Source organism: Lissotriton vulgaris, chromosome 2_1 (assembly GCF_964263255.1).
Source record: "Lissotriton vulgaris chromosome 2_1, aLisVul1.2, whole genome shotgun sequence".
Taxonomy (NCBI): Eukaryota; Metazoa; Chordata; class Amphibia; order Caudata; family Salamandridae; genus Lissotriton; species Lissotriton vulgaris.
In genome coordinates, this window is record NC_141687.1 from 1,715,949,965 (window position 1) to 1,716,022,053 (window position 72,089).

Genomic DNA, 72,089 nt, shown 5'->3' on the forward strand with positions numbered 1-72,089 from the left:
AAGAAATCGTTGTGAATTCTCGGAACTAGCGGAAGTAGTCATGCCGTATTTGGGCCACATAGGCTAAGTCTAAATAAGGTTATAATTTCTATGCCTATATAAGAATAGGGTGATTCATACCTATATATCGGCATGAATATGGAAAATTAGACCAGGGTCCTAGATTCATATACAACAGGATTTCCCATGTATTCGTGACCACTTCGTGAAAGGGTCCCTTGTGTGCACCACTAGCAGCATTCTTAAATAACACCAACTTCTCCTCCTTTCAGAGTCGAGACAAAGGACACAGCGGGGCTTCAAAGGTTGTTTATTTGGAAATTAGGCATGACCGGTTTCGGCAAATAGCCTTCTTCAGATGCAACAGTCCAAAAGCTTGATTTCCCATTGAATGTCTTTTTGTAGGCTCCTCCTTCCCCAGTGGTAGGGGGCTCACCTGCACTGGATTCTTCTGCACACGCCAATGACAAGGACTACTAGTCCCACAATGCAGCATGTTGGTGATATGATGCGGCGGGGTGGGAGACCACAGCAAAATATCAAAACAATGCCAACCTTATGTCCCCTACTTTCAGCCACCGACCTCACAAGGTGACAGGTCTGGTGACGCAAAAACAGTGACGGCGTCTCTCCAAACAGTGTTGGCCCTCCGCTTGGCAGCAGCTTCTCGGCACCCAGGGGGTTTCGGCGGCGGGTCACGGAAGTCCGATACCCTGGCTAAAGAACAAAAAGCATTTCCCATGTATCCGTGACCACTTCGTGAAAGGGTCCCTTGTGCACGCCACAGGCCGCACGCTACAATAACACCAACTTCTCCTCCTTTCAGAGTCAAGACAAAGGACAGAGCTGGGCTTCATTGGTTGTTTTTTGGGAAATTAGGCATGACCTTTTTTGGCAAATAGCCTTCTTCAGATGCCACAGTCCAAAAGCGTAATTTCCCGCTGAATGTCTTTTTGTAGGCTCCTCCTTCCCCAGTGGTAGGGGGCACACCTGCACCTGATTATTCTGCACGCGCCAATGACAAGGACTACCATTCCAACAATGTAGCATGTTGGTGATCCGATGCGGCGCGGTGGGAGACCACAGCAAAATTTCAAAACAATTCCAACCATATGTCCCCTACTTTCAGCCAACAACCTCACAAGGTGACAGGTCTGGAGACGCAAGTACAGTGATGCTGTTTCTCTAAACAGTGTTGGCCCACCGTTTGGCAGCAGCTTCTCGGCACCCAGGGGATTTCGGCGGCGGGCCACGGAAGTCCGATACCTCTTCTAAAGAACAAAAGGTATTTCCCATGTATCCGTGACCACTTTATGAAAGGGTCCCTTGAGCACGCCACAGGCAGCATGCTAAAATAACACCAACTTATCCTCCTTTCAGAGCAGAGACAAAGGACACAGCGGGGCATCACAGTTTGTTTATTTGGAAATTAGGCATGACCTGTTTCGGCAAATAGCTCTCCTCAGATGCCACAGTCCAAAAGCGTGACTCCCCACTGAATGTCTTTTTGTAGGTTCCTCCTTCCCCAGTTGTAGGGGACTCACCTGCACCGGATTATTCTGCACGTGCCAATGACAAGGACTACTATTCCCCCAATGCAGCATGTTGCTGATCCGATGCGGCGCCGTGGGAGACCACAGCAAAATTTCAAAACAATGCCAACCTTATGTCCCCTACTTTCAGCCACCGACCTCACAAGGTGACAGGTCTGAAGATGCAAGCACAGTGACGGTGTCTCTCCCAACAGTGTTGGCCTGCCGTTTGGCAGCAGCTTCTCTGCACCCAGGGGGTTTCGGCGGCGAGCCACAGAAGTTCGATACCTCGGCTAAAGAACAAAAAGGATTTCCCATGTATCCATGACCACTTCGTGAAAGGGTCCCTTGTGCGCGCCACAGGCAGCACGATAAAATAACACAAACTTCTCCTCTTTTGAGAGTCGAGACAAAGGACACCGCGGGGCTTCATAGTTTGTTTATTTGGAAATTAGGCATGACCAGTTTCGGCAAATAGCCTTCTTCAGATGCCGCAGTCCAAAAGCGTAATTTTCCACTGAATGTCTTTTTGTAGGCTCTTCCTTCCCCAATGGTAGAGGACTCACCTGCACCGGATTCTTCTGCACGCGCCAATGCCAAGGACTACTAGTCCCACAATGCAGCATGTTGGTGATCCGATGCGGCGCGGTGGGAGACCACAGCAAAATTTCAAAACAATGTCAACCTTATGTCCCCTACTTTCAGCCACCGACCTCACAAGGTGACAGGTCCGGAGACACATGATAGAGCGAGCAGGTCACCCGACTAATTTTATTACCAAATATGCACACTTGGGCCCATAATATATTTTCATTACACTTTTATTTATTCAGGTAACCTACACTCTACTACCAGTAACCCTATTCCTTTCTATTTATATCCAATGTACCTGACTTACCAATCCTCGTCACAGGTACCTAAGATCACAATGGATCAAGGAGCTAGCTGTAAAATAAGTAGACAACACAATACAATATACAATTTGAAAATGTTTGTACTCTTTATAATAACCACAGACTCAGGAAGTTTTGAAAACCTTTATCTAATCATCATCATATGCCATGAGTACAAGATTAACACAGATCAAACTGTCTATAACTAGAATTAGAAATATCGTATAGCTATGAACAAGGCAGAGAATCATTTAGAGACCAAAAATTAAAGGGACAGAGAAAAATAAGGAACACTCTATTTTAGATCAATAGACTTTCACAACTTCACTAAAGGCGGGTAAAGAAAGGGAACAGGCTAATCAAAGTAGACTTTTGAAATTCACTAACGGTTCAGAGGAAATGAAACTTATGCAATTTGATTTATCCAGATTTGCTCATTCTCTATAGGGAGGGTAAGAATGGAACATAAACTATATAGAAAACGATTTAGCATTTGACTAAAGGTAGGTAAAAAAGTGGATCATGCTAATAGACAATTGATGCATGAAAATCTCATTTATAAAGGACAGGGGAAAAAAAGGAACATATGCAACTATGCTTTGTAATTATTCGAGAACTAGAAATGCACATATAGATAAGTAATCATCCACACAGACTTTATATTTACCTAGGATAGAGTGAAGACCAACCCTGCCACGGGTCAGTTTGGAAAGACGGGAAAGGACCCTCAAGGACTTAGGTTGCCAGTAAGCGAGCAGGTACAGCTCATGGACAGTCAGGACAGGATAACCCCAGAATTTGGATCAGGACCGGGTTCACTAAAGGGTACGACCAACACCCGCAGCTTCGGTTGCAACGCCTACGCTACTCCCTCTCTGCAAGGACTCTGCCAATAACCCCGTTTGGGTTTTCGAACCTCCCAGCAAAGTGTTTCGCCAGCACTTAAGGTTTCCCAAAACCCGAGTGGGTCTATGGAAATTCGGACAGAGTGCTCCGCAGCTCTCAGTATCAGTCACCTATAGAGTGCGTTGGGTCAGTGACAGGTCAGCTATTCGGACAAGTCGGGCAATTTCTCTAGCTAAACCTAGGCTAGTTATACTGGTTTTCGGGTCAGTGTACCACCCCCCAATGTTGCAAGTGTAAGGATCCCCAATTCTGATTGGACAAAGGAGGGGGATAAGTCATCACACCACCAACATTTTAGACTTTCTCAGGCTTAATATTCAGTCTTCGTACCCACCCCTTAAATTCTAGTTTCCCATGGCATATGTTTTACAGTGAACAATAGGGTATACAGCAGTTATTACAAATGTAACAAATTCAGGTATAGATCAGCTTCTTCGGCTAGGTTTGAGTTCATGTTCCCAGGAGCATCTTGCCTGTGGCTGCCAGCTGGCTGGGTTCCACTGCTGCATGGTTTTCTTTTCCCCATCACGTGACTGGTACCATACGGGCTTCCAAAATGGGGTACTAAGCACCTCCCAGGCCCAAAGAATACGATACATGAAAAGCAAGCGAAAACAATTTAGAAACACAGAATAAAAGATCACACTGTATACCATGAATGGCTATAATATATCCCTTACTTTATAATAACTATAGCGTTATGAGTAAGTGCAGAGCAAACAGCTTTGCGAAAGTGGCAATGCAAGTTTAGAGAATGTGAGAACACAAAGCGGCCATCTTAATTGCATTGCACATAAGCAACAGATTCCCACCAGAACTGCGAGTACGTCACGTCACATGGGTATGACCGACGCATGCGCAGACTAAATTTCCGCGTAACAGCGACCATTTTAGAGGCAAGAATATTAGAATTAGTAAAAACATAGGCAAGCTTCACTGGGACACATCATGTAGTGTAGAAATGTGCCAAATTAGTAAGACAAACAGGTTGATTTAGTCTATTACATTATTTGAGGTTCTTGATACAAGCAAGTCGCTTAACGTGTGAATCCTTGCTCCATCAATCCCCTCTTTGATGATATTTACTATCATCACTATTAATGGAACCAGATGCCAACTTTTCACATTTCACCCATTTCAATCTCTTCAAACTTTCTATTCAGCTTTTTCTCTGCATCTTTATTAGGATGAGAATTTTTCATTCTTTTATAAATCTTGTTATTCAATTCTTCTCGAGTTCTTCAACATTTCGTTTCACTTCTCTCTTATTCACAGCATACTTCTTTTGGTGTTTTCGACATTTACAGCAAATTATTATTCTGAGCACAAATAAGCTTATTCCCGCTATTGGCATCAGTAATTTGCTCACAAAACTTCTACCTAAGTTAGAAAACCAACTACCTACAGAGGAGAGACCATCAGTTAGTCTCTTCCAGGCACTTTCAACCTCCAGTGGTTTGAGCTCTCTTTCCAAATCAATAATGTTTCTCACATATTTCTTAATTCCAACACTTTTATTAGGAATGTAAGAGCAACAATGTTGCGCTTTCAACATTCTACAGACTCCGCCCTCTTTTGCCAATAGAGTGTCAATAACAAGTCTATTTTGTAAAACCATAGATCTGATCGCAACCATTTTGGTATTGACCAGCAGGAAACCTCCAGCAGTGTCAGTTGATAACCGATCTACTACTGTAGACAATTTGCATATTCTATGTGTATTCGGAGCCACTCCCACTGTGGGTATCATTGCACTAAATATATCACCTATTATTTCTCCTACACTTTCTCTTTTACTACGCATTAATCCATTAGTGTTTTCAGTGCTTCCAGTGACATTCCCCATATGGTATATCTTTGGAAAGACAATACCAAAATAACAGCTTCCGTACCAATGGTCTGGCAATTTGAAGTAAGCCTTGTTCCCACATATACAATAAATTCCAGGAAACACAGGCTCTGACCCATCTTTGAAACCCCAACCTCCAATTACCTTGTAATTGTGTTCGCATTCACTGGAACCAATGAATATGTTATTATAATAACTAGTCTTTCTCTGTGAAGACAAAGTTTCCCTTTCTTTTCGAAATCCAGCAACAAAACAGCATTACCTCCACCATTTGAGGTGCTATCCATGTTTTCAGCCCACTTGGGGATTTTCTGATTCTTGTCCTTTGCTTTCTTTTGGAAACTTTCTCTTCTTTTCTCTACCATATTTAGAAACATTTTCTCTTGTTCTTGTAATGTACAGGTCAGGTTATTTCTGTGTGCGTCATCTATATTTATTTTACCTATAGTCAGAAAATATTCCCCCATGTATTTTGCTACGTCTCTAGTAGTATGTACAGGATTCAGATTTCTTCGCACAGGAAGTTCAGAAAATATCACATCTACGTTTGAGTAATAATACTGTAACGGTCCTCTTTTATGGAATAAACTAGCTAAAATACTACAGGAAATTCCATATGTTAGTGGCAGGTGATGGTAGGTCACAACCTCAGCTACTGAGGTAGGTAGCTTCATACAGACATAACAGTCTTCTATCTCCATTGCTTCTACGTAGTGTACTAACAAGTTTGTAAATACATTTAAATGAGTTTTGTTCTTAATTCTATGATAATGTAGTCCTTCCTCATCTGGTGTATCTAAGACCATCCTAGTTTGCTTAAGGCTAACTGCTTTCTCTAGTGTATCTACTCTTTTTGTGGTGCGTCTTCTGGTTGTTGCTCTTCTGTGTCATCTGTCACTGGTTTAGTAGGGTACAAATTAGTATCTTTGCTCATCATGTAAGGAATAGTTATGGTTAGTCCTATCCATAATATCAGTACTTATGCTATACTACAAAAACATACTTTGCAGCATGTTGTACAACGATTTCGTCTTGGCCTTCCATTCACAGTGTAATCAGACATTTTGGCTTAAAAGAAGCTTCAACCCCTCTTTGTAACTTTACACAGGTTGCTTACACAGGGCAATCTTTCAGGTTGGTTGCACTTCTTCGTCAGTCTGATCAGCAATCAATTCTTCATCACTTTCATCACTTATTTCAAGATTTTCAAAGTCTTCCAACACCAGATAAGTCCATTCAGGACTCTGACACTTGTTGTTTAGTCTTTTTATTCGGGCACTTCTTCTTTTAGGCTTTGTTCCAGACTGGTCAGTTTTACTGGAGTCTTGATTTTCTTGCTCAAGTTCTTCGTCGATAATTTTTACTCTCAGTCTCAGTCTTTTGACAAGTCTTGGTTCTCTATCTTTTTTCTCAAATCTTTTAACTTGCAGTGTAATTTGGCTTTCTTCAGATGCTCTTTTATTCTCGTTCAGTTGTGGCACATTTGTTTCAGTGTCTTCTTCTTCCCTTCCTGTCTGACTAGTTCCAGGTCTTTTGTCAGTTTCTTCTGCCTGGTCACTAAGCTGGCCTTGTTCAGGTATATGCTGGATTTGGCTTTGTTTTGTTTCAATTTCTTATTCCTGAACACATTTATCTATTTCTATCTGATCCTGTTCAAGCACTTCGAACTTTTGATTTTCTTCCGCTTGCACTTCTGCTCTAATTTCTATCTGTCCCTTTTCAGGCTCAGGATTTTTTGGAGGTGTCTCGATAACCTGCTCTGTCCCTACCTGGCCTTCCTCATCATCAGATTTGATTTGGATTTCGATTATCTGATTATCTCCTTCTATTCCTGTCTCGTCCTCACTATCCCACTCTCTATTTAAGTAGGTTTGCCTTCTGGTTCTTATTGAATCGAGTGTCAGGTCGATTACTGGGACCCAATCATCTTGACTGGGGCTTGGTTGTTCTTCTTCAGCTACTTCAGGACCAACTTCAGGAGACCCCTCAGCTGCACAACCTTCAGCCTCAGTTTCTTCTTCGTCTTCTGTCACTTTCTTTGTATGGCTGGCATGGATCCACCTTGGCACACCTGCACACTTCACCGCTGTTGTGGTAACAAGATTCACCTGTCTTCTTTTTCCCCACTTCGGTGCAAGGCAACTCTTCCGAGTATGTTTCTTAATTACAACCCAATCGCCAGGGTTCAAGTCATGGGCTGGAGTTGCTGGTATGACGACGGTGTCTTCTCCAATCTGGTGAGAGATAGAACGCAGTTGGTCACCCAGTTGCTTGCAGTACTCTAGCACCAAATCATCAGATATGTTTATCAGTTTGTGTCCTGACACCCATGCTTGCCGCATTGCTCTTCCCATCAGTATCTCATGGGGACTCAAGCCTGTCTTCCGGTCTGGAATACTTTTAAGTCTCATCAAGACAAGGGGCAAAGCATCTGGCCACTCCATTTGAGTCGATTCACATAGTTTTCGCCATCTTGATTTGATTGTGCCATTCAGTTGTTCTATCACTCCAGAAGCCTCTGGGCAATATGCACAGTGTAGTTTTTGCGTAATTTTGAATGCCTCACAGATTTGTCCTATTATTTCGCTTTGAAAATGCCCACCTCTGTCTGATTCAATTGTGACTAAAAAACCGTACCTAGGTATCAGTTCCCTCAGTAACAATTTGGCTACAGTGATGCTGTCGTTTCTGCGTGCAGGATAAGCTTCTACCCATTTTGAAAATAGGCAGACAATGACGAGGACGTACTTCATTCCTCGACAGGGTGGTAACTGAATAAAATCAATTTGTAATCTTATGAAAGGGCCTTCTGCTTTTCCAATTGTACCTGGTAAAACTACTGTTTTCTTTCCGGGATTAAATTGCTGACATATTAAGCACCTCTGGCAGAGTGCCTCTGCTATGTTTCTGAATTTCGAATTGAACAATGTCTATCAAAAAACACGGATCATTGCATCTCTTCCTAAATGGCTATCTCCATGTATCAATCTAGCTATAGGAGCAAGCATGCAGTATGGTAACACAGGCATATCATCAAGGTAAACAATGACACCATCCTCATTCCTCCTCCAACAACCACATTTTCTCCACCTTTCCTTTTCTTTTGGTTCTGCTGCATCCTGCAAATCTCTCAGTTCTTCCCATGTTTTATGTCTTCAAACACCATAAGTTGGCAGCTGTTTCCACATACCCCCAAGTTTGTATTGATTGATATTTTGTATTTCGCACAATGTTGGGCCAGTTGGTCAGCATATCGATTACCTGCTGTCACTTTGTCATCGCCAGATTTGTGAGCAGCACACTTCACCACTGCCAATGCTTTTGGTAACTGGATTGCTTCCAGTAATTCTTGCACAAAATTTCCATTTCTGATAGGAGTACCTGAAGAAGACAGGAACTCTCTTTGCAGCCACAATTGGCCAAAGTCATGCACAACCCCATAACCATACTGGCTATCAGGGTATATGGATATTTTCATGTTTTTCCCAAATTTGCAGGCTTTTGCCAATGCAAACAATTCGGCTACTTGTGCAGACTTTACTCCATGCAAATAGGATGCTACTACTGGACCTCCTAAAGTGCACACCGCAAAGCCTCCACTCTCATGTCTCATGCATGAGCCATCTACAAACAGGGCGGGGTTTGGTGCTGAATTCAGTCAGGTCTAGGCAGTCATGCTCAACTTCTCCCCTCACTCCTGCTGTGAGTGAGTTTGGTAGGAGAGTGGCTGGGTTCAAGATATTACATTGAGAAATGGTTACATTGCTTGCACCTACAAGAATTCTCTCATACTTAGTCAGCCGACTAGGTGTGAGATACTGAGTTTTGGTTCTGGTCAACAAAATTACAACTGCATGTGGAACATACACAGTTACAGGATGTCGCATAATGATAGACACACTTTGTTCAAGACTCATGCAAGTTGCAGCTACTGCTTTCAGACATCCAGGAAATCCAGCAGCCACTGGATCCAAAGTAGAGGAAAAATACAGGACGTCTGGTTAAACCATGGCTTTGGGTCAGGACTGAAAGTGCACAATTGTCTCGTGTGTTACAAAATAATGCAAACTCCTTTGATTAGTCAGGCATTCCCAATGCGGGAGCTCTACACAGACAGTCTTGCAATTTTACAAAAGCTGTCATGCTTTCATCATCCCATTCCACTGGGTCTTTTGCTCCTTTCTTTGTCATTTTTTATAAATGGTCTTGCTAGGACTGCAAATCCCACAATCCACTGCCTACAGTATCCTACAACTCCAAGAAACATTCGGATTTCTTTCTGGGTATTGGGCAGATGCATGTTTCGAGTTATCCTAATTCTTTCTGTGGTAACTTTCCTGATACCCTTCTCTATCTGGTGCCCCAGATATTTCACTGAAGAGGTACAGAACTGTAGTTTGTCTGGTGACACTTTATGTCCCCCTTCACCTAAGTGGTTCAGTAAGGCAATGGTGTCAACGACACAGTCTTTCCTGCTTTTAGACGCCACCAAGAGGTCATCTATGTATTGCGCCAGGACTGATTCTCTAGGCAATACCAAGGATTCAAGGCATTTTTTCATAATTTGATTGAAAATCGAAGGACTTTCCGTGTACCCCTGAGGGACACGATTCCAGACGTAAACATGACTGTCGAATTCAAATGAAAAAAGAAATTTGCTGTCTGGGTGAAAAGGAATTGAAAAGAATGCATGGCATAGGTCGATGACAGTGAACCATCCAGCATTCCATGGTATTTGGTACAAGATCACTGCAGGGTTTGGCACAATAGGACAGCAAGGAACGACAATTTTATTTACCTTGCGCAGGTCCTGTACTACCCTGTACTTACCACTCGGTTTCTTTATTCCAATTATGGGCGAATTACAAGGACTGCTCATTACCTCCTGTATGATGCCTGCTTCCAACAACCTTTTTATTTCAATAGCAACTCCTGCTTTCACTTCTGCACTCATTTTATACTGTTTAGTATTTGGGTAAACTACATCTTCTTTTATTGAAATTTTAATTGGGTCAACATTTGCCATTTGTCCTACATCTTTCCCAGTGAAATCCCACACCTCTGGTTTCACTGTCTGTTGGAGGTCTTCAGGTAAGTCTTGTATTGTCAGTCTTTTAATTTCTGAGTCAGGTCTTATTTACATTAATTTGTAAATTCCGTCTTCATCTGGGGTCTGAATCTCAACGCCTTTTGGTGTGCAAAAGATGATGCAGTTCATTTTGCACAGCAAATCTCGTCCTAGTAAGTTCACAGGACTTGAATCGCAAACAATGAATCTATGCATTTCTTTATAATTCCCTATTTTAATTTCCATGGGTTCTGTAACTGGGGTACTAATGAATTTATTAGAAACGCCCACTACTTGGATCGCTTCTCCAGAGAGGGGTAGGTTTGGAACGTCTGCTATTCTCACAGTAGAACGGGTAGCACCAGCGTCCAACAGAAAGGTGACGTCATTTCCTTCAACCTTTACTTCAATGTATGGTCCTGACTGGTCTACCGGCAAGGAGGCGCCAAGAACACAATCCTCGTCCTCCCCCCTCAGGCACCGTCAGAAAGGCTCATCACAGAGGAATGTATCATTCAACAGAAATTACGAAGTTGCTGCATTTCTATCCTCCCTTCCTTCCCAAATCTCTGCTTCTTCACCCTGTTGTGCTTTGCTCCTATAGTTTGGCCTAGGTGCACGAGGCAACTGATTCTGTTTTACCTGTTGCTGTGTCTTGTGTGTTCCCTCATTCTGCGCCTGTGGATTTAAATCATTAATTTGCACATTATCGTTCTGCACAGCCTTACACTCGTCCCTCCAGTGCCCCATCTTTCCGCACCCGTAGCAGGGGAACTTCTTTCTGGCCTCTTCTCGACTCATTTTTACTCTTGGTTTTCCTCCACCCCCAGGGTTCTGATTCTGAGTATTTGTCATTTTGCGTAATTGCTGTTCTTGGTGCTCTGCTAATTTTACTTGTGCCCACATGACTTTTTCCTTTAATTCCTTTTTCTTATTTTCTAGCTCATCCTCGCAGTATTTTGCATATTTAAGGGCTTCATCTATAGGTTTGGCTTGCCAACAAATTTTATTATCTTTTATCCACTGTGAAATTTCAGGTCTTAATACTAACACAAATCGATAAATGAAGTGGGTCATGTCTTTCATCTCAATATTATCTAGGCCACTGTATGTCTTAAACACCTGTAACAGTCGTTCATAGTATGAATGCACAGTTTCATCTCGATTCTGGGTAGTTCTATCTTTTCGTGTCCAATCAGTTTCTTTTGCAGGCACCTTTCCTTTCAGGTACAGCATTACCTGGTTGTACTTTCTCATCACTTCCCCTGAGGGAGCTCCTGTCTTTGGGTCTCTGGCATATTCTTCACTTGGCCAATCAACAGCTTTTTACATTCTGTCCATAAATCTACGGGAACTACAATATCAAAGAACCCATCTAGATCTTTCAGGAGACATTTTTGGACTTTAACAAATCTCTCAACTTGCCTGTACCACTCTACAGGTTTTTCTCGTAATTTTAGAAAATCATTTGTAAATGACACAATATCCTGTCTGAACCATGGAACATGTACATATCCTCCACCTGGCACTTCTCTCATAGGATATAATTGTTCTGCCTTGCAGCTTCTTTTAGGACATATTCAGAAGTCACTTGTCTTGATCTACTGTCTTCCTTTTTCTTTGCCCACCTGGCTTTCCATTTTTCTAAGTCTCCCCATTTCTGTAACAGGTTCAGCAATTCTCTTATCTGCACCTTTTTCCCTGACACGTTCATGTTTTCTAAATCTTTGTCAGAAAAACTGCTCTGTAGGGCTTTTGCAACACTTTGGATCTGCTAACGTCTATTCCCATGCTAGCTGCTGTGTCCATTAATTTCTCATGGAACTCTCTGGTGTTTCGGGTAATATTTTTGCAAATGAATAGTAATTCTTCCTCACTAAGGGTGTTCAACCTGTCCAAACCCACGTTCCCAGCCATCAGTTCTTCCAATTCTATTCTTAATTCGTAAATATCTAATGGTTTTGGCGGAGGATTTATTTTCTCTAGTTCTCGGGTCCATCGATCTATTTCTTCAGGAGTCACTACTGTGGCACTTCTAGTACCAGACGAGGACTCAATCTGGACTTCTCTTGCACCAATATGAATGTTTTTTCTCTGTGAATTGCCTTCTGGTTCCCTTATGGGTAAATCCATCAGGGAAATGACAGATTTGCATTCACTTTTATGATCATCAACTATTAAGGGCTCTTTTCTTGGCTGCACTACAGATGGAGTTACAACTGGAGTTTTTGGACTAGCCTGTTTATCCCCGTACAGAGGAACAACTGGGCCAATAGTTACTGGAATTGTCAAAGCCTCAGGACTTGTATTTAACTGGGAAATCTTCTGGATAAGTTCAGTTCTCTGTTTAATTAAAGCCTCTCTCTCTCGATCCTGTAATACCTTTTCCATGGTGGTTTCATGTACTATCTGTGGGATCAAAGGAGGGTAAAGATTCGGTGCACTTGGATTTGCCATACTTGGTCCCTCATTACATGAAGGCCTATAATATGGAACAGTCAGCTCTGACGTGCTCGACCCCTCATTACAGGGAGGCCTAAAGAATTGATTTTTCGTACTCAGGGACCTAGGTTCCTTATTATATGGTGGTGGATTTTTCATTAATAAATCCTCCGTGTATTCATCCTCAGAATCACCAGTAGTCATTAAGTGTCTAGTATTCTCTGTCCTTTTACCTCCCACGGGTTTGTCTACAGTTAATACTGGGAACAGTCCTTCTACCATCATGTTCTGTCTCCATTCTTTAATTCTTTTCTCTCGGGTCTCTTTCTTTGCTTTTGGGTAAAATTTTGCTAACCCTTTGTCCATTCTGGGCCTGTCTCTCTCAAAAGCCTCTATTTCCCATTCTTCTAGGGCTTCATATTGCGTTAGTCTGGGTCTGGGATGCAAATCATTCATTCGAATCCTCAAATTAAACAAAATCCAACCATTAAAGGTACCTTCTAAGGGAAATGCTAAAATTCTGTCATCTTTAGTGTATTCCACCCAATTTTCCAACCATACACAAGCATGATACCCTCTGTCAAACATCATTAATGAAGCTGGAGTGTTTGGTGGTGGAATGATAACTCCTTCTCTAGCCCTAATTGTCTTGTCTTTCTTAAAATAATTCTTTACTCTGTTTACCAGAGTCATTTTTCTCTTGCTTCCGTACATTCCGTTTAGTCTACGACCTTTCCACTGATCTCTCACAAACCCTTAATATCTTGGACCAGGCCGAGTCTCGGGATGAGTCGGATACCACATATATTTCGCAAAGAATTAAATTGTGTAAAAATACGTACTCCTATTTACTATGGGGCATATTATCAAGGACAGGCTATACATTATCGCCACTTTTATCGGCAGGAAACTGCTGATAAAGCTGCGATAATGGCCTTGATAATATGCTCTATGAATTCCAATCGAAGCCCATGTTAGATGTGTTCACATCTAACATGGGCTTCGATTGGAATTCATAGAGCTTATTATCAAGGCCGTTATCGCCGCTTTATCGGCAGTTTCCTGCCGTTAAAAGCGGCGATAATGTATCGCCTGTCCTTGATAATATGCCCCTATATTCTTCCAATGCTAGCGCGTTTTTCAATTTTCGACAACCAATCAAAACTGTGGTTGCAAATAGTTTCGACCAATGGGAGCGCGGCCTTTCCGTGAGATGCATTCTCACGCTCCTGCGCTCACCCCTCCTTTACAATACCAGCTCCGTTACACACCCGCTGTTTCGACCAATACCAGCGCGGCACAGAGTGACGTCAGCGCAGCTCCGTGACTGACTCTCTCCTTCACAAGATAACAGACACTCTATTTCTTTTTCTTAAAGTGCAAGTGCTTTATTTAATTTACAACGTAAAACATTCGCCACTGTACTCGAGTGACTAGAAAGGAAAGATTTGTTTCACTGCAAGTAAACCTCTCCTGTCTACTTTTCATATACTGCGGATAGATCCCTTCTGCCTATCCTTCACACAAGCATTAGAGAACCTGCTACTTCTTTGACTCATTCACTTCTTTTCGGGATATATACTAAGTCTAAAGTTTCACTAGTGAACCCTTTTGCTACCACTCAAGCTCCGACGAACCTACTACTCCTTCCGTGTGACCCTTACTAGGTTATATCACAATAGAAGTTTTGTTAGGGAACTCGTTGCTATCATTCATTCAATTATTCATACAGAAAAACCCTAATTAGCGCTTCCAGTTCTGCCTAACCAAGCACTAATTTTCCTCGAGCCACTGACCTCACTGCGAGGTGGATTCTCCTCACCACCCGCTATTCTGCCCCGAGGATTCCAGACAAACATATAACGGTCACTAACGAGTTGTGTTAATACATGAATCAATATAACAGCATTTCATCAAAAATATTTCAAAAACATTTCATAACATTTCGAAGCAATTTTACATTTGATCGATCGATACTTTTAGCAGCAATAACATTTTAGCAGCTATTTTATTTTACACAGTTATCAGCAAGTAACCTATCTACCTATCTTAACTAGTCCTTAACCATACTACTGCTACCAGAAAATTACTGATAGAGCGCGCAGGTCACCCGACTGATTTTATTACCAAATATGCACACTTGGGCCCATAATATATTTTCATTACACTTTCTTTTAATTGGGTAACCTACACTCTACTACCAGTAACCCTATTCCTTTCTATTTATTTCCAATGTACCTGACTTACCAATCCTCGTCACAGGTACCTAAGATCACAATGGATAAAGGAGCTAGCTGTAAAATAAGTAGACAACACAATACAATATACAATTTGAAAATGTTTGTACTCTTTATAATAACCACAGACTCAGGAAGTTTTGAAAACCTTTATCTAATCATCATCATCATCATATGCCATGAGTAGAAGATTGCTACAATGGGTATGTGATTGCACACCTTAATTGCTCAGTCAATATTTATCAATTCGAGCGTTATGTAATTCTATTCTAGGTTTGTGAAGGAGTTGCGTGCTACTACCTGTGTTGAGAAAAGACCCTATGATTTCTCAATGCAACAAGCTACAAAATGGGACTGTGGGCAACCCACAGCCAAGGTAGTGCACAGCCTGTGTGAGTAGAAGATTAACACAGATCAAACTGTCTATAACTAGAATTAGAAATATCGTATAGCTATGAATAAGGCAGAGAATCATTTAGAGACCGAAAATTAAAGGGACGGAGAAAAATAAGGAACACGCTATTTTAGATCAACAGACTTTCACAACTTCACTAAAGGTGGGTAAAGAAAGTGAACAGGCTAATCAAAGTAGACTTTCGAAATTCTCTAACGGTTCAGAGGAAATGAAACTTATGCAATTTGATTTATCCAGATGTGCTTGTTCTCTATAGGGAGGGTAAGAATGGAACATAAACTATATAGAAAACGATTTAGCATTTGACTAAAGGTAGGTAAAAAAGTGGAACATGCTAATAGACAATTAATGCATGAAAATCTCATTTATAAAGGACAGGGGAAAAAAAGGAACATATGCAATTATGCTTTGCAATTATTCGAGAGCTAGAAATGCACATATAGATAAGTAATCATCCACACAGACTTTATATTTACCTAGGATAGAGTGAAGACCAACCCTGACCACGGGTCAGTTTGGAAAGACAGGAAAGGACCCTCAAGGACTTAGGTTGCCAGTAGGCGAGCAGGTACAGCTCATGGACAGTCAGGACAGGTTAACCCCAGAATTTGGATCAGGACCGGGTTCACCAAAGGGTACGACCAACACCCGCAGCTTCGGTTGCAACGCCTGCGCTACTCCCTCTCTGCAAGGAATCTGCCAATAACCCCGATTGGGTTTTCGAACCTCCCAGCAAAGTGCTTCGCCAGCACTTAAGGTTTCCCAAACCCCGAGTGGCACTGTGGAAATTCGGACAGAGTGCTCCGCAGCTCTCTGTATCAGTCACCTATAGAGTGCGTTGGGTCAGTGACAGGTCAGCTATTCGGACAAGTCGGACAATTTCTCTAGCTAAACCTAGGCTAGTTATACTGTTTTTCGGGTCAGTGTACCACCCCCCAATGTTGCAAGTGTAAGGATCCCCAATTCTGATTGGACAAAGGAGAAGGTTAAGTCATCACACCACCTAAATTTTAGACTTTCTCAGGCTTAATATTCAGTCTTCGTACCCACCCCTTAAATTCTAGTTTCCCGTGGCATATGTTTTACAGTGAACAATAGTGTATACAGCAGTTATTACAAATGTAACAAATTCAGGTACAGATGAGCTTCTTCGGCTAGGTTTGAGTTCAGGTTCCCAGGAGCATCTTGCCTGTGGCTGCCAGCTGGCTGGGTTCCACTGCTGCATGGTTTTCTTTTCCCCCATCACGTGACTGGTACCATACGGGCTTCCAAAATGGGGTAGTAAGCACCTCCCAGGCCCAAAGAATACGATACATGAAAAGCAAGCGAAAACAATTTAGAAACACTGAATAAAACATCGCACTGTATACCATGAATGGCTATACTATATCCCTTATTTTATAATAACTATAGCGTTATGAGTAAATGCGGAACAAACAGCTTTGCGAAAGTGGCAATGCCAGCTTAGAGCATGTGAGAACACAAAGCGGCCATCTTAATTGCATTGCGCATGAGCAACAGATTCCCACCAGAACTGCGAGTACGACACGTCACATGGGTATGACCGACGCATGGCAGACTAAATTCCCGCATAGCAGCGACCATTTTAGAGGCAAGCGTATCAGAATTAGTAAATACATAGGCAAGCTTCACTGGGACACATCATGTAGTGTAGAAATGTGCAAAATTAGTAAGACAAACAGGTTGATTTTGAGGTTCTTGATACAAGCAAGTCGCTTAACGTGCGAATCCTTGCTCCATCAAATACAGTGACAGCATCTCTACAAACAGTGTTGGCCTGCTGTTTAGCAGCAGCTTCTCGGCACCCTGGGGGTTTTGGCGATGGGTCACGGAAGTCCGATACCTCGGCTAAAGCACAAAAAGGATTTCCAATGTATCCGTGACCTCTTCGTGAAAGGGTCCCTTGTGCGCGCCACAGGCAGCATGCTAAAATAACACCAACTTCTTCTCCTTTCAAAGTCGAGTCAAAGGACATATCGGGGCTTCATAGGATGTTTATTTGGAAATTAGGCATGACCGGTTTCGGCAAATAGCCTTCTTCAGATGCCACAGTCCAAAAGCTACATTTCCTACTGAATTTCTTTTTGTAGGCTCCTCCTTCCCCAGTGGTAGGGGGCTCACCTGCACCAGATTATTCTGCACGCGCCAATGACAAGGACTACTAGTCCCACAATGCAGCATGTTGGTGATCCGATGCGGCGCAGTGGGAGACCTCAGCGAAATTTCAAAACAATGCCAACCTTATGTCCCCTACTTTCAGCCACCGACCTCCCAAGGCGACAGGTTTGGAGACGAAAGTACAGTGACGGCGTCTCTCCAAACAGTGTTGTTCTGCCATTTGGCAGCAGCTTCTTGGCACCCATGAGGTTTCGGCGGCGGGTCACGGAAGTCCGATACTTCGGTTAAAGAACAAAAAGGATTTCCCATGTATCCGTGACCACTTCGTGAAATTTCGCTTGTGTGCGCCAAGCGCGGTGGGAGACCACAGCAACATTTCAAAACAATGCCAACCTTATGTCCCCTACTTTCAGCCTTCGACCTCACAAGGTGACAGGTCTGGAGACTTCACAGCAAATATGAAGTATTGGTCTCAATCTTCCATGAAGACACAAGCGGCCCCCGTGGTTAGTTTCACAATTATAATTTTCTTGCTGGACAACATTTCCAGCAAATTAATTTATACTTGTGAAACTCACCACGGGGTGCCTGCTTGTGTCTTTATGGAAGATTGAGACTAATATGTGTGTGTGTATCTCTTCGAAGAAGAAGAAGCCGGAATGTGCTGACAGGTGGCCTGGTGTTACCGGTGCACGCAGTGGACCTCAGCTCCCATCCAAATACAGGACCCACTGTCATCCTCACAATTCAGGAAAACAAAATGCTGCACACACTGGTATGCAATAGTATCGTTTAATAGTGATCAGTACTAATTAGTTTATCTGAACTACCCAGAGTTTTCTGATTCTTTTTTTGCAAAATGTATGCGTCACTCTATGCCTGAAAGGGTATTGTTTGAGTTATACTGGGTGCACCAATGTGCCTGGACAAAGGTATACTTCTCTGAAGTGCTCTAATGAGAGCGAAACACATGTCAGGGGTTGCTTTTATTAATTTCAGGTTGGATTGAGTGGTATTTTACCAATCCAAAGCTGTAATACTGTTCCTGGATTGGTAAAAGGCTTTGACCTGCATGGATAGCACTGTACTAATCCTATGCTTAAAGACTTTGCTGTAGCTATGGCAAAAGACTTTGGGGCTCATTTATGAGCCCCTGTGTCACTTTTGTGCCACCGGTGCATCACTTTTTGTGATGCACCAGTGGCAGAAAATATTCCATATTTATTAAGTGACGCATCTAGGTAGATGAGTCACTCCGTAAACCCCTGCGCTACATTATACCTGTGCCAGGTATAATGTATGCAGGGTGGGCATACCCCCGCAAGAAAGGGTTGTATGAGTGGTGCAGCGAAATCTATGAGATTTCGCTGCGCCACCTATAGGACTCCAATGCATCAAAACCTTACGCCTGCCTTATGGCAAGCGTAAGGGTGACGCAGGCCCTTTCACATGGGGCTTGCCCCATGTGAAAGGAACATTGCTGGAGTTGCATCAGGCTTCCGACACTACTCCAGCAATGCGCCACTTTTTGCACTGACAGATAAGTCAGTTATACTGACGTATCTGTCATTCCCTGCGACATGATGCGTCATATTGTAAATATGATGCATTGTTGGTGTCGCAAGGAGGGTGCACTGAGAAGTGGCACATCGCTGCTTTCACTCAGCGATGCACCACTTCTCGTAAATAAGACCCTTTGTCCTTTTTTATCTCGGCATGGATGGCACTGTGGTAATCCTACGCTTAAAGATTTCGATAGAAAATCAGACATTTGAGGTGAGCAAATAAAGAGTGTCACTGGTGTTGACGGTGCTCTATACTGGAGCTGCTTTCCACCTAAACTTGAGAACTACCCATATATATACAAACTTAATATTAAAGTGTTAAAAATATTTATTTATAAATACAAAAAAGATTATACATAAGTAGTCAATGTGTATATACATATATATATATTTATATACACACACACATATATGTATGCACATATGTATGCATATTTACATATATATAACCATCACGTTAACCTACCTTACCTGTGATCATGATGCTTGAAAAAAAGTATTCAAATTTTTAGTAAACAAACATTTACTCACCAAGCACAGCAACCTCGACACCCAACAAGTCTTTATCTGAGAATATATTTTTGGGCTCTGAATTATAAGCTGAATATTATACTAAACAAACACTGTTTATGCTCTTTTGCCATTTTGAATGTTCTCCTCTTGGTTTAGAAACTAAAAACATTAACAAAATTTATAATGAAAAAAATATATGCACACTGATTCTGACATTTATTAAGATTGCAAAATAGCTTATTATCATTGTATGTAACGATCAGTGCAATGTGTGTTGTATATATATATATATTTTTTGTCTGTCATTTGTTTTTACTGTTTGCACGTCGAGGGCGTGCACTGCACTAATTTGTCCCACCACTATGTTTATTATATAATGGCACACCATTCTGAGCGTTTCATGTGATCAAGCTCCCTTGAGGAGTGAAACGCGTCGTGGATGGACACCGGTCCTATGATTTTGATTAAATAAAATCTTGAACTTTTGAAACTCTGCTATCCATTTGAGGATTTGTATTCTCTATCTGAACCACTGCTAGCTGCACAAATGGAAAGGGGCGACCACTCGGTCCCCCCGAACGTATGGTAGGGGGCCCGGATCCCCCCGGGAAACCATTTTGGGCGGGAGGCGTGTCTCGGCTGGTATGCCCAAAGCGGCGTAGCCGGGGCGCGCCTTTTCCCGCCCAAGAGGGGTTGTCCTAGACACCTACACCGTTGGCCACGCCCTGTAGGCAGCCCGGAGGAGGGTACACGCCCTCCCGAAGAAGGATAAAAGGAGCAACAATCCAAGGAAGCATCCTCTTGTTCCTGTGCTTGGAAGCTGCACCTCTTCGTTGCAAGTGAGCCCTCGACGGAACAAGGAGCCAATTTTGAGAACTTGTAATTTTTGTGTTTCTCTTTCAGCGACTCGGAATCTGTGGATCCAGGACCTCGTCGAGCAGCAAGGTTCGAATTTCCGACAACGATGCCTGGCAAGAAGGTCGGAAAGAAGGCTAGAACCGAACAGATGCTTTGCATGCTGATGAAAGATATGGCGAGCATGAAAAAACAGATGGCGGCAATGAACAATACGGGCAGGCCGAAAAAAGTGATCGGACCAGCATTGCCGGGAGTAGTCCCCACTGGGAGAGGTAAAAGGGCCAGGAATAGGGCGGCAGGGGGGGAGGCCCCAGTTCCCGAGTCACCCCCGGCAAGCCCGGTTAGTCCTGTTGAGGCCCCGGTTCTGATCCCGGACGCGGGACAACCGATCCCACGCCTAATAATGAGGGGGATATGCCTCCGGAGTTGGCCGCCCAGTTAGCCGCATGGCTGGGAAAAAATACCGAGGGTGCTACGGCGCCAGGAGACATGGCCGAAGAGGCCAAGCTACTAATGAAGCAGTTGCGGCAATCGAGAGATGCTGCGAAGGCGAATCTCCCTCTTGTTTCTCCTCAGGTTCCCTCGGAACAACCGGCGTCTGGCGTTGGAACAACAGCACGACCAGCTACCGATTCGGGTAAGCAGCCGTTGCCAATGGCAAGGGAAGGATTGTTACCCTCGAGAAGGGAAAGAGTGGTCCAGCATATCCCGCTGGCCACGAAAGAGTTGATTTGGGCTGATAAATATGTGAATATGTTCTCTCTCTTGACTGACCACCACGAGGTGGAGCATGTTAAAAGTCAGAAGGATTTGTTGCACCCGAGCGCATGGCGAGCAAAAATGGCGGGATTCAGGGTGGATGAAACGATCTCTAATTGGGCCAGGGCATTTGCAATGTTCACTGCGATCATGGGGGAACGTAAGCCTGAGGTGTTGACTGAATTGGCTTGCTACCAGACACGTATAATGGATTTCTATGAAACTTATGAAGGCAATCAATGGTTGGGTTATGATAGTAAGTTTCGTAAGGCCAAGGAGCACGACTCATTCCTGATGTGGGATTGTTTCGACTCCATCTCCTGGCAGAAACAGCTCCTGCCGGGCACGACGAAGTCGTCTTCGCTTGGCGGGAATGGGTCGGAGTCCTCCCGCCATTATTCGGCGGCGCCCTTTCGAGCGGGCACCACTAGTGATCATCAACCAAGGAGTGGTGGGAGCGGGGGTAGAAAAGGGGTCTGTTGGAGCTTTAACAGAGGCAAGTGCACGAGGCCACAAGGGACATGTAAATTCAGGCATGAGTGTGCGGGGTGCGGACACTCTTCACACCCTGAGAGTTCGTGCAGAGCCAAGAATGGTGATACAGGGGGTAGAGGGGGGGCCAAACAGGTCTAATATCGACCAAGGGGCACCGCTACCTACCCCCGTGGACATCATGGCAATGATCCCCTGCCTGAATGAATACCCTGATCATGTCTCCGCTGGGGTGTTGCAGGACGGTTTCTCGTTTGGTTTCCAGATCCCGGCGGGGGATTTTCGGGGGGAATCACAGTGTAAAAACCAACTGTCTGTTCAGCAGCATACGACGGTGGTGGAAAGTAAGATTGCAAAAGAGGTTGCCCTTGGCCGGGTTGCTGGCCCATATAGGCACCCGCCAGTCAATGATTTTGTGTGTTCACCACTGGGTGTAGTTCCCAAGAAGGACCCAGGTGAGTTTAGGTTAATTCATAACTTATCGGCTCCTAGGGGTCATTCGGTAAACAATGCGATTGATCCAGGAATCTGTACGGTACGGTACGCATCATTTGATGAGGCCGTCGCCATGTTGAATCGCCTGGGGCCTGGAGCGCTGATGGCTAAATCGGATATTGAGTCAGCGTTCCGGTTGCTCCCGGTACACCCACAGGATCAGCGTCTGTTAGGTTTTTCAAGGACGCTATTACATGGATAGATGTATGCCAATGGGTTGCTCCATCTCTTGTTCTTATTTCGAGAAATTCAGTTGTTTTTTGCAATGGGCATTCACCAGGGCCACGGGCTATGCCCAGGTTATGCACTACCTAGACGATTTCCTGTTCTTGGGGCCAGCCGGTGACACGAAATGTGCACAGGCTTTACTGGAATTTTGCACGCTCATGAAGCAGTTTGGTGTGCCATTGGCACCAGGGAAGACGGTAGGGCCATCGACTTCACTCGAGTTTCTTGGAATTGAGCTCGATTCTGTGAAGGGATGCTTCCGTCTGCCCAAAGAAAAAGTGGTGAAGTTCAGGGCTTCTCTAGAACTATGCATTAGCAAAGAGAAAGTAACTCTCCATCAGTTACAGCAAACTGTGGGACAGCTTAACTTTGCCCTTAGAGTGATACCAATGGCTCGCCCCTTTTCCCGCTCTATTGCACAAGCCATGGTCGGTCTCAAGGAAGGGCACCACCGCACAAGACTGTCGGCAGAGGTTCGCCAGGATATGCGCATATGGTTGGCATTTCTGGCGGACTTCAACGGTCGAGTGGTGTGGAGCAAGCCACCAGCTTCCTCAGAGGAGCTGGGGTTATGGACCGACTCGGCGGGGAGTGTGGGATTTGGCGCCATCTTCGGTAATCAATGGTCGGCACAAACATGGCCGGCGTGGTGGCACGACAGTGGGCTCACAGGTAACATTGGGTTTCTTGAGCTCTTCCCCATCTTTGTGGCCTTGAATGCATGGCCAGATGGGTTTCTTGATCGCACAGTGGTGTTTTGGTCCGACAACATGACCGTGGTCGAATGTATAAATAATCAGGCAGCACGCTGCAAGTGGATATTGAGATTACTGAAGGAAATTGTACTACTGTGTATGAGGCTGAACGTCCGGTTTAGGGCAAGACACGTGCCGGGTGTACTGAACCAGGCGGCTGATGCACTCTCTCGTTCCCACATGCAGGCCTTCAGGGGTTATCTACCTTCCGCGGACTTGGTGGCGGCACCATTTCCCGAAGCTCTCTGGTTACTCGGTGCCCCGGATTACAGGACCTCGTGGGAGCAAGTCTAGCCCCCAGGACAAGGAAGGCATACGAAGGAGCGTTCCATTCCTATTGGTCATTTTTGGGTCCAGCAAGAGGGGATCATTGGGGGCAGGAGGAGTATGTCCTGAAGTTTCTAGTGTCACTCGACCAGGCAGGCCGATCAGCGGCAACGGCCAATAGGCACCGGGCCGCCATTGCCTTCATGGCGCAGGCGCATGGCATCAAGGACCCCACATCGTCCTTTCTGGTAAAGAAGGCACTGCGTGGGTGGCAACGCCTCGAGGGTCGTAGAATGGATGAGAGGCGCCCGATTGGGCTAGAAAGGTTGTCCCTGTTAATGTCCGTACTCCCTGCGACATGTTCATCCCAGTCAGAGGCAGTGCTGTTCCGGGCCGCTTTTGCATTAGCATTCCATGGGGCTATGCGGGTGAGCGAGCTGGTGGCGAAGAATAAGCAGGATACGGGGGGAGGTCTGTGTCGAGAACACATTCTGATCAAGGGTGATTCAATGGTAGTCACAATAGCCAGGTCCAAAACCGATCAGGGAGCTATCGGGGACAGTGTTGTTGTCCAGCGCGTACGGGGGTCCCCCATGTGCCCAGTGAAATGCGTGGAGGAATATTTAGCGCAAAGGGCGGTATCATGGGGGGGAAGCTTGCTGAGACACAACGACGCCACCCCACTGACTAGGTTTCAGTTTCAGAGGGTGTTAACAATGGCAATCGCGGCAGCGGGCTTGGACCCGAGCGATTTTGGGACCCATTCCTTTCGGATAGGGGCTGCTACAGAGGCTACAGCCAGGGGTCTGGGTGTGGAAAAGGTGAAACAATTGGGACGTTGGTCCTCGAACTGTTATAAAAGGTATGTGCGGTTGCACATGTTGTGAAGCCAATGTCATGCACTCACGCTTCTTGTCTTCTGTTTGGTTTACAGTTTCGCGAGCAGGCTATGCGGGGCGGACTGTGCAGTTGACCCGACACCTGGGGACCAGCGGTCAAAGATCACCGGCTGAGGAAAGAGTGGTGTGGGTCGTTGGCCACTCATACGTGAGATGTGCCGGGGACGTATTCAAAGCAGGTGACATGATTCACGTGGCTGGGGAATACGGGTACAGGGTGACCTTCCACAGAAGGGGCGGGCTCTGTATTGACCAATTTCAATGTTTTATTGAGGGACTGTTAGGGCGGACGAGGTCACCGCCGTCTGTAATCATAGTACACCTGGGGGGCAATGATTTGGTGACCATTGGTCGACGAGTACTACTCGACCGAATTCTATCCACTGTTAGTTGGTTGGCAAGAAGGGTCCCAGGGTGCACGATAGCATGGTCACACATGATTCCCAGGAAGGTGTGGCGGGGGCCCTCTCTGTGACCGCTTTGAATCATTCAGTGAAGAAAGTCAATAACAAACTTGGTAGGTTGTTTCGCTCAGGCCAGTTGCATTGTATTCCGCATGGATGTATTCGGGGGGATCACATGTATCTCGAAGATGGGGTCCATTTGTCCCGGGAGTGGAATGTCTTACTCATAGGAGACTTCCTAGCTTGGTTAAGGGGTTTGTGAATCCATGACCTTTAGTAGGAGTTTGTGGGGGGTCCGGATAGCCGGTCAACTATCCGGCCTGTGGCGGTAAGGTCATGATCGGTGAGCAGTAATTTCAAGATCCCTAGAGGTGGGGCGCCACTCATTATGGATGGGAGCGCCCGGGGGGAGGCGGCCATTGGCCCCTCACACGGGGAGGCGGCACCCTCGAAGTATGGGGCCGCCTAAAGGGAAGGCGGTCATAGGCCCCTCTCAGGGGAGGAGGCGGCTACGTGCCCCTCCTAGGAATTTCCCGGGGCCAGGACATCCGCGACGGCGGATGTGGTAAGCAGTGTGGGGTGGGAGGGGGGTCTACGCTACCTTCTAGACACCTCACACGAGTCCTCGGACGACCACTAAGATGGCGTCGAGTTAAATAAGGGGCCCCCGCTAGGACAAGGGAAATTGGAAGTTGGCACAGAGGTACAGTCCTCTGTGCGCCCGCCCCTCACAAGTGAGGGGGGAGTTCTGGAGTAGGGATCTGACCCCGGTTACGACCTTGCCGTTGGCCCGTAATGTTAGGATGTACAATTTTTATTTAGAAAGTATGCATTTACAGGATGTCTAGACTCGCCTAGGAGAACCTTTGTATTAGAGATTTGTTAAGGTTAGCCAATACGCGTGTCTGCATCGTAATGTCATAAATGAAAAATTGTACATGATATGAAACTGTTATTTTAATGTTTTAATTTTGTTTCATATTTTAATAAATACGGCCGGGAGGGTAACTCCCTCCCGCCTTCCAAAAGTTCAAGAACTGTGTCCGTCTTCCCATCCTTGGGGATTGTGTTGGGAGGGGGTGACAGGCATCCCGGCCATATGGAGTTGTTTTTGAGGTCTGCACCTGGTTGTGTTTCCGCCGAATAGTGGCGGAACAGGAACATTGTTCTCATTTGCTCGCCGGGATTTGCTGCTTCCGGCTTGTGGACCCTCCCGCTGTTTGAGGCACAGCTTTGTCGCAGCTTCTGCATTTACACGCATTTTGGACTTCGATTCGAATGAATCTGTTGTGCTGTGCCCCCCGCTGAAGTGAAGAACGTAACAAACTATTTTGCACGTCTTTGGAGGTTGGAGCTCGGTTGGACGGCGTGGTTGCTGAGGGGCGAGTCGGTCGGCTGACTGACGGGCAGCCCAGCACTGATTCCGGTAAGACACTCCACCTGTTGCTGTGCATTTGTTTGAAAACACTTGTGAACAGTGGGTTGCGGGATTCACCTCTTGAACTTTGTTTGCAACGGAAAGTGAGTTCATTTGAGCAGAGTATCGGCGAACCATATAAGAACTTTAATTTGAATCCCGAATACAAAAAACGTAATTGTTTATAATGATATCCAGTGATGCGCTCAGAAATAGAGAGGCTACAGCCGAGGCGCGTTTTGATAGCCTTCCAGCTCCTGTGTTAAATCATGCGAATGCAGTACCAACGAATACCAACAATGATGCAAAATCCTTGATGAAAACATTGGAGAGATTGCTTCGCAGTGAACTCTCCAAGTGGTGGGAGAAAAAATCCCTTGAGAAATATAGGGATGCTAATAGAGTTCCACATGGCCTGCGGGTGCTAATTGTACCCACATATGAAAATCCTAATCCCCAAATGCTCCAGGAATGGGCGGAGAACAGTCTTAAAAGCTCAATGAATATGATTCACATACTAATTAAGTATGCTGAGTCAGACCGGGAACCATTGTTGGTGGAAATCGACCGAATAAACAGTCTCCTAGAAGCAACTCGGGAGACTGATTTCATCACTAAAAGTAAAGCGGAAATTGACATTCGCATTAAAAAATTTGAGGAAACTATCATTGAACGGAAAATCACGAAATTTGCACGGGACAAAAATGATTATGCCACTGGCAGAATTTTCACTCTCTCCCGCAAATATGATTACAAATGCAAGGCAATATCAAACAGCGGTCAACAACTTCCTAGTCAAGCTACAGAACCTAATGGTGCTTCTTCTATCCCCCCTGACAATACTGATGCTTTGTCCATAAATTCACTCACCTCTAATAATGACTCCGATGAAGGCAGGCAAGAAATACAACCTTCTGGCCTAACCGGTCGTGAGAATTTCTCTTTAATTGAGGAGTTAAATTTTGTAAGCGAGAACCGGAGATATTCCCTGCGCTCCCGCAATCCTCAATCAATGCAAGGAAATCAAACAGCCAGTGCAGGCGCGCAAGGAAGCGGATTTGTAAAAAGAAATACTACTCAAGGCAAAACAAAAAAGAATTGTAGAAATTAACCAGCATAACTGAAAACACAATTTAACTGACCTTGTTCTAACTAAAGCGGAGAAACAGTTACTTTCACTGGGGTTATCTTATTGTCCATCTAACAGGTTTTCCTACAATCAAACGAGGATTGATGTCTTCAAGTTTATCTGTAAAATCCGTAAAAACAAATTGATCAAACATTTTCAATTAGAGTCCAAGCGCAATAAAACATCTAATGTGATTTCAAATGAAGCAATTGCACCGGCTCTTCACGTTCAAGACATCACTGGTTTACAAAACCTGTACGACCTGGCATATATTGATGATACTCAAACCACCCCCACTGTGAGCCAGGCCATTCCAGTTAACAGATCAGTCACCAGTCCCTTCCGCCCAAAATCAACTTTTCTACTGGTAATGGCGAAGGATGCGGTCGATGTATTCAGTGACAGGGTAATTGTGGAATTGAAAGCTTTAAACATGAAAGTTATGAATCAAAATAAACAACATACCATCTACTTATGAAAAAATTACAAAACAACAACAATGTAATAATTAAAAATGCTGACAAAGGAGGCAATACAGTTATTTGGTCCTTGAAAGATTATGTAACCGAGGCGGCAAGACATTTATCGGACTCATCTTGTTATTCAATGTCAACCCAATTTGTGATGAACAAAAGCGATGACAATACACGCAAACAAATTGCTAACTGGAAACGACTTGGATTAATCTCTAAAGATGAGTCAAAATTTCTTAACATTGAGCACCCGATAACACCATGTCTATATTTCCTCCCAAAGCTACATAAACAAGTCACACCCACTCCCGGTTGCCCTATCATCTCTGCGATCGGGAGCATGAATGAAAATATTTCAAAATATGTGGATTTTTTTCTTCAACTACACATGATCAATTTGTCATCCTCCTTGAAAGACACTACTGACTTCCTTAATAAGATCACGAATGTCAAATGGTGTGCTAATTATTTATTTCTAGTCATGGACATTGAATCACTTTACACATCCATCAACCATCACCATGGCATCAGTGCTGTTGAACATTATCTGAGTAAACGTGACATTTGTTTTCGTGACCATAATACAATGTTGATCGAGATGATTAAAATCTGTCTCACCTCAAATTTCTTCAGATTTCAGGGCAATGTCTACCAGCAATTACGGGATGTGGCAATGGGCTTGTGCTTCTCCCCCAGTTACTCATGTTTACATGTGGGCTGGTGGGAGGAGCACGTGCTCAGGACCACACACCAACATTGGTTGCCCAATATCGTCAATTATTGGCATTTTATTGATGACGTCTGTATTATCTGGAGGGGGACGAATGAGGAGGCATTAACATGTGTAGCAGATTTAAACACTAACACACTCAATCTAAAATTCACTGCTGCTATATCCACAGATCTGTCCGAATTTCTAGATGTACAATTATTCATAAGCAATGATAAATTAGAGACCCGGCTCCATCGTAAACCTACAGTGGGCAACTCAATTTTACATGCCCAGAGTGCCCACCCTACACATACTATTAAGAGTATCCCCTATGGGGAATTTATACGTATCTGTAGGATCTGTAGTACTGAAGCTTCACAGGACCTTTGGTTAGACCAGTCAGTACATCGGTTCTTAAATAGGGGAAATTTGAAGCTTATATTGGAACAAGCTTTAACTGAAGCTAGATCTTTAGACCGTAAATCCCTTCTTGCACCTAAAAGTAGTGATACCACCAGTTCAGAATGCTCAGTGAGACTGATCACAACTTTCTGTGCACAAGAACGAAAAATCCGACGTATTATCTGTGAGTGGCCAATTGTGTTGACAGATGTTATTTTGGGGCCAATTTTACCTAGCACACCAAACATAACTTTCAGGAGGGCACCTTCAATGTGTGATGCATTAGATAGACCTACACCTAAGATCACTTCTAAAAAAAACTTGGCTGAGCAAAACAGGATTTTTTAAGTGTACTTCCTGTCGACAATGCACATTTGCAAGAAATAGTACTCATTATATGACAGCTTTTAGTGATGTTCCTGTCCCTATTCGGGAGTATTTAATCTGCAGATCTGAATTCGTAGTTTATAAATTGAAATGTACCTGCAATCTCGAATATATAGGAAGCACGAAATTGCCTGTGCATAAGCGCATTTTACAGCATATAAGAGCAATCGTCAACAGCGACAATAATTATCCTGTGGCGAGACATTTTCGTGCTGTCCATAATAAATCATTGAATGATCTTGAATATACTGTTTTGTGCTCAGTACCCCAGCCCGGACAAACTTATTATTAAAGTGTTAAAAATATTTATTTATAAATACAAAAAAGATTATACATAAGTAGTCAATGTGAATATACATATATATATATATATATACACACACATATATGTATGCGCATATACATATGTATACATATTTACATATATATAAACATCACGTTAACCTACCTTACCTGTGATCATGATGCTTGAAAAAAAAGTATTCAAATTTTTAGTGAACAAAAATTTACTCACCAGGCACAGCAACCTCGACACCCAACAGGTCGAGCAGATCCTGTTTCCTGTCCAGGATATCTGCCCAGCGGTGAGTCCGCTGCTGCTGGGTGCATGCGATGTCAGTGCTGCGGAGTATTTGTCCAGCACATGCCCTCAGAGCACCTGAGCTTCTGCAAGCCATACCCAATACTGGGCTTGTCGCCTGCTGCACCGGAGGCGGCCCAGAAAATGAGTGAAGCCATCTCCACCTTGGTGAAGATTGAGTGAGCCCGCATGAGGAAGTGACCCACTTAGGGCGACCCGGGTCACCTCGGACCACCTCTCAGCCTTCCATGCTAAATGAAGAGCTAGAGAAACTGGAGGATATACACCAATAATCATTTATTATATATGCTCAGAGCGGGGCTCTGTCTGCACAGTCTCGAGAGACAGTACTACGGAGGCAATTAATGAACAGTATGCATAAGGATATATTATATGCATTGCAAGGTCAGCTAATATCACGCCCACAGTGGATTTTTCCCTATAGATGTCAGTGAACAGCGTAAAGATGAAAACAAAGGTTTTTCAATTTGTATCTTGCACAGTTCAGAACCCTTCCAAGGCAGTTCCACCCTGGGCCACGATAAAATTGCCAGACAAGTGGAAAAGGTTCTTTATTGAGGGAAAGCTATGGACTGGCACGAACAGTTCCTAGTTACAGAAACGAAACTTAGCAAGGGGCATTTCTCGAAATCAAACAAGATTTGTTTCTAACAGTAAATAAAATGGCACCTGAAAAAAAATGGCATAGCGAATGCTAACTTGTATATGGCATTAAAAAGCATCAATGAGCATAATCTAACACACATCCCCGCCCACCTGCATCGCCCACAGGGGGTACGGGCGGTACTGCCTGCTTCTGCCGTGATGGGGAGGCAGAATTTAAGTTGGAAGAAGAGTGGGACTGGAGGGAGTCTAAGTGGGATGGGAAGCATACTGAAGGACAGGAAAGGAAAAATAAAACAGAGTACAAAAAAGGTCACAAAGACACACACCAAAACATAAAATATACACGGGGAAAGCCAGACAGCAACACAAACAAATAAACAAAAGTTGGGATTTAGAACTTGGAGATCAGATGGATATTGAGTTAGATTAATTCAGGAGTGGTGCTGGCAGCCAGTAGGGACAAAAAAGAGCAGGCATAACAAAATATCTGCATCCGGGCGCACCTCTTGTGGGAGTTCCCTCTGATTTTTCAGAACAGTATGTGCTACTGGTGTGGAAAAAGCAGGGCATATGGCAGGATGAGCATTTTCTGCCTGTTGGCGGAATTCTGAGGAATTTTGCTGAGTTTTTTTGTAACTCCGCAGATATACTCGTAGTGAAACGCCTGAAGTTCTGCCCAGGCCTACTGCTAATCCAATTGTGGGTGCTAATTCCTGCTTGTCCGAAAAAAAGACTAACATCTGGGGACAAATTGCAAATGAAATAAGGCACAACAGGTTGTGTGAGCAGATAGTGCACATGTGCGGTTTGTGTACCTTGGAACAGGAAATAACAATTGTAATTGGGGGCAAATTGTGCACCTGCTAATTTGGGAGGGTTGCAATTTGCACCTGATGTTTGAAGGCCCAATCGTGATCAGGTCAGAGACGTTTGTCTTGGCATGCAGAGAGTAAGAGGACACTGTTCTATCATGAAGAGTCAAACGCTCAATTTAAGACAGTTTGGCATGATAAATACTCACCTCTCCTGGCAATATCGCCCTTAATTTCCTCACATTTGACCTCTTCCACAAATGTTTTGCTGTAGCTGTTTTCAATGGTGGTAACTTTCATGAATGGTCCAGTGTTGTTCCTTCTCAAACGCTTTGTGTTGAACTGGGTGCCTTTTTTTTTTTATTCAGTTGATGTTGGGCATTCATGAGACTACCTCAGTGCCGACCCCTACATGGATGGCATGGTTTCAGATTTCAGGCATAAACTGCAGGCGCCCTTCTATCATCAGCTTTCTTGGTGTATGTTAGGAGGGAAAGTCAGAAGCATTCCTTCTTGAAATAATGGGGGGCATATTTGCAAAAACGTGGGAGCGCACTGCTACACCAATTTGGGGAAAGCAGTGCTCTGACATTTTTTAAACACAGGGATGCGCCGAATTCACAAGAATACAGCGCACCCCTGTGTTACCTTTAGCGCTGGTGAAAACAATGCTGTCTAGCACCACGCGGGTAACCTGCAGCTATGTTGCAAGGGTGCCTGAACTGCAGTGGTGATTGTTTATGAGCAGGAAGGGACACCTTCTTCCACATACACATTCAATAATGGCGATTTGATCTTTCTATGTATGCTGCACAATGCAGCACACATAGAAAGAGCAAAAAACAATAATTTCTCCTCCTATCGCCATTCTAAGACCATGTATTCCCTGGTGTTAGTTTTTGGCACTGCCGCAGCCTTGTAATTCTAGGGCATTGTCAAAAAGCAATGAGTGTTGCAGTGCAACACCCATTGCACGCCCCTTTTCTGCAGAGGATTGTGGCAGAAAGGGGCATATTTACAAGGGGGCGTTAAGTGGCTTAGCACCATCTTGTAAAAATAGGAATTGGCCCTAGGCCACCAGAGCATCACAAAAACGTGACGCTCCGGTGGCGATAGGGGCTTGTGCATATGCCCCACGATCTCTTAGTGATCGTTGTTAATTGCCCATTTTCCAGAACATGGCCTTAGCAACTGCTTCCCTAAACTGATCATTAATCTGTCGCTGGTCACAGGTTCTATTCAAACTCCGTGGAAGAAAGGATTGATTACTGCCCTTATGAAAAGCTTTAGGCCAATTATTATCCTCACAGACTGGCTCCAAACTATATTTCATCCTAGACATGGAAGCAGGTGGCGCCTAGTGCGACCCTGTTTGTTGGCACCCCCCAATGTCTACCTCTGCCACGGATTACCTCACTACCACCCTTTAACAATGCCCCTCAAGTTTTCATAAACGCTCTCTCTTAGATGCATTTAATTTGTTTTATAGTGCCCCACCACTGACTCCAGTGCAGGGTGTCAGAGCACTTTATATCACACACAACAGAGAGGTAATCAATCATAAGTGTGTAAATCAGTGCATAGGAAATGTTACATAAGACAGAGGACTACAAGGTGTAGGAGTTACAAGTCATCCATATTGGTAGGCAAGTTAGTTTAAAAGTGCTTGGTCTGGATAAGCACAAACTATTTTTTTTTTTAAATATAACACCATGGTTGGGGGTTCTCTTTATTAATAAGAAAAGATTTCTATCCAAATGATTACTTTTCCAACTAAAGATTGGGGAAAAATCATAACGATCTATGCTATAGCTTGAAGTTTGCATGCAAGTCTTTGGTGACAGCTAATAGCTCACTGTTCTAGTGAGCTATTAGCCGATTCAAGCCAGAATCCAGTTCAAGACACTCTGTTTAGCATTTAAAATCTTGAAAGGTACCAGCCCTGAGTTACTTTGTCCACTCTTAACTCCGTACACTCCTCAGCGTAACTTGCGCTCCTCAGGTCAACATCTGGTAAATATACCCAAGTTCAGACTCTGCCGTGTTGGAGGTCGTTCCTTCCGACTGTTGGCGGCCAAACTGTGGAACTCCCTGCCTGTATCTATTCGAAGCATCAATGAGCTTCTCCCTTTCGGAAAGCCATTAAGACTTTTCTTTTTCCTTTGATTTAGGTTTTTATCTTTTGCAGTTTCCTTTTCCGGTATTATGTTATGCTTAGCGCCGGGACGCCCCTTAGCTGGGGCAGCTGTGCGCTCAAACAAACCATTAACATAACATAACATAACATGTTAGGATTATAACTTATAAACTGCAAGTAACAAAGGATCTCTTAGACAAAATAGCAACCCACTGACCTATTTGAATTATATGTACTGTGTGATCTGAATGGTACATGCTCTTTCCAGCAGGCATATTAAACCTCTACGCTACCTTACCATGAGTCAAAACATACAGTACACAAACCACTAATCTCTCTCTTGGAAGAACATTAATCACCGGTGTTATCCTAACATTTTTATTGCTGCCTGAAAATTGCTGGAGGTCAGGACTGCGACAGCACGTGCTTTTAAAACCATAATATACTTCAAACACAACACCCTCACCTGAAGTCAGCACTGGGTGCCTTTGCACCAGTCGTACCGTCCTGGAGCTGACCCTGCATGGTACTGAATTGGTCCTGTTGGTCTCACTGGCTGAATTGCATGCTGTAAGCAATGAGGATGAATAGACTCAGAGATCAGTATTTAGTGAAGTCATTACGTTTGACATACAAAAAAGCAAGACCAGATAGATTGCATTCTCTTAGAAAGGAGACCTGGGAGAACTTACAAAGAGCATCAGTATTAAACAGTAGCAGGGTCTTTTGGTCCATAATTAATGCTCCATGTCCTAAGAGAGGAGGAGATTTCTCTAGTGTCCCATGTGGACGAGGATGCATGGGTTGAACATTTTGGAGCACTCTTTGGAAATATAGGGCAAGTAAAAGCCCTGTGTGCCACCTTATCAATATGTAATTCCGGAGATCCCTAACCTTTAGCCTGGATGAAATTAAACATGCTTTGAATCAATCTAAGAGATCTAAGGCCTCTGGACCAGATGTGATCCCAATCGACTTTTTCATGGATAACGACGACCTCTGGGTCCCATTACTCATTAATGTTTTTAACACCATAGTTCAAACAGGCCCGCTGGTATCCTGGAAAAAGTTGATCATAATCCCTATTTTTAAGAAAGGGGATAAGGTTGCACCAAAACATTATAGGCCTATCTCCCTATTAGACACGACAGCAAAACTAATGGGGCGGGTACTCTTGGTATGTTATGTTATGTTATGTTATTGGGTTCTTATAGCGCTCACAGCTAAGAACCTCAAGGCAGGACTGCTACTGTTACTGAAAAAAGGGGGGAAAGTTTAAGGTTGTTGCCGAATTAACCAGGTTTTCATCTGCTTCCTGAAGGTAAGTAAGTCAGGCACCTGTCTGAGTGATACCAGCAGGAGGTTGCACACACGGGCAGCTTGAACTTGGAAGGAGCGCCAACAGTGCAGGTGTGGAAAAACTTGGGAACAATCGCCTACTGCCGAGAAGAAGATCTCAGGGTTCTATTAGGGACTTAGTGTAGAACTCTCTTCCTGATATAATGAGCGCCCATATCATTAAAAGCCTTAAAAGCTAAGACCAAGGCTTTGAAGCGAATTCTCTTCCGGACAGGAAGCCAATGCAAAGCTTTCAGGTGAGGCGAGATCCAAGCTCTGGGGCCCAACATAAGGATCATTCTGGACCACCTGAGGCCTTCTTAGTAGGTACTCAGGGAGACCCAGGTACAGGACGTATACATAATCCAACCTGGAGACAATGAGGACTTGGACCACAGTCTTCCTGTGGGTAATGGGTAGTAAAGGGAGAAATGTCTTTAACATTTGTAGAAGGCCAAAACAGGAACCAGCAACTGCATGAATTTGACAGGGTGTCATCCAATTTAACCCCAAGTTCTTGAACGGATTGGAGGAGTGGGCCTCTGAAAAAAATATAATAATCCCTAGCCAATGTGGCTTTAGAAAAGGAAATGGGACGGTGGACCAGTGCCTCAATTTAACTCTTACAACTGAGCAATATACGGAGACCAAGAAGCTTATCTGCATATGGCATTTACGGACTAATTGTCCGCCTTTGACTGTGTGGCCCAGTCCAAGTTATAGGCAATAATGGAGGGCATGGGAATAGAGATCCAGATAATTAATTTAATCAGAGAGATGTATGTTAATGCTACAGCCTGTGTACTCTACGGAATTAAGGGTATTTTAAAATTATCTGCGGCGTGAGACAGGACACACCCCCCCTTTTTAGGTCTCGCTGCAGCGTGCATGCTCTGATAGGAGAGAGACCATTAGCCATCGGCACAGCTTTGGGGGCAATGACGTGCATGCGCTGCATTGCTTGCAATGGCAACGCGTGCACGTCTGGCGATTCCTTTGTGGGAGCGCGCAGCGCCATATGGTGGCACCATATGGTCACAATCAACGCGCCTTGCTGCACGCTCCTGCAAGGGAATCGCGCAGGCCCCCTCCCCCTGCCGCCGCGCGAGGCACGCGCTTTTGCTGGTCTGTGTTTATCATCATTAACGGATGCAGTCAGGTCTCAACAGCCTTCTCTCCTCTTTCAGTTGTGTTGTACACTCTTCGTCGCAGCCGTATCGTATTTTGTGTTTTCTGTCCGTTTGTCCATCAAGTCCCTTTTGAGGTTGCCTTTAGTTCCCACCTCACAAGTTTCATATGCATCTTGTTGGGCCTGTATGAGCCTCCATCTCTCTATGAAAGACTCTGCGCCGATCTTCTCTCAGCAGTCTCTCAGTGGCGTGGTCATATAAGCAATTCCAGATTCCCCGTTTCTTTCAGTTTGTAGTTTTGGAGCTGCTTCTGTGTGCCACAAAGTCGGTGTACCTCCTGCTTTTATCCTCCGTATGTGACAGTCAGTTTGTCGCTGTGGTCGATTTGATGGCAGTCTCCTTCAACAGATCAACTTTACAAGGAACGCGTTCCCGCCCCTTCCTCCTATGTTAATTTTCAGTTGTGGCAGTGATTCTCCCTCTGTTCACTATGTCTTCCAGTGGTGAGTTCTGTGTCTTCTTCACCCATGTGCACCAGTGTCACCTAGGTGGAGAGTCTTTGGCCAGCTGCAGGTGTCACATCAAAGACAGCAGAATCATGTTTTCATTTGCGCTGGCCGGAAACTTTTGGCTCGTGAGTAGAGGAGGCGGCACCCTGACTGCCTCAATGGTTTGGCACTAGAGCACGCGAAGAGAAAGACGCCAGCAGGTATCTCCCCCATGGTTTCCTCTACCTCGTGCATGCTTTAGAAATAAGCACAACCAAGAATTCAGGTGGGAACACAGATACGAAGGGGCAGATTTATGAGGCCCTTGCGCCTCTTTGTGCCGCAATTGCGTCACTTTATTTGACGCAACGGCGGCGCAAACAATGCGCCCTATTTACAACGTGACGCATCTAGGAGATGCGTCACGTTGTAAAGCCCTGCGCCATAAGAAGGCGTTCCTGTGCAGAGTGGGGCGTTCCTGCGCAGGAACGCCTCCTAAAAGTGGCTGAGTGAAATCTATAAGATTTCACTCAGTCACTTTCAGGCCAATGCTGCATCAAAACCCTGTGCCTGCTTGAAGCAGGCGTAGGTCTTGACGCAGCATTGTGAAGATGGGGCACCCCCGAGCATTGCTGGAGCTGCGTCGTGCTTGCGACGCAACTCCAGCAGTGCGCCACCTTTACGGCACAGATACGTCACGCATCTGTGCCGTTTTTGCCACATGGTGCGCCGCATTCTAAATGCGGCGCACCATGGGTGACGGAGCTGTGGCGCACTGTGGCGCACATTAACTGGCGCATCCCTGGGGATGCGCCAGTTAACATAAATCTGCCCCGAAGAACTCCGCTGTCACTAGGACCAAAGAGTTGCCTGCAGCATATCTCTGCATACCTATCATCCAGCTGAGCCACCACAGTATATTTTCTCATTCTAACTATACATAGTCATGAGTCGAAGGCATCACCCTCGCTGTATGCGAGAAGAGCGTCACGGGGCAAGGACGCAAGGCTAGAACCCCCACTGAAAACCACCATGCATAAATAACCCCGTATGGAATATCTCTGCAAGGAAATGCCCACCCTTCAGGCCCCCCTACCACACACCAACGTGGTTCAAGAAAACAACCACTCCCTCTCCCGTAGGGCAGCTAGCGACCAGGGTTGGATTGGGATTAAAAATCGTCCCAGGCCTTTCCGCAAAAATTGATATGTTTATTTATGATTAAACATATCACCTACAAACAAAAACACAACCACAAAATAGACTGATGTTTACAACTCATAAACAGAGCCAGGCTCTGGTTCTGTGGTGAAACCCCCAAAGTGTTGTTAGTTCCTACGAAGGGAAGAATGTGCACTACATGACTATGTGTGAAATAACATAATGGAATACATTCCTTCCCCTTTTTGCATTCCCCCTCTAACTTCCATATCTCATTGGACGTGCATCTTGTCTATGCTATTCGTTAACAACTCGTAACTCGCTGATCCTCATGTAAAGCGCTCTGATACCTCTGGGTCTAGCCAGCGCTATTTAAAACTCTTCAAATAAATAAATAAATGGTGTCTGTTAGATTAGATTTGATGCTGCTACTGGCTAAGGAACAGCTGCGCATTTTCACTGTAAGTGGCTGCATAGAGCTTTTGTCCCGGTTTATAGGGAGATCTAATGAGCCTCTGTTACTTGTGATCCGAGAGGTCTTCTGGTTCTTGAAGGAAATCGTGATCTAGTTCCCACTTTCGCACCAGTTCCTTATATTCCTATGTAGTGAGACATAAAGCTGGGATTCGCTCGGTTTGACGACTCCCCCTTGTGAGCTTGTTTTAATTGTGAACTAAAATACTGGACTTTTGCAAAAGTGTTTCTGTTAGAAGACCTTTGGCCAGTTAGTGAGGAGCTGCTGGCTATATGACTGGATGTACATTATATTATGTTTTTTTAAGAACAACATAACAGCAGTTACTGTGGGCCACATGTACAAAAGGTTTTAGCGGTCGCAAACGTAGATTAGCGAGCTGCAGGGGAATGTATGGATGTTTTGCGACCGGAGTACGGTTGCGAAACATTCACAGTTCACCACCTACTTCAAGCAGGTGTTAAGCCGGTCGCAATGGGGAAGGGGTCCCTTAGTGACCGCTTTCCCTTTGTGAATGGTTGAGAAAATGTTCTTTAAGAACAGGTTGTGGTCCCATAGAGGACTGCCTATTCATAAAAAATGAAATGTTTATTTTTATTTTTTAAACACATTGTGTTTTCATTTAAATAAAATGAGAAGCATTAAAAAGGAAAAGTTGCTTGATTTATTATTTTTTATTTATTTATTTATTTCTTTATGCCAGCAGGCCACCATCCCTGTGTTTTTAGCGATTCCCAATGGGTTCAAAAGTGCCACCTACATCATGAATATTGATGAAGTAGGTCAATTGCAACCCCATTGGGAATCACTAAATGTTTGAGACACATTGGTGCATTGCATTTTATGACTTCCGAATTGTGAGTTGCAAAAAGTTGCAAAACTGTAAAATTATGAGCCGCAAAATCTGGCGGTCATACATGCGACCCTTTGTTCCTTGTGTCTGATGTTTTGACTCTGGAGTGCTCTGAGCAGTTATGTGGGCTTTTTAATTTCTGCACCGATCTAAGGTAAGGTCGAGGTGAGGGTGCATAAACCAGGTTAATATAGGGCACTTACCTTGAGGACCGAGTATTACTGAATGAACTGATAACTATTGGCTGATGAGAGTGTTTCAATGGCCGAGGAATAACCAAACAGAGATGTCTAGCTGGGATACAGCTTATGTCAAAACCTCACAGAAAAACTCCACCCTGAGGCATCTTTGTTCACGCTACCAGGAATTTAGCTGCACTTATTGCTTTTTGAACGCTGCAAAAGTGCAGAAGATCTGCCAGGTTACCATTTTGGTCTTCATTGCAACATCTGCTAAACATTACTGTTTATACTCAGTTGCTGGAGCTGAGACTGTCTGTCCAAATTGTTATACATTATGTATTCCTTTGAAATGTTTCAAATAGCACTTTGCAACGAGCAAGTTCACCTTGGCAAATAAGTGGTGATCTCTGGCACCCTAACTGCATGAAAAGCAAGCATTGGCAAAGTCAAAACGTTTGGATTTTTGTTAGGGTGTTTGGGGGTAGCTGCACTGCGTTTTAATGCATTGCCTCTAGATGTCGTACAAACAGAATTCTACATTGTAGGAACATCTTGGCTACAACAATAAGAATCCAGGGAGTAGGTCCCCATTGCTGAACAGACTGCATACCCAAAGTTAAGGTGTACCGGCCAAGAAGAGTGTCATGAAAAAAAGTCAGAAGATGAGGTTTACATCGTAAGTGTTGACCTTTAAAAGAACACACATCAAAGTGAGGCCTAATAGATACTTTTAACAGAGGGCCAACATTTCTGTTTCATCTTTAAAAAAAATCTGCACACGTCTTCACGTCTTTTCTTTGAGAAAAAAAGTCATTGATTTAACATGTTATCCTGACAGAAAAGTAAAGCCAAACGAACATGTAAGGGTGGTTAGTGAACAGCACTGTTTGTTTAGGACAGGATAAGGGATTATAGAAGCACCCTTTTCCTATAAAAACAAACCCATAAATAAGCAATTAAAATAATGTTGTTTTGTCTGCAAAGTCATCAAAGAAAACAAACTGGCTCAATTGCAAGCCACATGTCATGTGGCATGTTTTCGTGTCTAACAAAATAATTATTTATGCCCCAATATGAAAATTTTGTGGGAACACAAATGTACAATTACATTATCTACAAACTACCGGGGCCTTCATGGACAGCTCATAGATGCAAAGGTAGATCAAGAAACACACATGAAACCTTCAGAGTGAAGGGAGCTGACCCATAGCAACGTTATCTCTCTCTTTCTAAACTTATTGCATATTTTAAAGAATTGATGACATGAGGTATCCAACGAGCCTAAAGCTATATGTAGCCAGACCCATAAAGATCCAAGAGCTGTAGACTGAAGCAGGGCTATTTAAAAGATGCTGTCCAGATGTAACATTGTAGCCATTAGAACCATCCTTACCAAATGTACTATTTTTGAATCTTAAACATATCATTCTATCAAGTGATGAACAGTGCTATATCTGCACACTTTTTTCAGGTGGTGGGTACCAAAAGGCCTTTTTCATCTTCGGATCTTGGCCTAGAGCAAGAGAGACAACGGTACACAATGGAGAAGGAAGAAGGAAGAGAAATCTGCAGGAGCAGTGAGAATTGTCTGGGAAGAAGGCAGAGCTGGGATGATAGGGAGTGGGGCGAGCAGGGACCAAAACCAACCTGTACGTTTGTGGTAAAGAGAGAGGAAGTGTAGGATAGTGAAATGCAAGAGGTGACATAAAGAGTAGGCAACCATGGTCTTGAGCAACCCCCGTATTGAGTCACACCAGCAGTGAACTCCAAAGAAAAACCTTGTTCCCCTGTACTTACTTTTTTTTATTTAAAACAAAATAAGCAATGGTAATTGTATCTAGTGCGAGATGACTCTTCTATGCTCAGAAATGTAATTTCTATCAAGAGAATAATCTTCAATTCTTTGGTACTTTATAATTTGAGCAGGAAGATGATCAGCTTAGTCACGTAGACAAAGGCCTTTTACAGTTTGCCAGACAAGCAACTGTGTCACAAACATAATGGATGTTCCATCCGCCTTATCACAAGTGCATTATATTCAATGGCACTTCTAAGGAAGTGGACGGGATATCCGTCCAGATTGTAAAAGAGTACCACTCCGCTAAACTGTAAATCAGCCCCAAGTAATGTACTTTGGCTTATACATTACTCTAGTTCAATGGACTTGAGGCTTAGCACTCCAACCCCCCTACCCCTCCACCCCCCCAGGGATGGAGCACACATATAATTTATCAGTGGTATTTTATGCGGTGGGGGTGAGTCGCCGGGGTGGGGAGAAGAGGAAATTAAATTTTTAAAAAATACATTGTTGCCTTCTCTCAGTCCTCTTACCCCCTTCCAGGGCAGGAAGCAGGATGCACCTGGCTCCCAGCCTCCGGATAGCCAATCACAACGCTGCAATGCAGCATTGTGATTGGTCTGAGGGCCGTGGATCGGCTCTCAGCCAGAGAATGGGAGGCTGTACATGTGCTCCATTCAGGCTGTAATGCAGCTTGCATGTAGAACATGCAAAGTGCGCATGAATGTTTGGCCGGACTCAGATGGGACAACCAAACATTCATGCGCACTTTAGGGAGTGCAAACCACTCCTCCCCTCCCCTGCTCTGTCAACAGAGCAGCCCTGCCCCATCCCGCCCGCAAAGCTGCTGCAACAAGAAAAAACTAAAATGATAATAACTTAGAGTTATTATCATTGTATTTTTCCTTTAGTGACATTCCTCAAAAGCAGTGGGCCTCCACTGTCATTTATGCATGTACGTCCTTGGGGAGGGACCACTGCCTCGTAGTAGTTTTCAGTGCTGTGCTGTATGCCTCTGACATATTTTACGCCCACACACTCCCTGTCTCCCCTCCCATGAGTGCTTTGGGTAACCCCCTATCAAGGGTCAGAAAGCATAAACATTCCTCTTTTCATCCTAGACGAGTTAGCATGACACAGGCCTCTGGCATCCCTTGGGCGCGCGTTGTAATGTTGGGTTCTCTTTTGGGATTTTTTTTCTACAGATATGATTACAACAATTCGGTTGTTAATTTGAGAGAATTTGTTTTCGACTCCATCATGTGGAAGGAGGCGGTAGGATGGGGCAGGTTGTTTTGCATGAATACATGACCTTTACAGCTTGTTTATAGCAATCAACTCCAAGTGTAGGAATTCCAAGAAACCTCAGACATGCCAGGAATGGCAAGGCATGAGAGAGAATTGGAGAGAAAAGCGGGGTCAGGAGTTCACAGACTGAATACAAAAGTAAGCAGAAGCAAGACTGACATAAGAAAGAAAGAAACAGAGAAAGGTAGAGCAAAAAGAAAGGGAGAGTGGAAGATAGAATACAAATCTAAAGAAAGCAGAAAAAGGAGGAGGAGCAAATAACAAAAGAAAAGAAAGAAAGAAGAGTAAAATGAATGCAAAAGAAAAAAAGCCAACATAAAGAGAGAGAAGGGGGAAGAGAGAGAGAGTATGGAGAATATAAGGCAGAAAAGCAGTAAGCAAGGAAAGAGAAGAAAAGACGGAAACAAGGAAAAATAGTAGCAAACCCACTAGCATGCCAGGAAAAATAAGAAATGGAAGATTTGGAGAGGAAAATGGAGTGGTTACGCCTTGCTTCAATCAAACAGCTCTTTCCAACCGCCATATGAGTCCACATTGGCATCGAATTATTCACGCATAATTCGTCCTGTACAACCCCAAGAAGGCTATGAGGTTCCACAAAGTTTGTATCTTCAAACGTTTTGAACACTATTGTGCCCTTGCACTCAATTATGTAAATTTTGTACATTATCATTAAATTAACAAATGCTTTCCCTTTTTCTCCATTGAGTAAACATCCCAAATGTTGTCTCTCTCTTATAAGACATCAAACATAATGCAGCAATAGATTTTCATTGGTATACCTATTGCATAATGTTATAAATATTCATATTCTGATATAAAGTGACCTGTGCTCATTCTTTGTACATATTGTACATTCCCTTTCACATATATTGCACATGCCCAAACCTTATCTACTGCATATGTGTTAAGATGATACACTTACAATATCTTGTACCCTATACTAGATGTTGCAGTTTTTCACGTTTTGGTAAGGTGATATAGCAGATACCTTTTATTCAATTATACTAGAACATCTTTCCATAGTATATATAGTAGCACTCACAAATACCAACAGTATTGGTTCCAATTAATAGAAAATGTTCAATTCCTGGATCCATAAGGTGCAAAAGTGATTAATGCAAAATACCATCCATTTTGAATCTGCTGATTATTCATATCCCCAAATAAAGCCCATCATTGTTGAACAGAGGAGCCGTAAAATACCACATTCATCATCTTTTAACCCCATCGCTGCGGCGGCTATTCCGCCGCAGCGCTAAGAGGGCGTGGTGGGCGCGCGGCGGCCGCATGCTGGTGACAGAACCGCTCCGTCACCAGCCGCGGTTGGGTTGTGCTCGTGATGGAGCGGTTCCGTCATGGCCCCGCCCGCCTAATAGAACACGCCGCGCAGGCGCGAAATCAGCGCAGCGCAGGCGCGGCGGCCGGGCCATGACGGAACCGCTCCGTCATCAGCACAGCCCAACCGCAGCTGATGACGGAGCGGTTGCGTCATCAGCATCGAAGTAGTTAACTAAAATCGCAATTAGATGTAATCACACATTGAATTTCATCAATTTGCCATTTAGGGTGTTAAACATGTTCAAGATAAATTCAAGTATGTAAAGTGAATCCTACTAAGGGGACTGTTATACAATACTAATACATTATAAAACAAGCATTGCCATAGCCAATAGGTCTCGCTTTTGGGAACTTATAAGTATTTAGTTATGCAGCACAATATCCTTGGTGCAACATCATCAACTGTTGTGTGGCTAAACACTTATAAGGTCCCAAAGGCAAGACCTATTGGCTATGCCAATGCTTATTCTTCTTCTGAATTAGCACTGCCTTCTATCCGCCGCTCCAGTTCCCACCCTCCTCCCAGCAGGTAGAGTTAGAGTTGCGAAGGCAGGCGTGAACACAAATCATGGACTCGGCCTTCGACCTCTTGACTTCAGGCTGGTGGCCGATGGTGTCACAAGGCCCCTTTAAAAAAACTAAAGAAAACATTTCTCTGGTGTGATGCGACTGCTACTAAAGACAACCACGCACCCTCGGATTGTGCCTGTCATGTGCCTGCCTGAGGCCACCCGGTGGCCATCAGGAGGGCGGGCCCTTAGTCTCAGAGGGCTGCCCCCGTCCCTTACTGTGGTCAGCCACTCCTCCCCAGGGCAGACGTTGCCCGGCTGGAGGTGGGCGGGTCGGTGACGCGCGTCCGGGGCGGCAGGCAGAGAGAGGGGGTATATCTCTCTCCCTCCCCTTTGTTTAGGCCTCTTTGCCGCTCCGGACGTCGCGCGTACTACGTCGGGGACACTCTTTTCGCCGGTGAGTGATGCCTACGGGCTTCGGCCTACGGGCTTCACCCCCCCCTCCGCCTACTCCCTCCCCTTGGAGGTCTTGAGCGGGGCTAGGCGGCCCGCTTAGCGACGGGCCGCTGTGGAGGAGGGGGTAAAACTGGCCATCGTGCATCCCTTCAGCCGACTGCACTGGCCGTGCGAGCTGAGTGGGGGCAGGCATGTGCAGCCGTTGTTTCTCCCTGGTGGCCCTGGGTTGCACATTTTTGATGTAGCGATGCCACGGAAGGGGGGGGGGGAACCTGGGCCGCGTGCACGTTAGCACGTGTCATAGGTGGTTTGGGGGGGTGCCGCTGCACCTCCCGCCCCGGTCCCGCGTCCACGGCCCTGTCTAGGCACTACATCTTTTGGTGCAGGCCTTGTATTGTCCTCTCAGGCCACGTGCTGTTTTCGTCTTGGGCTAGGGCGACTAGGCCCCAGTCGGTAAGCGCTCTAGCATGCGATGTGTGCTCATGGTGCGAGTGGTATTGGCCGATCTCTTGTCTTGTGGCCCACGGCTCACTTGGGCCTGAGGGGCCCTTGGGCGGAGGTCGGGTGTCGGCGTGCCCGTGCCGACCCCCTCCCCGGTCCATACCCCCCTCTCGACCCTCCAAGCCTTGCCATGTCTGCGGGTCCCCAGGCGGCACCTGGGGGTGGTACGCGGGCCCGAGTGAGCAGACTCTGCCGGGTCCCCGCAAGTTCCGGTCGGGACTAGCCGTCTGGGGGAATTTGCACGGAGGTCTCGCCGGGCTTGATTTGCTTCGTGCATACGCCTCCAGCGCTGCTCCGTAACTGGCTTGTGCACGGGGTAGGTTCAGGCCCGGGGTCCGCCGCCGGTCGGGATATGGCTTTCCCGCATGGATGTCTTCCTCTCTTCCGAGTAGGTGTCCACAGTTATTTCAGGCCCGGTCCCCAGGTAGGTGGACATTGCGGTAGCCTCCGGGACATGTATCCTCGACCTGCGGCGGCAGCCATCCCGCATGGCCGCCCCGGGGTGTGTTTAGCTCGGGGGCTTTTTAGTTGGATGACCTCCGCCGGGAGGGGTCCACTTACTAATGCACATCCATGCCTCCAAGCAGAGTCTGATTGGACCCAAACTGAAAGAGTGCCTCTTACTTGTGCATACGGGTTTTGCATGTTGGTGCAATGTCGAGTGCTCTTTGATACGTGTTTGCAATGTTCTCATGCATCTGTTTATGTCCGTCATCATCTTTCTTGTGGCGCAGCGCTCTTGTATGAGTCAGGCATGTGCCCGGCCCTTGCCTCAAATATTTTAGGGTTTTCGTATTCTTAGGCCTAGTCCTGTTCCACATGAATGCAGTCATGATACTCTTCTGAGGTGCATTTCCCTCGTATGTCTGTATTTATCTACGTAGTGCCGGCCCAACTTATGCCGTTGTTGTCTTCTTCCAGGGCCAGAATAACGAGGTTTTGAGTTATACTGGGGCAAACATTTTCAAATTTTAACGCAGAATTTTGTTTGCAGATTAGTTCCGCTATTCATGCACGGATGTGCACCTTCTGCTCGCTTGTTTTTAACCTACGGCGCGAGTGCCGGCCAACCATATGCCGTTTTCGCTTATGAGTTCAGCATCATTGTCACAAGTTGTGGGAGCAATTGGTATGCTCCTTTTCCTAAAGCATCACTTTGTCCTGCAGACCGATTCGGCCTGCCACTTGCGCGTTCGTCCCGGTGGCCGCCCCCTCTTTCTCGCAGCGACAGCAAGTATTTGTGAGGTATGTACATGGGGCTGAAGGTGGCTTGTGCCCACAGTATGTTCTTAAAATGGGAGTCTTTTGCCTTCCGGTATACATATTGTTCCACGCCGACATTTGCCATGTCCCCGGGGGGCACCTTAAGAGGAAAATCGAGAACTTAAACTCTCCTATTATATGTTCAGCATGAAGTACATTCACTCCGACTGTTGCACCACGTCATACGGCGCTGCTTTGCGGCTACAATGTCTAAATTTTGGATAAATAAAATTCCCCATCTGCAGCCATGTGTTTGACTCGCCAGCCATGGTACGGTTTGCAGCCCTCATGCAAGAGCTACAAGTGCTGAGCCTTGCGGGGGGGGAACGCCGCCTGGGGGTGACACAGCCCGGGGGGATGTATACTTGGTGGCCTCGAGGGGAGAATGTCCTGCCTCTCGGGTTCAGTGAGTACGTGCACAATGGTGTTCAGTAGGAAAGGAGGTGGCCTAACGACTAGTGCGGGCGACCTCTAGCTTGGGGATCGGGTTTCGAGCCCGGCATCTCGCTCTACATTCTGTGATTCTGGGCACATCTTGTCCCTGCCAGCTGGGACCTCGCTCCCCACCCCGGGCAAAACTCGTTTGTACCTAGGGATCTATATCACGCGGGCCGTCCTGCGTTGCGGGCAAGGTCCTAGAGACGCTCGTTCTATTGGGAGAGCGTCAGCAGAGACCTCATCCCGGGCATCGGCTGCTAACCCTTGTCTTATGCTCGGGCTCACTCAATACAGGGCCACCTACCACGGGGGCAAGGGGCGAATCATCCGTGGCGCAACAGGTACCAGGCTGCGCACGTTTCTTTGAGGCCACTGGTTGTCACCCTGGGCGCCAGTATCATTTAGGTCCTGCCTTCTCTATGGTACCAAATAATTTGTGACAGTGCCTTGTAGGCTTTCAGGTGCTCGCCCCTCCCCCCCTTTTAGGCAGGGCCATATGCCCCCCCAAGCCCCCCGCCGCACTAGTGGTCCGCAATGCCCTCGCATCCACCTGCGTCCCGGAGCGGTAGCTCATAGGCATGGGTTTCGGCCTTTGGGGTCTCGGGCCTCTCTGAGGTATAAGTCGAGCGCCAGCAGGGGGGGGGGCATCCTTGGAATCCGAGCGTCTTTTCGCACGGTTCCCAGGGAATATCGAACCGGGCGAAGCATCATTCGATCCGTCTAGGGTGATTGCCGGCACACAGTTATACTTGTCTGTCCTGGCACACGACTACATTGGTCCCTGCGCCGGCCCAAGTTAGGGAGGGGTCTGCCATTTTCGGCGCGGGAGGTCAGGGTTCTCACCCCAGGGCCTTTTGGATGTTACACCCTCGGGTGTGTGAGTGCTCCAAACTGCGCATTGTCTATAGTTCCGGGGCTAATTTCATACCCCCACCAGTGCATAGCAGGTTTTAGGTGTGTCTTGGTTCATCGGAACTGGTGCGAGGGAAGCGCTGGGACCGGCCTTCCCTGTGTTCCCTGTGCCAGTGCAGGGATGGTCTCCTCAGGCAACTTTGCTCAGGCAAAAGCGCTCTAAGATCTCGTTTCTAAGTCGCGCTTTGTTAAATATGCAAATTGCATTCTGTGCGCCTTCTGCACCCGCACTGTGTTCATGTAGGCGGCAGAGCGCTTCACAATAGGAACAGTATTGACACAGGAAAACTTACTAGTGTACAGATTAGAAGCTGTCTTTCAAGAAAGAGTGGCGCATGCATGTTACACAATCATACCAAGCATTACAGAGAATCAGTTTCAATACAGGGCCTCTGGGCTAATAATTCGATATTAGACAGAAACGTCTACAGTTGCTTAGGAAAGGAGGGGAGCGGAAGCGTTCAATTTACACAAGCTAGGTTCTGCCATATGGTTTGTGTACACCTCTATTGGAAGTGCTTCAGTGCGTGTGAGGCAACCAGGCTAGCAGCAAGCCGACACTGCCTGATATACTCAGCAGGTGCATATCCTGGGTGCCTACATATAAGTTAAGATGCTATACTCAGTATGTTTATGGGTTTGAGTACCTGCATTTGAGGTGTTCGGTAGGCCAGGCCATCAGCTAGTGTACTCTGCATAAGGCCGCTAATGTGTACGTGTGACTGGGTGCCCCTGTGCAAGAGGTGTGATACATCAGGCATGCAGCAAGCTAGAACTGTATGAGGTGACTAATGTGTACGTGTAACTGTGTGCCCATGTTAGAGATTTGTGTTACTCCAGACAAACAGTAAGCCAAAGATGCATGAGGTGATCAGTATGTACAGGTGATCGAGTATCCAGTTCTAGGACTAATGCGATACACCAGCCAAGCAAATGCTACTGCATAGTGTGGACAATAGGTACACACAACCGATTGCTGGTGTACAGGAGATGTGCAGTTTTCAGGCCTGTGGCTAAAATATTTATGGGTTTGAGTGCCCATCTTTAGGGGGCCTTTACAAGAGCAATCCGTCCACTGCATGATATATGTATTCAGGTGACTGAGGCATGTTTGTAGGAGATGTGCGACGCACCAACCCCTGCATGCTGTGGTCGGAGGGCATGTAAACGAGGGGCATGTAAAGGAGTGGCCAGGCAGAGGAATTGCATGGAACAGACACGGTGTGAGGGGTGCGCAGCGTACATGTGAATGAGCGCCTGTCACCAGCAGGAGAGGTGCCGAGCAATGGGTCATGTGTAAGCATGGGCGAATGCAAATTCGCGATCCACGAATTTGCGGATTTGCGAATTCGCGATCCGCAAAATTCGCGAATTTGTGGATTTTTGTTTTTTGCGTGTTCGCGGGGTTTTTTGCGTGTTCGCTGGGTTTTTTGTGTGTTCGCGGGGATTTTTGCATCTTCGCGAGCCGCTTGCATAGCGAAGTTACCCATGCAGTCGTTTATGGGAGAGGGAGAGAGAGATAGATAGATAGATAGATAGATAGATAGATAGATAGATAGATAGATAGATAGATAGATAGAAAGAGAGAGAAAGAGAGGGAAAGAGAGAGGGAGAGAGAGAACGAGAGAAAGAAAGAGAGGCCGGATCTCTGAAGGGCCAGATTCCTGAGTTGCCCCTACAGAACATACAGCTTTTCATTTTTAGCAAAATGCATATGAAAATTGTGCTGTAAAGGTCTCTTTTAGTTTAACCCCTCCTGACAACTCAAATGGATGTATTTGCCATCCTCTCCCTTCTTCCTGTTTTTTATATCTGTAAGTGCTTCCTGATGAAGTTTAATTCCTTGGACAGGTGCCTCGTTGCCTACTTGTAACTATTCTCTGACCCTGCTTCAAGGGTCAGAGCAGGGTCAGAGAATAGTTGCAAGTAGGCAACGAGGCGCCAGGAAGCAATTAGCAGCAGGTGTCCAAGTTGAAGTTAATTTGTTTGTAACCCTTTTGTAAAAGGTTACAAAGAAATTAGATTCAACTTTTGCACCTGCTGCTGTAACCCTTGCTTGGCTGAAAATTCGTCCCCGCTGATTCGCGGATCGCGAAATCGCGGAAAATCCGCAAATTCGCCCGCGAAACGGATTTTACGCCCACCCTTAGTCATGTGTGCACAGCAGACTTATGAATGACTGCTCGGTCCAGGAGAGGCGCGTAGTTGTGCGCTCAGTTTACATGTATGTGAATGGACACCTGCTCTTGCGCATTTGTGAGACCATTTGGAGTGTTTACTGGACTCCATCTATCATTATCTCAAAACAAGATAGTGCGACTGTTAGAACAGATGTACGTAGACCACAGCAGTGTGGAATCAGTGTGCCAAAAGTGTTAATCTTCAGTCACTTGTCATGTATTTGGCGTCTTTTGGGTCTGTTCTAATACAGTAGAGCAGGCTCCCCATAGATTTACACGTCTAAGTGCGCTAGGGGGAGCCCCGAGCCGCGATGTGACTCTTTATTGGCAGTGTGGAAATTTATATTGGCACCTGAATATCATACATATTGCAGATTTGCTGCTGGCCTTTCTCCTGTGGTGCTCAATTGGGAGGGGTCCTCACTTTTCGGTATTATCTTACTGTACTATCATGGCAAGGTATGACTGTATGGAAGTCCGTCTAGGAGGTGCTAAAATTAGGATAATGAGCAAATTCTAGGTCTAGCCCTAAGCTAATAGGATCATAATATCCCCTTGCGCATATCAATCTCCTGGGGCCTTAACCAAGAGGTAAAGTTAGTCTTGTTATATGAACAATCCCGGGACCTGCACTGTTTTTAACTTAACCTATGAGAAGAAAAGGTCACATGACAATAGTCTATTCGCTCATCCATAATACTGCTGTTGTCTGTCTGTTTATCCAAGGCTCTGGAATCTGGTAGGCAGCCCATCTGCCGAGCCATCAGTTCGGGAGCACCTGCTGCCTCTCAGTAGAATGTAGGGTCTACAGCCTGCTGGGTTACACACATTTCACGTACTAGTGGAGCAACTGCGCATTCACAGCCTGAGCCTGGACTGCCAATAATACCTAAAGAAGGGGGGCCTTAGAAGACTCTCAATATAGAATTGCTCAAGAAGTGATTTAACAGCTGTTATGAAAACTCAGAATGATCTATCTGGTATCCAAACACCCCTTTTTGCTCGTTTTCACTATTATGGGTGGGGGCTTTGCACGATGGGCTCCCATCAGGAGTGGACACACGGCTTCTCGTTCACAGTTAGTGTGGTTGGGCTCCCCTGGCTTGCGTTGGAACAGCCTCGTGATTGACCCTGAGTAGCCTTTAGATTCCTTTGTGCCCCTCCCAAGGTGAGTAGTTGGCCTGAGGTTTGATATCGCCAATTTTGGGGGCACCTTGGTTCAGCTTATTAAATCCCTTATGGCGGGGGTCGTAAGTCAACCTTATAGACAAGCTATTCTTGAGGTAGCATGGTCTAAGCAGCCTCCTGGCTATACTAGGGGGCAAGTGATACCAGCTGTTACCTTTGCAATCCTGTATATCAAATGTGAATCCACCACGCAAGTTATACTAGATTATGCATTGCGCACTGAAATATCCCTCTGTACTTTGCTGAGTATAGTTGCACAAGTGTACACAAGGCACAGTTTGCAGTTGCATTTTGTGAACTGCGCTTCGGCAGAAGTTATACATTACTGGGTATAGTCTGCTGATGCTTTTTGTGAAGGTGTGTGGTGGGTCTCAGTGGCATGCGCTGGTTTTCCTATTGTATAGATTAGGGAGCGCTTTCAGCTGGGGAGGCCCCCTCATCACTTGGTCCCTTACCAGGGGTATGTCCTCACGAACCTGGGATGGTCTACACTATTGCTGTAGAGGGATTTGTTCCCGGGGGTATATGCGGATTAGTGTCAGAGGGGCAATGGTTTCAGCAGGCGTGTCTTGATGCAGGTCAGGATCTTAAGGGGGCACTTGGTTTCAGTCCCAGCAATCCCTTTGTGGTGGTCGTAAGTCTACCTTACAGACAAGCTATCTTAGAGGTAGCATGGCCTAAGCTGCTTCCAGACTGAAACCCGAGAGGGCAGGTTGTGCCTGCTGTTAATACCTTTTTAATCCTGTATGAACATGAAAGGACATTGTCCGAGTTATATAGTATAATATGTATTGATCCCTTCAATGCCCCTGTGCTCACTTCCTCGATGTTATGCGGAGAACGGCGTTACAGCAGTAGTTGTAACTTTGCTGGGTGTAGCCTGCTGACGCTTTGTGTGAAGGGTGTGGTTGAGTTTCAGGGCATGTGCTGGAACGCCTATTGTTTGATACGAAGCGCCTTCAGCAGTAGGGGACCCTCCTCATCACTTTGTCATTTACCTGGTAGTATGACCTCACGAACCGGGGATGGTTACACTAATGTTGTAAAGGAATAGGACCCGGGGGTATCTGCAGATTAGTGGCAGAGGGGCCTGGGTTTCTTCAGGCATGTAATGTTCATGTCAGGATCAGGTCGCTTCGAGGTGGAAAGGGTCCACCGCTCACCTGTCGTTTTGGTCTTGTTCCTTTGGACTGACGAGATGCTCTGCAGAGCAAGGGTTGCAGGTTTCCCTAAGAAGCGAAGTGGTGGGGGGCCCAGACGGCGACGGTGGCCGCCGGCCGGGCTGTGGCGGAGTTATAGGGCGATCCGGAAGCAGAGAGGTGCAACACTGTACTTCAGCGGGCACATAGGGGTGCCAGAGCCTAACCTAGAACCTCATGGGAGGTCCAGGAACCCGTGTCGGCGCCCCAGTAGTCCTTCGGGCGGTTATGGGCCTGTGCAACCGGGGGTTTGCCTAGATACGCCCGCAAGGGGCGTGAGTAGTGTGATTCCCCTAATGGTGCAGCAGTTGGGTGGTTCGCCACTGTGCTGATTGGCTCTACAGGCGGGCAGGTGGCGAGAATGCGGCCTGCCCTTGGATCGCCCGTAAGATAACCCACCGTGATTACATAATGTTGTATGTAATAATAAACCTGTAGCAACTTTTCCCAATCTTAACACTTGTGTCGGTGTGTTATTTGCGGGATGTTGTATATGTTGGGGCGGGGGGTTCCTGTTGCCCTGATGTGACTATGTGCCTGCCCGAAGCCACCCGGTGGCCATCAGGAGGGCGGGCCCTTAGTCTCAGAGGGCTGCCTCCGTCCCTTACTGTGGTCAGCCACTCCTCCCCAGGGCAGGCGTTGCCCGGCTGGAGGTGGGCGGGTCTGTGACGCGCGTCCGGGGCGGCAGGCAGGGAGAGGGGGTATATCTCTCCCCCTCGCCTTTGTTTAGGCCTCTTTGCTGCTCCGGACGTCGCGCATACTACGTCGGGGACACTCTTTTCCCTCCCTACCTCTAACCCAGAGTGTCAGCTAGGGGGGGCTCCTAAGGGAGTTTTAATGTGTTCCTTTTTCGTTGCAGGCGGAGTTACAGGGCGATCCGGAAGCAGAGATGTGCAACACTGTACTTCAGCGGGCACATAGGAGTGCCAGAGCCTAACCTAGAACCTCATGGGAGGTCCAGGAACCCGTGTCGGCGCCCCAGTAGTCCTTCGGGCAGTTGTGGGCCTGTGCAACCAGGGGTTTGCCTAGATAAGGCCCGCAAGGGGCGTGAGTAGTGTGATTACCATAATGGTGCAGCAGTTGGGTGGTTCGCCACTGTGCTGATTGGCTCAACAGGCGGGCAGGTGGCGAGAATGCGGCCTGCCCTTGGATCGCCCGTAAGATAACCCACCGTGATTACATAATGTTGTATGTAATAATAAACCTGCAGCAACTTTTCCCAATCTTAACACTTGTGTCTGTGTGTTATTTGCGGGATGTTGTATATGTTGGGGCGGGGGGTTCCTGTTGCCCTGATGTGACTATGTAGCAGGAGGGAAAGACCGAGAATGAGATCTGTGAAAAAAAACTTCACTGGAATCACAAGTTTGAGGGGCTGAATTTGGCCTTTAGCAATATATTTTTGAAATGCCCGTACCTTTAAATCTGTTGCTTAGTTCAAATACATTTCAATGGGGAGTCTATAACCTGCCTCAGTGTTTAGCTTTTAAACTTGCTGATGGCAGGAAGCACTAGAATGGGCGAGTTGTGCAAAAGTCAAACTGTGAACACCACGTTTGTTTAATTGGCTGCGTCCATGCCTGGTCAGTACTCGGGTTAGCATTAACGTAACTTGTGCCAGTAGAACGTATTCAGTGAAAACACGATTTAAAAACCTTAAAGCACGTATACCCAACTATTTACTACAGAACATAGTTTTGGGGAGTGTAACGATCCAGCCCCCCTCCCCCTCCCAGGTAGACCCCTGCCAGGTAACTTTAGTGGTTGTAAAGGCCGGCATTCTGCAGCCCCACAGACAGGTACGCAAGACAAATATGTGCCCCTGTATTTAATAATTATTTTGAAATTAAACACTGGGTGCATGACGGGAGCCCGGCCTTTGAGCTGTCCTAGTGCATCAGAAGTGCATTAAGAGCAGACTGGCAGAGGAAAAACTGAAACCCAGGGCCCTAATAGCCGTTGCATGCTGTGTGGTAATGAGACTGTGCAAACTTACATTGGGGCGTCCTGGTTGCTTAGTAAAACTGCAAGAGTACGTGAAGCAGGAGAAGACAATAAAGGAGGCTGGAGGTACTTGCAACACCTGCACGTATGTGGCAAAGCAGGCAACCAATGACACAAGAAAGCACAGAAGGTAGCCAATAGGTGGAGTGCAGAAAATGCAGAGACGAAACTGGGCACAATAAAGTTAAAAATGGGAAAAAAACCCATGTGACCGCACGACAACGTCCAGAACAACGTCGACGGAGGAAGCAATTTAACGGTGAAAACACGGGAACATGCACCAGGCAGGAGCTGCAGAAGTCGAGTATACTGGTAAATCCATGCGGACTTAAACAATACGGTGAAAAGGTCACAACTAGTGTTTGCTTTTAAGTCTGAAAGCAATTTGCTTTTGAGTGCAAAAGTAATATAGGTTGAGGATTTAGGATCAAAAGACATACCCCCAGATGCATCAAAGTTATGTTTTGCGAGTCCTTAATAGCGAATTTTAAGGAATCGCTATTAAAGACTCGCAAAACGGGATGCATGTAGGAATCGCAATATTATTTGCGATTTCTACTGATTCCTTATTTGCGATTCGCTAATTGCGAATCGCAAATAAGGAATGGCTTTCCCATTCATTCCTATCGGCCTAAAGGCCCATAGGAATGAATGGGGAGTCATTCCTTATTTGCGATTTGCAATTAGCGAATCGCAAATCTGCTGCAATTTCAAGGGTGCCAGGGTGTCCGAAGGACACCCTGTTGCACCCCAGAAATGGTAATGTTCACTGGTGTTGCGAACACACATGTCCCAAGGGCATGTGTGTGTGTAACATACAACTTAGAAAAATGCACTAAAGTGCATATTTCTAAGTTTTTGCTATTAACCTCGTAGTTTGACTTTGTGGTAAATAGTGGCCCCACATTGCGAATTCGCAATCTTGGAATGGTTCATGCATTGCATTTAAGGAATCGCAAATTGCGATTCCTTAAATGCAATCGCAATTTGAGAACTCGCAATTATTTGCGAAGTCTTAAATTGCGAGTGCATGAACCCTTGATGCATCTCAAATGCCATTTTTGTGGGCGCAAACGGGCGAATTTTGCGATTCGCATCGTTTGCGCTCGCAAAAATGCTTGATGCATCTACCTGATAGTCCGACGTGCGCAAAACAAGACGCGCGGCCGCGAGATGCGCTCTGTGGCGGGGGGGCTGTTAACTGAGAGGGGGAGCAGGAGGTGAGCCTGTGAGTGGCGCGCGCGGCAAAAGTGAAAGTGATCGCGAGCAATGTCTGCGCACCATGACGAGAGAGGAAAGCCAGATGGCGCCTCTGCTTGCCATTGTAGTGTAACCGCACGATCTATGCCACCCCAAAAGGTGTGGTCAGACTTTTGAAAGCCCATTCACTAAATTTTTCGCCAGGCTCAGGCGAGACCTAAAAAAAAAGGCACGTGTGCTTAATGCAATTGAAAACAATTGATTCTGACTCCATGTCTAGATGTCAAGTGCAATAATGTCATTATCCAAAATGTATGAGGGGAGAAGTCCATGATCAACATGCATGGATCCCTGGTCACTGATTAGGGATTTGTCTAACCACATGTGCAGATGTCAAAGGCAGTAGTGTGAAAATCCAAAGTATGTTTGGGGAGGTGTCCATGATCAACTGGGTGTCTGAATGGACCCCAAGCCACTGGTGTAGAATATATTTGAGTAGGACAGTGCATCTGTACTTCACATACCCATGTTCTAGGGTATCCAGATTGCCCTTTTCATGTGGAATATCTCATCTTGGAGCAAACGAGGACATTTCATAGAAGGATACTTGTAATCCAATGCCATCACAGATAAAGTGCTACATGCTGACATTCATGGTGAACCAATTGTGACTGTACATCAAGTATACATAAGTAAGCAAATGTTCTCAACGTCAACTAAGGATACATCATATTCCCTAAATTTATGAAGATAAGGAGACCATCCCACAGGTAGCATACTCAACAATCAGGAAAGTCAATATAGTCAGTACTCATACCGAGTGGATTAAAGGCTACTGCATCGAGGAGGGTTGGAGTCATGGATCCACATACAACAAGTCAGTGCAGGATTATAAATGCACATGGAATTCCACATCAGTGTTGATGCCCCAAGCCGTCCCCATGCCCAATATCACAATAAGCTTGGACTCCTCTCTTCTCAATTCCTTTTCCCTGTCTCCTCCCTGTGCGTTCATCTTTACATGCTTTTTTCCATAAAACTTTAGACTTGTCAATGATCGATCATGGTGTTTTCCAAAATGACAGGCCATGGGGTAATTCCAACCCCATTCTTTATGGCTCGCTTATGTTACAGTAACCTGACCGTCAATCTGTTGATAGTGCTACCAATGTATAGCTTGTTGCAGTCACGTTTTAATACATGTACCAGATAATCAGTGTAACATGTTATCCAGTACTGAATCGTAACAATACAGCCCTCATGTCTGATATGTTTTTGCTTTAATCCATATTGACAGGCTTTACAGGAATTCCATTAAATAATTAACTATCCCGCTCCATTGGGCCAATCATGTGTAGAAAGATCCCATTGGAATAATATTTTCTCATAATAAAAAAATGATATCTTAGCTCTTTTGCTTTCCCACTCAGGTGTCTTCTGTATACAATCTGTAAATAAACAAATAAAGATTGACAGTCTTTGAATGTGTATACAAAGACAGTAATTGCATCAATTTTTTTTAATATGAGAAAATATTATTCCAATAGCATTTTTCTGCACATGAGTTGTCCAATGGGGCAGGATAGGCACCTATTTATGTACATATAGACTCATGGTTGGCCAATAGTGCGGGATTAGTCTATTCATATAGGCTAAGGATTATAAACACTGTATAGTCTTTGCAACATAGTTCATTCTGTGCTACACTAAGTGTCCTGATTTCTTTGATTTAAATGATTCAAATGACGACAAATGCTGCTGTTTGCACAGTCAATTCTATCTTTGTAATGTTATCATTCTTTATATGAGCCTATGCCTAATGGGGCTTGATTGTTTTAGTGGTTTATAAATTAGTGATTAACCACAGCCTTCGAATGGCTTAACTATGGTTAAGCTTAACTATTATTAGTTACAATGACATATTTATACATGACTGTGAACATGAGTATTTTTGTTTGTAACTATTGCAAATGTCCAATATTCTTATTATTTGTGATTTCTTAACAATTGTGGAAAATATGGCAACATTTTACACATTATAAAGTAGCTGCAGTGTTTACTCACAAACAGTTGAAGTTCTGAGTCCATTTTCTATGTTGCTTGCTTATTAAAGGAAGGGTGTTGCAATACGCAGGCACCATGAGAAAGGCTCTGCAGGAACCGACATAAGTCTGACGCTTTTATGTTTACAATGAAGATTTAAATAAATTGACTATTCAGCACTACCCGGAGTGACGTTTCTTGTGGATTATATATATATATATATATATATATATATATTACCTACTGGCGGTCGCCAGTAGGTATATATAGTTAGGATTTTTTCTCTATGGAACTTTTGAAAATTCTATGTCTAATAACTTTGGCGTTTGTGGACGGAATCGGCTGAAATTTTCAGGAAAATGGCACATTTTGTTTCTGATCAGCCCCTGAAAATTTGGGGGGGTTTCGTCAAGGGGGGGCTGAGAAAAAAGGGGGGTCCCAAAACGCGTTTTTCCCATGTTAATTTCCATAGGGCGTTTGGCCTCACTTTTAGCTCGAACGGCTGAATGGATTTACACGAAACTTGGCAAAATTGTAGGGACTGTTAGCCCGATGTGCCTTTGCTGGGTCTCAATATATGTGCTCCAGTGGATTTTGAGAAATTAACGTTTAAAAAAACAGATATATCTGTGACAGCGTCCTAGATAGCGGACTAGTTCGCGTACTTTTCGCGTTTCGGAGCTTTTCGAAGCGAAGCTGATTGGCTCTCCGGTGTCTGTCAACATTCTAAACAGTCTGTAGCGGCCGCCATCTTATCTCTCGGTAGGATCGAGAGACAAGAGGAGGCCAAAACGAAGGGGGAAATGAAGGAAAGGGGGCAAGGTAGACCCCTTCTGACCCCCTGGGATTGATGAGGGGGATATTAAAGTGCCCCGCGGGGCCAAAAAAAAAAAAATTGTTTTTTTCGTGGGGTGCGCCCGGTTCGAGTACTGGAAAGCGGTCTGGGGAGCGTAGTATAAGGAAACAAGAATGATTGACTTTTAACTTATTGTATGTTTATTGATTGTTTGTTTTGTTGTTTTTTTTGTTTATTTTTATTTACGTAGCTACATGTAGGTATCAATGTAGAGTGTATAATTGAATAAACGCTGTCTCCTTTGTAGATATGTTGCTTGTTGTTAAAGAAGTTATTGTGGTATATGGAATTCATACCATAGTCTGTCTGGAAAGCCGAAACAACATGGAGGCAGGAGATGATAAAGAGATGTGGTTGATGTTGTCACTTGTTGTTTTTGCAAATACACATTGGAGATAATATAGTGGGAGAAAGGAAGTAACTATGTACAAAGTTAGTATGTAACACCAAAAAGTTGCACAGTATATTTAAAGTCTGACTTCACGTTATAATCAATTTGCTACTAGTTTTCAATATATATATAAAAATAAATAATGTGTCAAACAATTTTTGAATTAAGAAATTAAAATTTATTTTTCAGATTGGTTTTCAAAATTTAAAAGAAAATCTAAAAAATCGTGATAATTTTTTTCTTCTTTTTTCAGTAGAAAATCTACTGCATCTACACATTGCACAAGTTCATTGTTTATTGTGTCGTCGTAGAAATCCATGTCAACTTCTGTCTCATATTTTTTTTCTGTTTCAGTTTTAAAGTTGTTTACTTCTCCTTCCATTTTGAATTCTGAAAAATGAATTTTTAAAAAATATATCAGTACAGATAGAGCACTGTTGGGTTTCAGTACAGACAGGTAGTTTGGTTATTTATACAGTGTTTTCTTCTTTGGGCAGTGTGTGGTATCAAATTGGAAGTAGAAATATGAAGAAAATTATCAAATAAACTCTTAGTCAATTCTGAATTATACTAGAGAAGTCTAACTCTATCCTTAACTCAGGGCCGGCGCTAGGCATGGGCAGCGTGGGCTGCCGGTCAGGGCCTCGCACTCAGCCCATCAGCATGGGGCCACACACTGGTGATGTGTCCTTTTGTTTTCCTGGAGATCTATCACAAAGAAAGGTGTCGCCTGCAATTAAGGTCCATTGGCGGGGGCCCCTCCTTGGGCCTCTCATGGATGGTGTCAGGAGGTATAGGGGAGGGAGAAGGAGACGTTCCCTCAATTGCAAGGAGACCATTCACAGACACTGTGGGGGGCCCATTGTCCAGCATTTTGGCGCACCCTCAGTTTTAAAAATAATATCTTACCTTTTAAATATAATTTGAAGTTATCAGTTGTTTTTTTGTTGTTCTGCACTTCACGAAGTAGTGGTCAAAATGGCTGTGTTTCTTTCTCTTTGTTTATATATATTCAGGTACATAACCAATCAAATGTCATGATATAGTAGTAGAAATTGAAAGTAATATTTTAATTGGTTGTCATTTCCAACACTTTCGATATTTTTTGTGAAGTAATTTACCTCAGGGATTTTAGAGAGTTTTACATGCTAAATGGCTAAATGGTATTCCAACTAAATTTGTGAAAATGGTAGGGATTGGTATGTAGTATGAGCTACTGTTTAATTGGTGAAAGTGTCTCCAGTGGTTTTTCTGTTAATTACTTTCCCACCTTTTTTGTGCGAGTGCTTGTCAGTGTGTTTCCCGGTACGCGAACTTGCAGTGTTACGGGAGTCCTCCATTTTGTGTTTCGGTAGAATTGAGATACAAGATGGAGGGTAAATAATGTTCAGAATGGAAAGATTGGGGTACTTTAGACGTATGCTGTTTCCCTAAGTTTTCTGAGGGTGGCTGAGGAGGCTCATATATGTCGATAAAAAAAAAAGTTTTTTTTCGTGTGGTTAGCTGCAGGTACGCGAATTGGGTAGCGTACCGGGAAGCGAATATAGGTGAAATTAAGTGGAAAAAAAAGGTTCATTCGAAATTTTAAAAGAGTACACTAAGTTAAGGTAGCTCTGAAAAGAGCTTTTGGGTTCTGTGTATGTTCTAGAAAGTTATAAGTAGGAACCAATACACATTCTTAAATTTTGTATGAAAATTCTGTTCCCCTCATCTGAGAAATGCACGCCATCTCCTCTGTAGATATCTTGCATGTAGTAACGCAAGTTATTGTTGTAGATGCAGCCCATTCCATGGTCCCTCATGTAAGCTGAAACAGACTTATTTACATGCTTCCTCGATTTCTCAATTTGTGGACAAAATTGATTGGACCACCTCCATTTTTGTCTTTGGCATATATTGGAATATACCAAGGCAGTTTGAGGAAAAAGTGTCATCAATTGTTCAAAGGTGTCCTTTAAAAGCATTTCCAGTCCTACCCCAGTCAAAGTGCCCAAATCGTTTCCTCCACAGTGCACTATTATGAGGTCAGGGGTTGGCAAATTTAAAAAGGTTTTCACCAATGGTATCAATTGGTGACATTTCAATCCTCTTCGACCAATCCATTTGATTTTCACATTTTGTAAATCGAGGTTGTGTAAATTTCTGTTTTCAGCATACCTGTGAGCCCAGTGGATATAGCTATGTCCCAGAATCCAGACTGAAAACATGGCTAGAGGAGTTTTTGCTGCAGTCAGATGAAGTGTGGGAATGAAATGGCAGTTGAAATAGTGATGTTTGTAATGTAAAAAACTGTGGAGTTTAAGTGTAAATGATTCATTAGCAGTGATTGGTGTATTTTCATAGCTGAAAACAGAAAGTTAGGGTGCATGGATGTGTTCTTTGAAAGATGTATTTTGAATGGTTATTTAAAAATGTTGTTATGAAAGATTGCAGTGGATTAGCAGGTGTACTGAGAGTTCAGAGTTCATTTGAAACGCTGTGTGAACTTGTGGCCATGACAGGTCAGGCAGGCGGTAGTTGCTATGGAAAAGAGGTAGAAAGGGCAGAGGGGGGAAGGGTGTTGATTTGAAAAAAGTGAGGGAAGAGTTTTTATTGGCTGACATGAGAGATATGTGTGTTGAATATCAGCGTTTCGGTGCCTTTGTTGGTTCCAGCCTCTGGAGTGCATACCTTTAATTCTGGTACAGAATAATTGGTGTGTTTCTGAGACTGTTTTCAATTTCAAAAAGAATTTGTAAAGGTGAGTTATCGTTTATATATTTTAGTTAAAGAGTAGTATGCTTTTTTGCGTAAATAAGAAAGTCAGCTGTGTATTTAAAATTATGTTTTGCGTTAAGTGTCTGCATTCTGCTTTCAAAGGCGGTTTTGCATTGTTCATTTATAGAATCGGAAAAATTTTTGGTTCGGAAAAATACCGAATCGGTAATTTTACCGATTCTGTAAATTTGCTATATAGGGGGGAGTCTTCTGAGTCTCAAATGACTTAACGAATCGGTATTTTAGCATGAAATCAAACTTCATGGTAAAATACCGATTCCGGTGTGCATGCACATTTGTGCATGCACACGTATGTCATGTGAAAGGCAGACCTGCCCTTACATGAATGTAGGTGTATAATTGTTTTACATAAAAGGTTTTAAAACTTTGTTTGAAATCAAATGCATGCACACTTAGGGCCCGATGTAGGTTGTCGTTTAGGCCATTTACCGATCGGTTACGGCCGATTTCGGTCGTTTCCGACCTGTAAATGGCGAAAAGGTATGTAGGCGCCTAAATTCAGGGTCACATGTAGGTAAATTTACATTTACAGAATCGGAGAAATTGTTTTTGATGGTAAAATGATGTGACTCCTGCAATGCGTCGCTTTTGCGGAACAGATATATGATGTAATTGTGTTGTTAATGTTACGGTGTACATGTACAAAATGATGCATAAGTGTTGCACGGGCATTGTAGATACTCTCTTATGTGTGCTTAGCAATTTCAAGTCACTTCCCCCGGGTTCAAGGGCCTTGTAAATACGTCCCCATGTGTGTCTGGTCATTTGAAGTCATTTTCCTTGTAGAGTAAGGCCCTTGTAAATACGCCCCCATGTGTGCCTGGCAAATTTTAATTTTGATTGTTTGAGTTACATAGCCATGTTAAAAGTTATTGAAAAAAAGGTGCAAGTTCTTTAAAAAAACGTTTTCATGTGTATTAGGGCATTTTAAGTCTGTTCCCCATGAATGTAGGGGCCAGATGTAGGTGGCTGAAAATAGCCATTTACCGATCGGTAACGGCCGAATTCGGCCGTTACCGACCGGTAAATGGGCATTGACATGTAGGGGCCCTTAAATGTTGCGTTTTCGGTAATTTTACCGAATCGGTAATTTTTCCGATTCGGTAATTTTACCGAATCGGTAATTTTACAGATTCGGTAATTTTACCGAAAATGCAAGATTGAAATGTGGGTAGCCAATTTTCCATTGGCACATGCCTTTCAGAATTGGTATTTTACCATGGAATACAAATCCATGGTAAAATACCGATTCCTGTGTACATGCACATCTGTGCATGTACACATATGCCATGTGACAGACAGACGTGTCCTTAGGGCATGTCTGTGTGCCACATTGCAAACAAAACAGGTGATGGACAGAATGTGGATCAATGTCACGCAATGCTTCAAGGTTCATAGGATTCAATAGCAAATATCGATTCGGTATTTACCGAATCGGTAAATACCGAATTTTTAAGGAATCGGTAATAAATCAGATGTTGGTACCTATATCCCATTTACCGATTTTGAAATACTGGTAATATTCGGTATTTCAAAATCGGTACATGTGATTTACCTACATCTGGCCCTAGGTGTTTTACATAAAGGGCCCAATGTAGGTACCAAATACCGGTCGGAAACGGCTGATTTCGGCTGTTTCCGACCTGTATTTGGCCTACTGAGATGTAGGGGACCTTTTTTTGTCCGATTCGGTATTTTACCGATTCGGTAAAATTACCGAATCGCAAAAATACCGAATCGGTAATTTTACCGATTTTTAAATTTGGGATGTAGGTGGGACTACTTTCTGTCCCACAGGCCCTTTAGATTCGGTATTTTAACACCCAATCCAATTAGGTGTTAAAATACCGAATCCAGGTGTGCATGCACATATGTGCATGCACACCTATGCCATGTGACAGACAGACATGCCCTTAGGGCTGGTTTGCTTGCCACATGGCACCTGTGCCTGTTTTGAGGGTGTCAGAGGGTGTCAAAGTGATACCCCCTGCACCCTTGTGCATACTTTTTTTTTTTTATAGCATTGTCGAATCTAGTTCTTACTGTTATTGATTTACTGTTTGGTAATAGTGGTTAATAACATTTTTTATTATATTTCACCACAGATTCAACTGCAGATTATTTGGGAATTAGACAATGCCGTCTAAGGATAGAATTCGAAAGGCTACAAAACGTCAAAGACAGCAGTTACCAAATATTTTGCAGCAGTCCTCTACTTTAATATTATCTCAACGGACGAAGAGAACACCGGGTAAGAGAACAAAATCATTCCTTAAAAACATTTGTAGAAACAAAAGTATAACTACAGAACAAGTTTTAGTCCAGAAAAAGAGAGCCAATTTAAATGGAAAGGAAAGGCCCGTCAAAAAAGTCTGTGCTAGAGCAGGAGATAACTCTGTGCATGGCAGTAGAAGGGCAAATATTTTCAGGGACATTCGTAAGCGAATGTTCCGTAACAGGGTAATTGTCCATTTGGTAAAACAATTTAAAAAAGGTCAACAGAAAGTGTCATTTTATAAGAAAAAGAAAAATGTAGAGAAAATTATTGATCAGGCTTTCGAAATCAAGCGAAAGTTATTTATTTTGGTAATTAATAGAATTAGGAAACTAAACAAGGTAATCTATGTTTTCAAATCTAATAGTAGATTGAAGAGAGACGTTAATCGGAGTAATTTTTGTGAAGTTTTCTTAGGAGAATGGATGCATAGTTCAAATAGTGAGGCATTTTTTAATGAGGAGAGTTATTTTCAGGACAATGTTTTGGTGCATGCAGTTGACAGCAGTGGTCGAGCATATGAGGTAAAAGATGGTCATCCGGTTGAAAAAGAAATACTTGTGTCTGCAGATGTAGAAGAGGCGCTAAGTGATGAGGTTTTAGGGAGACGTCCTAAGGGACCAGTGTACACCTGGAAGTGTAGTTCTATTTGCAGTGTGCGACAGGATTCTATCAATTTGCTTTGTGATTTTATACGGACATTTCATAAGAAAAGTGTAAAGCAAAAAATAAAGTTGTTGCAAGAATTAGATCCTTGCAGAGTGAGACAAGTGACAGGTTTGCGTGGTCATTCACTGGCTTGTCTTTCTAGGAGAGTATGCCAGAGTGTATTTCATCATTTCAGGATGCTTGCAGTGCATCATAATAAAGTGAGGAAATTAGTTAGAATGTTGTATTATGCTAAGAGTCCAGCAATTATGCTTAAAAAATTAAGCAAAGCTCTTTTGCATGGTTCTGAAGTAGATGTGGAGAATATTTGTCAAGAAATTGAGTTCTGTTATTTTGCTGGTAAAGAGAATAATGTTGATATTGAACCTCTAGAAGATGGTAATGTGGAAGACAGTGAACAGATTTTCAGTACGGATAAGTTTCACAAGGAAATTTCCACGTTTATGGTGAAATCAAGTGAGAGGCCTAATTTCACTTGTGTGTGTTGTCGACGGACTTATTATAAGAATCAGAGTAAGTTAGTGGATATATATGCAAAGAGTGATATGGAAAACAATAGTGAATGGAAGGATTTTGCCACATACTTGATGGTAGAAAATTGTTTTGATTTGGGAGCAGACCAACGCATGTGTACTTATTGCTATAACAAATTAAACCAAAACCAGATGCCTGCTAGAGCGGTTTATAATAATCTGGATTTAGATGACATTCCTTATGAATTGAAGGATTTAAATACTTATGAATCTATTTTGATTCAAAGTGTCCATCCCTTCCAGGCTATTGTACGAATGGAGCCAAAGACAGGGAAGTTGCCTCCATCAGATTTACAGAGAGGATTAAAGGGAAGGGTTGTTTATTTGCCTTTGGATTTGAAGAAAAACATTAATACAATTGGAGTAGAGAAAGTGGAAGAGGAACCTCTGGTTATCATAGTTAATGGTGTTCCGACAAAGAGTAAGAAAATCTGGCAAGATTTAGTGGATGTTAGGAAAGTTAAAAAGGCAACATTGTATTTGATAAAAAATAATAAGTACTACAAGAATGTATGTGTTGCAGAAGAGGAAGTAAGTGAAGAAGAGGACAGCGATTTGTGTCCTGGTCAAATTGAGAAAATAGAATCCTCTAAAAAGGAAGAAATATATGAACATTATCGTGTTCATCCTTTGCATTCCAAGGAAGTCATGGGGAATGCTATTGAGTTGTTTCAAATGAAACAAGCCAAAGGGAGTCCTATTAGTGTTTGGGAGGAAAGTTTGGAAGCTCGGTGTTTCCCACAGTTATTTCCCACAGGTCGAGGAGGACGTTATGATGAGCGACCTGTTCAAATTCCTGCTTCAGAATACCGGACTTTACGATTGTATACAGAAGATCCTAGGTTTCGACAATGCATTCCCTATTTATTTCATCTATTGTTTGAAAGTGATCTCTCTGGATTGTCTTATGCAGTGAACCACATCTTGAAAAGTGGTATACAACTGCGAAATATCTCGGCAAGGGACTTTATGGATAAAGTCAATGTGCAAGACAGTATTTTGTATTCTCACCTGATTAATCTCATGGCTTGTCAGCGTGGTACTAATGAGTATTGGTACCGCCGTCATGGTGACTTAAAATGTATGCTGAGGAACTTAGGAACTCCCACATGGTTCCTCACTCTCAGCTGTGCTGAGTATGGCTGGGAAGACTTACTTGAATTTCTACGAGAGGTAAATGGAAACATTGAAAATATTGAATTTAAGACACCTGGAGAACTGTGCTCTTTGGATCCTGTGAATGTTTGCAGGTACTTCAATCATAGATTTGAAGCTATGATGTCTTTCATCACGAACAAGAAAAATCCACCTCTTGGAGAGGTGGTGGATTTCTTCTGGAGAAAGGAGTATCAAGCAAGAGGTGCTCCTCATATACATACGCTACTATGGATCAAAGATGCACCTAAATTTGGAACAGATCCGGATGACTTAGTGATGAGTTTCATAGAACAGTATGCTACATGTGCTGTTCCAAAGACAAATGAAGACAAAAGTCTAAGAGAACAAGTTTTACGGTTTCAAAGTCATCGTTGTGGAAAGTACTGTCGTCGAAAATTCAGAAACAAGGACAAATACTACACCAAATGTCGTTTTTCATTTCCACGGTCGGTGATACCTAAAGGAAGAGTTAACAATTTGATGTCATCGCTGCGACATAATGTGACGAGGAAATCACCCAAAAACACATACAATTTGAAAAGAAACGAAGAGTCCAAGTACATCAACGACTACAACCCAGTGATTTTGTCCATGTGGAAGGCTAACATGGATATACAGTTTGTGGCTGACAACTGTATGGCTGTTGCTCGGTATGTGACGTCTTACATCACTAAAAAAGAAAAGACAGAACTGAAGGATATGTGGGAGGATATTTCCCATGAAAAGAGCCTCAGTAAGAAGTTGTACAGTTTCAGTCTGAAGATGTTGTCGCATCGAGAAATTGGAGCTTATGAATGTTCTGACCGGTTATCTTCAGCAAGTCTCTATGCCAAATCTTGGAGTATCATTTGGGCGAGTCTTGGTCTTGCTGCAACGCGTAATCGAGTTCTGAAACCTGTACGGGAAATTGAGTATTTGGCGGAGAAGGAGCCAAACAGTACAGATATTTTGAAGAGCAACATGTTGGATACATATTATCCAAATAGAAGCAGTCACCTGGAGAATGCTTGTCTGTATGAAGTTCTTCAAAATTACATTTTCAAGAGGAACATCAAAGAAGATATTGATAAAGGTGTGTATGCTGTAATTGGAAGTGAGGGATGTCTGGTGAAGCAAAAAAAATGTCAATTGATAAATCATCGAAAATTGGATTGCGAATCTCCCGAAAGAAAAGAGTTTTTCTATTTAGCTCTTTTGCAACTTTTCAAGCCTTGGCGTGCAGAAGAGGAACTGCTTGGAGATTTCCTCTGTTATGAAGATTCTTTCAATGCAGCCAAGGAGTCCATAGAATGTCCTGTTTTTCCAAAATATCTACAAATGTTGAATGCAGAAATTGAGCAGGAAGCAACAATTGCAGCCGAGATTGCTAGAGACAGTTCTCAGGACAGTCAGAGTTCTGTTTCATTGAGTCAGGATCCACTAGGAGAACCAGTTATTGAAAATGAAGCTGCTACTGCCATGATTGAAGTGGAAAGAGCCATGGCACATGCTCAGAAGGATGCGGTTAACTTAGAAGAATTGGAAAGACAACTTAACGTTCAGCAGAGGAAAATATATGTCGAAGTTACCAACCAAATTGAGCATGGATTAAGTCATGAGAAGAAAGAGTGCTCATGTACGCCGTTGAAGCCTGTCCGACTGTACGTGAGTGGAGAAGCAGGAACTGGAAAAAGTTTCCTTATTAAAGCAATTTCATGCTATATGCAGAAAAGGACTGATTCATCACTGTCTTGTGTTGTGACCGCTCCAACTGGACTGGCAGCTCATAACATTAAAGGGATTACTTTGCATCGGTTACTGATGCTGCCAGTGGAGCATGATAACAAATTACAATACCACAAGTTATCTGGAGATGCTTGTTGTGAAGTATCTCGAGTTTTGAAGAAGATGAAACTTCTCATCATTGACAAAGTAAGCATGGTTTCCAATCTCATGCTTGCTTTTGTGCATTTAAGAATGCAGGAAGTTCTTAAAACAGAGTATGATGTGTTATTCGGTGGCAAACACATCATTGTATTTGGTGATCTTCTGCAGCTGACACCAGTGAAAGGACAACCAGTGTTTAAACTGCTTAAACATGAAGATACCAAGAAGTGCCTAGGGAGCATTGGCAACGCTAACATATGGTTAAACTTCAGTTATGCTGAGCTGCGTGAAAATATGCATCAGGCGAAGGACGAAGATTACAAGAATATTCTGCAAGATATTAGAATCGGGAGAGTGACTGAGCGTGGTAAACAAGCTTTACATGCACGATTACTGTCAAATTTATATTTAGAAGAAGACGTTTTGCCAGAGGATATTTTTCAGAAAATTACTGTGAAGAAATCTGGAATATGTTTGATGCCAACTCTTGCAGAATGTTCCATCTTCAACAACAAAATGTTGAATTTAGAAAAACAAGAGAATGTAAAACTTGAAGCTATTGACAAAATAGAGCATATGGGAGCAACAATTATTTTCTCAGAGAATTTGAAATCTAAATTGGATTCATTAGAGAAGACTATAGCTAAAACTGCGGGTTTTGAAAAGACTTTGAATGTGTGTTTAAATTGCCGAATCATTTTGAGAAGGAATTTACATGTTGAAAGAGTTCTGGTAAATGGATCAATGGGTAATGTTGTTGATTTTGAGAAATACAGAAATAGAGATGGAATTGAATTTTTAAAAATTAAATTTGATGGCATTGAGGAAGTACAGCTAATTGGTCGTTGCTCTGCTAGGTTTTTGCTTGTTAAAGACTTATATGTTTGTCATAAGCAGTTTCCTGTTTGCTTGGCATATGTGGTGACAATTCATAAATCGCAAGGTTTAAGTGTAGACACTGCTTTAGTGAATATTGGCAGTTCTGTATTCAAAGAGGGTATGGCTTATGTAGCATTGTCACAAGTCAAAATGTTATCGGGTTTGTACTTGATTGACTGTGATGCCACAAACATTTGTGCAGATATAGATTGTGTTAAGGAATACAATAGGTTAAGAAGAGAGTACGCGCCACATTTGCCTCAATATCCTTTGATTGAGAGACGTGTGGTAGGCCGGAAACAAATAAATATCAGTAATAGTAGGGAGGTTGTAGCAAAAAGAGCAAAAGTCGATGAACCCAAAAGTGGAAGCAGGAATAAAATGAATTCTGTTGAAAATGTTGTTGGTTTTAAATTTGAAAATAGTTCTGGTGTCAACTGCTATGCTAATGTAGTTGTTAATGTTCTCTTTTCACTAGAGACTTTCAAAGAACAGATTGTGATCAATTCGGAACAAAGTTTATGCTGTTTGTTGAATTCTGTGTTAGAGAAATGTAGTGCTGATAAAACGAGAGTAGAAAGTGTGTCTGAAATTCGTTTTCTGTTAGACGAATGTTCAGGTCAAACAGAATTCTCTGAAAATATTCAGCAGGATTGTCAGGAGTTTTTAATGTATATGCTTGATGTATTGCAAGATGAGGGTGTAGATGTAGATTATCTATTTGGCCTTTCTTATCAATGGCAGCATGACTGCGAGAACTGTAGGCTATCAAGTACTACTAGACTCAGAAAGATTAATATATTTAACTTTGCCTGACAGTAAATCAGTATCCTTCAATAAGGTAGTAAATGCAGCCAATCAAAACATGGAGTGCAGGCAATGTAAGTCTGAAATGCTGTCCACGTTAATTTTACGAAGTTATGGCCAGTATGTCATTTTAATGTTCCAACGATGTAGGCCTGATGGAACTAAATTGACAACTTTAATTAATAATTTTGTGGCTTCGCAGTTGTCAATATCAGGAAGGACTTTTAAAACTACTGCAATTATATATCATAACGGTCCTTCAACTAATTCAGGACATTACACAGCTTATTTGAAATCTGGAAACGGATGGTCATTCTGCAATGATTCTGTTTTAACTTTTAAAAAAAGATTGCCTTTCCACCTTCAAAATTCTTACCTGGTGTTCTTACAACCAAAATTTTAGGAAAGGAAGCTTGGGATTTGTTTAGAGGAATTTACAGAGGTTCTAATGGCTCCTACTATATATGGCCTTGTGGATAATTGTAGTACAGAGCGAAAACTATTTGTTTTTATAAGCACAGTCAAGCAGCAGATCAAAAAAAGGAGTAGAGGAAATGTAAGTCTGCAATGCTGTCCACATTATTTTTGAAAACTTATGGATGAAACGTCATTTTACAATTTCAACTACATAAACTAGAAGAAAATAAGTTGTCCAGTCTAATTAAAAATGTTTTTGCTACACAGTCATCGATTTCAGGAAGAACATTTGCAACTGCAGTTATTACATAATATGCTGGTACTTTGACAACATCTGGATATTACACAGCTTATTTAAAATTTAAAAAATGGCTATTCTTTCAGCAAACATTACTAATTGAGTATGAAGCAATGTTGCCTTTTAACTTGATTTTTGAAGTCAGAATTTAGGGTAGGTAATTGGACTACAATGATTCTAGGTGTTGCTGTAACTTAGTGTGCTGTTTCAAATTGCATTGTATGTCTCAGTTTTCTTAAAACAATTGAGTTTATTTTTCAGAAAGTGGCGAGCAGAAAATAGTAACAGCACAACTGAGTATAAGCTGTTCATAGGATATCCTTTGACGTCATAGAAAGTAAGTTACTTTGGAGAAGTTCCTATTTCTGTTTATTTATATTATTTGGGTTTTTTAAACACAATCATTTTGATTGTGTTTTTTTTTCCCCCGCTGTTATATGATGAATACCTTCAACTCACTGTTTTCAGTGAAATTTGATTTTTTCTGATAACAGCAAAAATAAAAAATTAAATATGTTTAATTAATTTTCTACTTTGAATTGTGATTTTGTAATATGTATATGGATTGGTGTGGCTCACTGATTAGAGGCGGTAGACCCAGAAGCAGAGGTCGGCCTGGGCCTTGATCAGCGGACTTGATAATTTTTGCTTCGGTGCCTACTCCAATTATGGGTCCCACTCAGCAACTTTGGGTAATAGCTTGCTTAATCTCAACTAACAGCCCCATCAGCGCCGGGGATGCCTGGCATCACCTTGGGGATGCTCAGGCAGGAGGGTTTATCTCACATGGAAAGCCAGGATGGGTTCCCCAGCAAAATACAGCGCCGGGACGCTTCTTTGCTGGGTCAGCTGTACGCTTTACTAGTATACCATATTTAACATTTAACATTCATTTTGTCTTATGCTCACTCTTTTTTTACCATCTTGTATTAATTTACATTTTTTTGTTCTTTTTACATATATAAAAAGTATGAAAATGACAATACAGTACGGTAATGACAATTATAAGGTAAGCGTTTAGTACTTTTTACGTTACATGTCTATCAGATTTAACTTTTATTAGTTCCTCTGCTTCTTTTTTGTAACCCTTAGTTTCCTGTCTTTGCTACTTCCTTTATTTCTTTTTCTATTACTTATTTATACTACTCTTTTCACTTCTTTTATCAGTTCCTCTTTCTACAGTAACTGTGTGTTATTCACTCTATTTTTCTTTGTTTTCACATTACTCTCTGTTTATTAATTCGTCTTTTTAAAAAAAATATTTTTTTTACTTCGCTCCCGGTTCGCGTACTCGGACGCTAATCGGGAAGCGTATCAATAGAAATAGAGTATGCTAGAGTGCTAAACATTCTTGCAATTTTTTGGGAAAAGGGAAGGTAGTTCTGAAAAGAACTTTTATTTTTTATTTTTGATGTTTTATAGTTTTTTTGGGGGGTTTTTGAGGAAGGAGAAACAAAAATGATTTACTTCGAAGGGCTCAACAGGAGCAACAAAAAAAGAAAATTACTTTCTAGGACTGTTGTGTACTCCGTGCACGAGTCAGCGCGAGTACATGCTCGGCGCGAGTATTTCCTCGCGCATTCTTCTACTTGCACTCGTGCCGACTCGTGCTAGTGTTATTATTTAAGTACATGTCTCGAGTGTTATTGTGGTTTGATTGTGCATCACTCGAGACCATGTACAGTTTGTCATTAACGTCTTCTGTACCACAACTGTATTGTAGAGTCAGTTACCGCTGAACTCCTGGAGACTTAAGCTGTATGCAGGGAGTGCTTCTCTTGTACGAATAAACTTACTTTGCTC